This window comes from Crassostrea angulata, chromosome 9 (genome assembly GCF_025612915.1).
Source record: "Crassostrea angulata isolate pt1a10 chromosome 9, ASM2561291v2, whole genome shotgun sequence".
Lineage (NCBI taxonomy): Eukaryota > Metazoa > Mollusca > Bivalvia > Ostreida > Ostreidae > Magallana > Magallana angulata.
The window spans coordinates 11,738,859-11,810,947 of record NC_069119.1 but is presented as its reverse complement, the minus strand read 5'-3'; the positions used below and the strand labels follow the sequence as shown (position 1 = coordinate 11,810,947).

The 72,089-nt window shown below is 32.0% G+C and overlaps 2 protein-coding genes and 1 pseudogene across 8 annotated transcripts; 1 reads left to right on the top strand and 2 right to left on the bottom strand.

The window, feature by feature from the left end:
• Nucleotides 1-7,995: 7,995 nt before the first annotated feature.
• On the bottom strand, nt 7,996-9,350 carry LOC128163391 (tyrosine-protein kinase receptor Tie-1-like). Its single transcript, XM_052826988.1, has 3 exons — nt 9,244-9,350; nt 8,593-8,707; nt 7,996-8,090 (listed from the first exon to the last, which is right to left on the bottom strand). Exons 1-3 carry the CDS (start codon nt 9,346-9,348, stop codon nt 7,996-7,998), a joined length of 315 nt encoding a protein of 104 aa, XP_052682948.1. The 5' UTR covers nt 9,349-9,350.
• A 29,578-nt stretch (nt 9,351-38,928) lies between these two features.
• LOC128163384 (uncharacterized) lies at nt 38,929-70,734 on the bottom strand. Of its 7 annotated transcripts, none has more exons than XM_052826968.1 (17): nt 70,682-70,734; nt 70,458-70,534; nt 56,200-56,315; nt 52,146-52,211; nt 50,054-50,145; nt 49,647-49,757; nt 46,649-46,750; nt 45,446-45,736; nt 44,180-44,309; nt 43,538-43,718; nt 42,326-42,969; nt 41,763-42,035; nt 40,908-41,028; nt 40,407-40,620; nt 39,930-40,196; nt 39,679-39,738; nt 38,929-39,373 (listed from the first exon to the last, which is right to left on the bottom strand). In XM_052826968.1, exons 3-17 carry the CDS (start codon nt 56,286-56,288, stop codon nt 39,282-39,284), a joined length of 2,733 nt encoding a protein of 910 aa, XP_052682928.1. In that variant the 5' UTR covers nt 56,289-56,315; nt 70,458-70,534; nt 70,682-70,734; the 3' UTR covers nt 38,929-39,281. The 7 variants fall into 7 exon arrangements, with proteins under 7 accessions (XP_052682928.1, XP_052682929.1, XP_052682934.1 ...); XM_052826969.1 differs by lacking the exons at nt 70,458-70,534; nt 70,682-70,734 and adding exons at nt 69,015-69,049; nt 69,168-69,195; XM_052826974.1 differs by lacking the exons at nt 70,458-70,534; nt 70,682-70,734 and adding an exon at nt 69,015-69,159 and having other exon boundaries at nt 39,683-39,738.
• Nucleotides 56,418-58,192, top strand: LOC128163352 (uncharacterized; annotated as a pseudogene).
• Nucleotides 70,735-72,089: the final 1,355 nt, after the last annotated feature.

Genomic DNA, 72,089 nt, shown 5'->3' with positions numbered 1-72,089 from the left:
AGTTTCGGAGGAGATGCGTGGACAAAATGACCCTAAAAAATTTACAAAATCGTCAATATCTGAAATCGGAAGTGACGTCATCATTTAAAAATTTTACTAAATGTAGCGCCGATCATGCTTTATTTTTCCTGAAATTTTGTGCGAATCGGTTGTTTTTGAGAAATAGCGCTCCAAAAAAGTCAGAAAAAGAAAAAAAAGAATAACTAGAGCAAAGCTCGTTGCAAAGCAACGAGTGGGTCTTCCGTTAATGTCGGAAGTAAAGCTGGAAGTTCCTGTAAGAAGCAGAGCTCTTAAACCAATAACAAGAGTAACTAAAATAAAAAGATGAAAAAAATCGAATTATTCCTGGTACGACTTAACAAAACCCGAATGTTTTTAAGTACGATTTAACAAAAACCTTTTAAATTGCAAGAACGACCTAACAAAAAAATCCAAATGTGTTTAAGTACGACTTAACAATTATTTTTGGTACGAGTTAATTTTACTATAAACATTACGCTATTTTTTAAACCAAGGACGCGGAAACATTTCCGGAAAAATCAATTTTTTAACCCAGATATCTTTGTTATGCATCGTCTGATTTTTAAACTGATTTCAGTTTCAATTAAGCTTAATAAAAGCTGCTTTGTTGCTTTATAATAAATATCAAATTATTGGTCAGAAAAGAGTTATCATAAAAAGACTTAGTAGCCCCTGTACCCCCTAATTTGTGGGACCAGTCCCTTTTTCTTGATATAAAAAAAAAGGTCTCGCTAATTTAAACATATTTTGTTCTACAAGTGTTCATGAATTGTAAACCGTTCTCGAGATATCTGTACAAATGTGTTTTAGGGGCCGACCCTTTAACCCCTTACCGGGGCCACTAACAACAAAAAATTTGGTTTAATATTGTTCAGAACATTATTTTGAACAACTTTTGTTCTACATTGCTTTTTAAAATATTTCTCTTTTTTCAGATATTAATGATCATAGTTTTGAGTTCTGGCCCCTTGAAACCCTTAATTATGTAATATGTGACTTAGGTATGGTACTTTATAGATGAACAGCTGTACAATGAACATTTTTGCTTCTATAATTAATAACAAAATATTGTTCAGTAAAGATTTATTGTAAAAAGACATCAGAGCCCTTTTGGCCTCTAATTTGAGAGGCCAGCCCCTTTTTCTTGATATCAAATTTAAGGTCTTGCAAATTTAAACATATTTTGTTCAACAAGTGATCATGAAATGTTAACCGTTCTTGAGATATTTGTACGAATGTGTTTTAGGGGCCGACCCTTTAACTCCTAAATGGGGTCATAAACAAAAACATTTAAGGTAGCATATTTACAATAACACCATTTTAAGCAACTTTTGTTCTACATTGCTTTTAAAAATATTTCTCCTTTTTCAGATATTTATGATCAAAGTTTTGAACTTCTGGCCCCTTGAAACCCCTAATTACGTAACATATGACTTGAGTATGATACTGTATAGATAAAGAGCTGTACAATGAACATTTTTGCTTATATAATTAATAACAAATTATTGTTCAGTAAAGAGTTATTGTAAGAAGACTTTAGAGCCTCCTTGGCCCCTAATTTGAGGGGTCAGACCCTTTTTCTTGATATCAAAGGAAAGCTCTTGAAAATTGAAACAACTTTTGCATTACATGTTTCAACAAATTATGTGCACATCGAAAGGTATTACAGAAAATGTGCAAAAATTTCGTGGAAAAATTTGGTGCTAATTTTCAGGTTCAGGCGAGCTTCGAGGCCTTGAGCAATTTTCATAATTGGAAGCATGGGGGTACATCTACAGACATTCATCTACAACCCCTGAAAATTTCAAGCTTCTATCTTGATTAGTTTCGGAGGAGATGCGTGGACAAAATGACCCTTAAAAATTTACAAAATCGTCTATATCTGAAACCGGAAGTGACGTCATCATGCAAAAATTTAATAATATGTAGCGACGATGATGTTCTATCACTCCTACAAATTTGATGCAAATCGGTTGGGTAGTTTTTAAGAAATTACGCTCCAAAAAAGTCAGAAAAAGAAAAAAAAGAATAATAAGAATAAAGAAAAAGAAACCGTAGAATAACAAGAGGGTCTTCCGTTGGAAACGGAAGACCCTAATAAAGAAAAAGAAACCGTAGAATAACAAGAGGGTCTTCCGTTGGAAACGGAAGACCCTAAAAAGAAACCGAAGAATAACAAGAGGGTCTTCCGTTGGAAACGGAAGACCCTAATAAGAAAAATCTTAACCCGCACAATAATAGAAAGGTCTTCCGTTTCCAACGGAAGACCTTAATAAGGAATCATTCTTTGAGTATTATGAGGTGAAAATTTCGATCGGGCGTGGTCTAATCCAATAAAGCCCGAAGAGCTTTATGATATATTTGACCACGCTCCGACAGAAAATATCACCTCATAATATTTACAGAATGATTCCTTATTACTTATATTTATATTTTTTTTAATTTGTACACTTTAAAACAATATCATTTTAAAACAACTTTTTTCTTATGTAGCACATGCTATGTATTACTACGCGGCGCAGCCAATAAGGTTTCTGGGTTATGCTATAAGACACGCCCATTTTGTGTCACTGATAACTTATGAAGTTATTGGGTTTTAGGATTAGTATTGATTCGTAATGTTATCAGAGACAAAGACAGTTGGTAATGTAAATATTGTGAAGTAAAATGATGTAAAACATCTTTAGCTTTCTTCCTACGGACGGAAAATATCACAAGTGACTTTTTGATGCCAGCAATATTTCGGAAATGAACTTTGCGCAAAATTGAATTTGTGAATTCTTTGTTGAACCAAGGAAATTATAGCGATCTGTTTTTAAATCCTTTCTTGATTTTTGGTTTGTTTCTTCATATTACAAAACAAAATGTTGACTGAGTTTTCGGGAAACATTGATTATATTAGCCCCTTTGGGATGAATATATTGCCCTCCGCTTCGCGTCGGACAAAATTTCGTTCCTCGGGGAATGAAATAAACAATGTTGTCCTCAGCCCCAGTCAATATTTGTATAAATTATACTCTATAACCGTCGCGTTCAAGCGTTTAGCTAGATGAGACTTGGACGTTCAAAATCAATAACTAAGTTTGTCATGCTGCAGAAAGCAAACTCATAAAAATATCTATTTTTTCAAATGCAATCAAAAGACAATATTGATTACTTTACCTCACATATTGGTAGAAAATGTCAATATCGTTGTCAAAAATCATCTGGATTGTTATACTTTTTTGGTCAAGTTTATGATGTACATGTAATAAGGCTTTTGAATTAATAAAATCAGATAAACAAGGTTGAAAAAAATGTTATAAAATATGTTACTACTCTCAGTGTCAACAAAGCTGTTATTTGTATTTACTCAATTATTCAATGGATTGCTAGTTATGAACATTGACAAATGGGTAGATATTCAAATTTGTTATAGAAAAGTGATCTTAAGACATTAATAATAAGAAAGCTGTAACGTAAATCTCGGTTATAAACAGCTGACGTTTCCAAGAAACATGGTCATAAGCTGATAGAATATTATCGAATGTAAGCTGTTTTACATAACAGAACATTGTGGTCTAGATCTTTAGCAGATACGCATGCACTCATAAAATGGAGATTGAACGTTTGATTTTGCGTCCCTACTGACATTGTTTACTTTAAAAGTTATTCATTCAAATTTCAGTTTTGAAAATTCGATATAATTATTAAAGATAGAAAATTTAAAGCTGGTGATTATATTGATAGATACCTAAGAGGGGGGTCTTGACTGAATTGATCTTCGAGGACAAATATCAATTTTAGTTAGAGAGTCTAAAAGAGCTTTAGGGAGTTTGGATCTAGCCCGTTTTTTTCCACCATCCTGTTTATAATTCCTTATGAAATAATTTAGAATGACCAAAAGAAACCTGAATAAAATTTACTGGTTTTTTTATGTTGTTATAAATATGTTCATTTATTTGTATGGCAACGAACTATTTTACCCACAAAAAATGCGATGTGAAGAAAACGCTGGTTGGTACAATTATACCCAATTATGATATTTCTATCTAACGCACTATTTTTCTGCTCGATACAGTACCATGACAGGGGAAATAAACATCGAATATCGCAGGAAACGAATATTTATATCCATTGGGTAGAATAGCCAAAGACGTGCCTTTGACATAAACAAACGAATGAATTCGATTCTAAAATAGTTCAATATTTTATATTTTACGGCCATAAATCTAATTGTTCTATAATGTATTTCATATGAATTAAAACAGATATTGATATAGAAATTAAAACATTCACGACGATTTTTTAAAGATGATCACCTATTTACACAAAACATATACTGTATCAACAAATGTGAGATTTTTTATTTATTTTTTTTTTTGGGGGGGGGGGGGTACATTGTTTTTCTCCTGAGAATAATCTATTGCATCTCTCTAACATTCAACATTCAAGCAATAAGTGTGCAATATTCTTCATATTTCCATTTACTTAACGGAATGAATTATTATGTACATATAACCTTTGTAACTGTATATCTACCTTTTTTTAATTTTGAAATTGTCATATCAACTCATGTTCGATCCATCGCTGAATATTTTTTAATCTACGCTTTCCCTGATGATCATTCATTTAGAATATTAATCAAATAGATGCCCTATATGGTAATCCTGCTTTTTATGTACTTAGATGTACATTTATACATAGAATTCTTATATCATTCATACAGTATTACATGTTACACATGTACATCTTAAATTATACTATAATTCTTATTATGGTTTTGACATCAACCAATATTTCAAACCGAATAAAACATCAGTCTTGAAGGTGTTAATTTGGTATAATGTGTAACTTGTTTAATTTACTTGAACTTAAAATAATACTAGTTCCTCATGAATGATACATTTTCTGTTTAATATCCGATTAGCCTAAACAAGATAAAAACAATAGTTTTTTCCCAAAGTCACAATCGTTTTGATCGGACCCCGCAAATAAAGCCCTAATTTCGGTCATATCATCGCACTTTGTTGAAGTGTTTTTTTTTTTTCAAAATGTGTTGACTTTGTCCAAATATTACACACACCTTCATTTTGTTAGTGCGTATTTAGTTAAATTGCTTTGTAATACTGCATAATATTAAAAATCCAAATCTCTAATGGAGCTCCTTTTTCAATCATTTACCTCCTGTTTAATGATAACCCAGCCCACCAACTAGACTGACACACACTTTGCAAGACGTATGGCCTTTGACCTCCATCTAAAAAGGAACCCATAGATTTTCCAAGTTGTCGTTGAATCTTAAACTTTTTTATCAATATAAGAAGGCAATTTCTTGGTCCTTGTTGCACAAGTGAAGCTGCATCCATACAAAAAAACCGTAAATTTATTGCGCAAAAAAAATTGCGCACGGTTTTGCACTTATAGATTAATTAAGGAATAGATTCTCTGAAATATTTTTAGCATTTAGCGAAGACATTCCTAGGACGTTTCACGATTTTGGATGGCATTGCTTGCCTAGGATTTTCTTTCAAACTCCATCATCCTTTGGTCTTAGATACTCTCTAAACCTTTCCGAGTATACTGTTCTAATCAAAAGGACTATCTAGGAATAAATTATATTTGAATCAAATAAAGTAAAATAGCAGTATTTACATATCTTATGTAAATGCTGAACTCACTCGGTTGCTCTACTTTGAATGCCTTTACTGATCGTGACATATGTTATGACCTACACTGTACTATCACAAATAATTTCAAACTAACTTTAATCGCCTGAAAAACCACAACGTATGTCTTAGTAACAGAAAGAGCACCACAAGATATCATCTAATCTTTTATTCAGGCCGATCGTTCATCAAAAACGTCAAAAGAAGGTTCCCTACGTGAAAATGAATACAACACTTGCTGGTCAATCAGCATTTTCATTGCCAATAGGCATGTCAACACCAGCTGATCCTGACTTCCGGTTACATCCGAGCATCCACTCCTTCTACATCAATATGTCATCAACGCTCCTGTAACCATCTGGGCAGGTGACATAAAAAGAATAGCAGAAGTGGTCAAAAAGGCCATTAAAGACTCCATCCACGATGGAATTTCAAACACAATTGATAAAAAAATGAACCATTACGAAACCACCTCAACAAATAAAAAACACGAAGCATCGTAGAGATTTAGACGAGCTAGAGCATTATCGATGACACTCACTTAAAAGGTTATCTGGCATCGATGAATCTATTTCAGAAGATACCGAGGAAAAAACACTAGAAGTTACCTCAAGAGCACGACTTAAACTTTCCCAATGAGAGTATAAACCTCCACCGCGATGGAAACCCAAAGAGACAAAGAGTTAATTATCGCAAGGCTGAACTCAGTCAAAAACAACTTCCATATTCTACGAAGTGCAAAACTATGTCAAATAAACGTCCAAACCAAGAGAATCTCGGTAAGTAAATACATTATAGAGTACAGAGACAATCAAAGTACTGAAGTACTGACGGGAGTTGATTTTATCGATTATTATTTTAAAATCAACGATATGTTACTTTGCTTGGCAAGTAGTTTATAATATGTCTTTGAATTACGCACAGTTTTATAATATGAATTCTCGGACTTTTCCGACAAGAATTTTGAGAGAAAAAAAACGTATGAATCGTGTTGTGTAATGATTAGAGATAGAATTGATTCCATCAAACTATGTATAAGTAATTGAAATATTCAAAACATTGTATGGATCCAAGCAATAATGAACTCTAGTCTTGTTCAACCAGATGCTCGGCTGTCTCCGTTAATCTGCAAAAAGCAAGAGAATGTGTACACCAGGTCATTTGATAGCTTGATGACGCGACCTCTAAATATAAAATGACTCTCTGCTTGTCGGAGATTTACGGAAACAGCTGAGTGTTAAACGAGACTTTATTAAACTCTGGCGTATGAATACATACGACTGCAAAAATATCTAAATTGTTCGTACTATTTAACATCTGACTATTTTCAAGGTATTCATAAATAAGTTTCTTAAAAACTAATGCTTCAAGATACATTACATCGAATTTTTTACAATTATCTCTCATCGTGTTTATTATATACCTTCCGTTTGAATCTACTGTAATATAGTAAATAACACATTTTGCATATGCGGTTAACCGGAATCAAACGGACGCAATCTTGAATGCTCTTTATATACCAATGCAAGATTGTTGCATTTGGATACTGTAATTTTTTATTCTGACGTCAATATTTTACTTTATTTAGATGTAAATATTTCTTTAGCAAACAATAAAACGTTTCTTAGAGCTATTTAAGAATTCATTTCAGCATCAAAACCATTTCTTCCATAGCGCATTTTTTATAAGCACTGTTAAATCAGCCTTTAATTTTTCATAAATTGTAGTGTTCGTACAAAGACGTTTCATCCTGGGCACATTACAGTCGGTTCAATCATATCTTTTACAAAATACATTATAACATAGCCTAGCATTGAAATTGCAAAGCAAAGCATTTGAGTCTCAGACCATAGTATTGGAATCCCATACCGTAGCATACAATCTCATAGATTCTCATTCGTCATAGCATTCCATAGCATACCAAAGCATAGCATACATCATTTTAAATCGGTTTTAAGTGTTTTTATTTAAAAGAATAAATGTTCAGAATGCACATTAGTAGTAAACTTGTTGCAAAATTTAAGGCAGTAACTGTTGAATTTTTATGCTAGACCAGACATATATTTTTTATAACTGCTTACATAATTTGGTCACTCTCTGACGCTTTGCCGACATTAAAAGCATGAGAGAGAGAGAGAGAGATTTCCAGTCTTTACTATGCATAAAGACACACCAAAAGAGTCCAGGTTTCAGTACTTCAGGACTTTGATTTTTATAAAAGGTTTTGTTTAATATAGTAATTTTAACATGTGTGTACAACACAATGCATTTATGAGATGCAAGTACCTACACGATAAAGAACATTTATATCTTTATTGATCATATGCTAGTCGTCGGTATATTCAGGTTTACTCAGACGGTTTCCTTGTTTGATCCATTTCGGAAGATCTCTGTTTCTTACATCTTCGTAAGGTGTTGCACATAAAATAAAATGCAAAATTATCACTAACATGATGTAATTAAACATCAGATACGCACAAAAGACAGCGTGTATATTATAAAAGACTAATTACATGTAAATAGATTATGAAAGACTACATGTATATTATGCAAGCCTGGTTGCAGATAAATATACATTACAAAAAACTGCATATATATTATACAAACTTGTTTACAGATCAAAAGATCAATAGATTACAAAAGATTACATGTATATTAACATACGTGGTGTAAGGTGTACAACTCTCTTATATCATATTTAAAACTTGTTCGATACTTTACAAAAAATGCACAGTATTGTATCTTACAACATAATATCATCAAACACTATTCAAAGGAAAACAAAGAGGGGAGAACCGTATTTTGATATAATTTTGATTATTGCTATGTGCAATTTTAAGCATTCGGTAGACCTACACTGTAACTCCAACATGAATAATTTTTTTTCTACAGTGAATCAAATTTGATTAAATTCTCATCTGACCTATGGAGAAGATTTCCCAGATGGTTATTCCATATGACCAAACATCACTCTTCTCAGAGGCAGTTCCAGTTTTGTTCAAGCATTCAGGGGCCATCCATTTTACGGGGATTCTTTCCTGTAAAATATGATTTTCAAATTATATATGTTGTTATGAAACAATCAATGTTGACATCAATTACATTGTATTTCAAATATAATATTATTTAAGTTTATTATATACAAATATTTCATAAATAAATGTCGGTATCAATGCAGAATTTAATTTTTGTGAAATGTATAATACAATGTATAACAATGATGTTTAATTTTCTTTCCATGCGCATCTCTCTTTAATTTTACTTTCAAAGCATGATATATCCTGATTTAGTTTACGAATGCAAGTTGTTGTCAAGATTTCTTGTCAATAGTTTTTAGAATTGAGTTTTTTAAAAGAGTATCATTATACGAGATTTTATAAGTTTTTTTGGCAATGAAGGAGGCTAGGTAGATCCCTCAAGTTTAAAAAAAATACCTTAAAGTTTAAGATATTATTTAATCAAATGTGCACTGTTTAGATTTAAGTATATTACTATATCCATATACAGAGTTCTTTGTCTAAAGTAGATCAATTCAGTCTAAATTGACCACAAACATCCAACCTAATTAAGTGACCTTTTTGCCTGACTCATCCTCATCATCACCTTGCCTAGGACCAAATCCTGCTATTTTCGCACTCAAGCTCTTGTTCAGAAATACGTTTCTGGCTGCAAGCCTCATGTGGATAAGTTTTATGATATAAAGAGGCATCAGATTTTCAAAATCTTTTATTCTTACCTTTTTAAAATAAGATTAATAAAAAAAATTCATAAAATTCATGATTATCATGATTCTGAATGAATACGGTTACTACCAATAAACTGTATGGAATAACCTTAAAATGAACTTACCCATTTTTTAATATGATTTGTTTAGCTAAGAACTACAGTTTTCTAAAGAAAAAATCCATAGAGCTTGGCATTGAAATTAGAAAAATTCCCTTTTATTCATACAGAGCTCTTCTTTTTAAGGAGATTTATATGTTCTAAATTTGCCATGAATATCTAGCCCTCTTAATTATTGTCGCCGCTCTCATTTATTTGTTGAGGTGGAATAACACACCTGAAAAATGCACTCAAATTAAAAGAAAATGATTTGATTATGAAAGATATAATGATAAATATACTTTACATATCTCAAATAAGCAAACAAAATTGCAGTTATTGGATAAAAATGAATATCTAAAAAAATCAATTCAGTAAATAACAACTAAAAGCCCCTGCAGGATTCGAACTCGGGATGTAGAGATCACAAACCCGACACTTTATCCACTCGGATATGAAGTATAGTACATCTTGGCGTCGATAAAGTCCTTTTAATAACGAAATGCCGTTTCGATTAGAGGTCAGCCGTTTTTTGATGATGTGTTATTCTACCTTTATGCGTTACCAAAATTATTAGGAATAAAGAAGTCAAAATCAAAATAATACAATACTCAAGAATAAATGTTTTAGGGTTTCTCTCATAGACCTTTCATTTTTTTATTTCTTTGTTTTAGTCTTTAGATATTAAATGTGAATTAAATTGTCATTTCAATTATTTTTAATGGACATATATTAAAAAACATTCTAATAAAACAGACGTCTTTGGTTGTTAAATAGACCATCCCTCTTGTTATGTCGAAAGAAAATCGGTATACATTTTCTATGACGTCATATGACACCGTTTCTTGATGATCAGTTAGCCAATCCTTGAGAGTTCCGTTCTCACAGTACTCCAGCAACATTATCGGCCCCACTAAAAAGTTGAATATTAAATGGTCACGCCAAAAAGTGATCTGAAATTTCCTCTTAAACTCCATTTAACTCTTTAATTCATTATGTTAATGTACCTGTACATGCAAGCACAATTTCTATTATCAATCACAATCAATTTGCTAATTTTGTGACAATTTAAAACAATTTTAGAAGTCATAATCTACATTAAATTTAAATAACCTATTTACTTTTGCTTGTAATGATTTTGTTTTAATAAAAGTTGCTTAGAAATGGAATCTCTCGCTCTCTCTCTGTCTCTGTCTCTCTGTCTCTCTGTCTCTCTCTCTCTCTCTCCCCCTCTCTCTCTCTCTTTCCATGTGGCGTGTGGCGTATATGTACGTATTTCTTTGAGGATTTTTTTCAATTACTTGATTGTTCAGCTACCTCCAACATTTGCTCCTAAAAAGTCAATCTTAGCTTTCAGCAATACCTTGTCTTCATCTGAGTATCCATCTAGAAGGAACGAAAAACCATCTTATGTAAGTGAAGAAAACTTTTATTCAAACGGTAAGTGTATGCACTATAAGCTTAAGGTAAAGATCTAGTATATGAAAGGTGCCTACAAGTTCATAAAATTTAAGATATAAATTCATTAATTGGTGCTTCATAATAATACTTTGTTTGATAGGGTGTATCGGGCCCAAAATCTTTTGTAAACACAATTACGGAGTCATGTCCATATTTGACTAAAGAAATATATCCAGAATGATTACAGTCTCCCAAAAAACGGAATTAAACAGGCTCTTGACTTCCTCTATAAAGTGATGTCAAATTGAATATGGGTATTGGGAATACTTTTCCCATGATTTAACATAGAATGTTCAAGAAATTGTTAAATAATCTACATAATTTTTTTAAAGCTGCAAAGTACAGGAAAAAGAATATTCAGCTAAATGTGACGTCATTATGGTTCTAGCATAAAAAAGACACTCTGAATTTAATAATTAGATCTTTAACTTGAACGGGCATGGTCACGATTTTGGTCAAGAAATATTTTCAATTTTAATGTCTACGATGCTTTTTTAAGGCGTTTTTAATAGGCAACCAAAATTTGAATGTCATCTGTTGACTTATAAGCGAGTTACAGAGCCTACAATTGTTTGCTATGTAAACAAAGCATTTGTTTACATTTTAAATGTTGAAGTGAAAATTTTAGTTTTAGACCTAAAATTAATGTGTTAAACGTTAGAATTTGTTGAAAATGAATGATGATGGATAACTCAGCTGGAAATAGATTTCTAGTGGTATATTGAACCCATGTAAACAATCGAAGTACCAAAATCTGACTGGAGTTGATTGTATCAATGTTTTTTATTCTAATATCAATGATATGTTATTTTGCAAGACAAGTTCCGATAGTTTGTAATCTGTATTTGAATTAGGCGCATTTTTATAATATGAATTTTTGGACTTTTTCGACACAAAAATGTTGATAAAAGGCCATATGAATCATGTTAAGTAATATTATTTTTAAAGATATAATAAATTCAATCAAACTTTGTATCAGGATGGAAATATTTCTGGAAAATTTATGGAGCCAGGCAATATTGAACGTTAGTCTTATTCAACCAAACCAAGCAGAGAGTCTCTCTTGCTTGTTGGAAATTAACGGCAACAGCCGAGCGTCGAGTTGAACGAGACTATATTCAACTCTGGCGTAAGAATACATACGACTACAAAAAATATCTAAATGGTTCGTGCCATTTACAATCTGACTATTTTCAAGGTAAATTATAAATAAGTTTCCTTGAAAAACAAAGCTTTAGAATACATTATATTGAATTTATCAAATATTTTCAAGAACTAAGTCTTGTCAGCGGTGATGATTTGTGCTTTGGTCCAAACACTTTCACTTTCGGTTTGTCAGAGTAACTACATAGGAGAGTTGATTAAAATCACTTCCAAAAACAGGACACGAGCCTTATTTAAATAACAAAGAATTGTGAGCCCTGTATCTTGCTTTTAACCCTACGGCTGACTCTCAAATTTCATTTGATCATTAGAAATGTATTCCTAAAGCAATGTAAATGCTTAAAAGAGAGAAATAACATTTGACCAAAATCATGACCATGCCCCCTTCAATGGCATGTAACCAAAATTGTTAAACACCAAATATTAATCAAAACCCTTCATCTACATGAGTACGTAAGATGAATCTAATGACTATTAGTTACATGTATAAAATCAGGACTAATTAATATATGTTCATGTGAATCTCACATTTTTCTTCACAAAAATGAAAAATTGTCAAATGTTAAAACTTATTAAGTATTGTTCTTATTGTAAAGGGTTTTCATCTACAGTTTGACAATAAAACGTTCCTTTAATTCTGGATGGATTACCCAATTAGACAGAAAAATTAAATGGTGCAATCTTTGGTAAGATTAAAAAAGCTTATGACAACATATTTTTCACATTTTTTAGCATTTCATCTCCTTATGGCGGGATCAAAAAACCAACAATTAATAAAACTTTCAGGCAGGTTTTCTATACAAACCTCTAAGTGTTTTTGCTACGCATTCTTTAGGTATTCCATGCTTGTTTAGAGTAGCTTTGTAAATCATCGCAATTCCTCCTGTTTTCAGCAATGTGTCCAGAATGACATCTTCCATTCGGAAATGCCAATCAGGTTCCTTTTAAAAGGCATATTTCTCATGCATATAGATTTAATCCTGATCATAACCTCCTGTGTGTCAGAAGATATTATATTAAAGCTTATATTCAGCAATAGGAGAACTGTATGCAAAATTGTAATCCTAAAATGTCTCTTTTGGTCAAACATATTTAAATGGGAAAATATATTTTGTCAGTCACAATATTTGATAAATTTAAGGTATCTCACTCCTCATGTTTTGATTGATTTCATTGCGCAGATGATCATTATAGTTAAAATGAATATGATTTTATTTATTTAATCATCACAGATAGATTATTATTTCATAATTACACAACATTCATAAAGAAAATCCATTTGAATTCAAGAAACAAGCAAGTTTTTTGGGGAACTATTTTTTCGTGCGGAAGGCTTTTTAGACGAAAATTACAGAAACAAGCAATTTAATGATATTTCATTATAATTTTTATTTTATTATATTTTATTCATTATTCACATTTTTAACATTTGATAGGTTTGTAAAGTATTTTATAGGTTCTGTGTGACATGTACAAAATCAAATCTTGAGAATGTGATAGCCGTTTAGCATAAAATCATGCATATATATAGAACATGTCTGAATTTCTTAAGGCCAAATTTTGCGAGAATTTTACCTTTGAAGCCCTATATCTAAAATTTGACATCACTGACCCCCATGTTATATTATGTCAAAATGATACTGAATACATATTTAGGCAAACTGGATTAATCTTATAAAATTCTTGATATTCAAAAAGTTTTTATTTCAAATCAAATTGTAACTATTATAGAAATTGTCTATTTTAAGTGCAAAAAGGTCACAAAAAAATTTATGCAGCTTTGTACAAATTTTTTTCGTAATCCCTCTATTCAGTGTGACCATTGTGCGTAATTAAAATCAATATTTGAAGAAATAAGTTTGCTTAATCAAAAATTCTGACAACATATCCTAATCAGGATGAAATTGCATTTTAGGTGCAAAAAGGTCAAATTAAATGGGCCATAACTCAGAGGGATGGATACTGATCCCCAATTATCTTTGTATTTTTTAAGTTTGTTTTGTCTACAGATTTCAATGATATACTTCTCAAGAAAATCTTGATACAACAACATTGAGGAGCGGGTTACCTTAAGATGTATATTAGCGCTTGAGGAGAACTAACTTGAGTTACTGAAGCTGAATTATTGAAGTCATATTTCTGCAAAAGTGAAGATTTCAAAAAAAAAAAAGGTTAAAGTACAAATTAAACGTTAATTGAAGGATCTTTAAAAAATATTGGTTATCATCTATGAATTTCTTTGTTTATCACTCAAAATGTACTTCTCGAACAATTGACATGATATACATTAAAAAAGGCTGGATTAGTGTAGCCGTTATGGTATTCAAATGAAGATCACTGTATAAATATACGGGGAAGTATTCAAAGTTAACAATCTGTAATACTTCGAATTTTTCTTTGCTAAACCAAATCTGTATGAAACATTTTATTGTAAATCTGATGGGAAGTTTGTTGACCAACCATCAGCGTATGCTGTTTTTAACCAATTTAACTTAGAGTTTACCGTATACTTATTGTAACCGATTTAACGTAGAGTTTACCGTATACTTACTGTAACCGATTTAACGTAGAGTTTACCGTATACTTACTGTAACCGATTTAACGTAGAGTTTACCGTATACTTACTGTAACCGATTTAACGTAGAGTTTACCGTATACTTACTGTAACCGATTTAACGTAGAGTTTACCGTATACTTACTGTAACCGATTTAACGTAGAGTTTACCGTATACTTACTGTAACCGATTTAACGTAGAGTTTACCGTATACTTACTGTAACCGATTTAACGTAGAGTTTACCGTATACTTACTGTAACCGATTTAACTCACACTGGATGATTGACCATCTTTAAGTTCTCCTTAAAGATAGCTAAAAGGTGGTGCTTAGAGGTAGCATAAAGACGATCTTTAAGCCACCTATAGGCAATATGTGTTGCTTAAAGCTGGCTTAAAGAAAGCATAAAGATGGCTTAAAGGCAGCTGAAGGACTATCTTTAAGCCACCGTTAAGGACAACTTTTAGTTCCTTAATGTCCAAACTTCTTTAAGCCACCTTTAAGCTACCTTTCAATACTGTGCTTAATTTACCCAAAACATGTATTAATTTTATGATAGAAAAGGTATTAAAAATTTTTTGTTCTTGAAAATAAAATGAAAAAAAAAATTCAAAACGCCCAAGACGAGGATTGAATCCGGGATCTTTTGTATACCAGCATCACCTCACTCCCTCTGCACCACGACAACTTCTATTTTTTGGGTGCCTTTTATATCCTATAAATTAATGACTATTGAATCAATGTACTGAGTGTGTATTTTTTTTACCTGAAACGATTTTGACCTCTATTCAGTTTGTAACAATCAATTATATCTAATTTATAAATTACATGTATGCATTATTAAGAATGAAATACCAAACTTGGTCTTCAGTGAAAAAAAAATACCTAAATGGAAACCGTGAGGCTTACAAGTACTTAGTTAATAAATATAAGCCAATTAGATACACTTACATCTTATTCATAGCTAAATGAAATACGAGGAAGAATATGAAACTATTTCTTTTATGAAATGCATTGAAACTATTAGGGTAGCAGTTCTTAGCAATTTCCTGGTTTTCATAATCGCGGCACCGTTCCAGTATGTATATAATAATGTTGATTATTTCACATTTACAACAGATCTAGAATAACAAATGAAATGATTCAATTGTATACATGATTTTTAAACTATCAGTTCTATAAAAAAAAAAAGGTATTACCAATTAACGGTGACGTATTTACTGCATGTGACAATTGCAAATGATGTATAATATATTTGTACATACAATTATATGATGAACCAGGCCGGGTATGTGACATTTTCACCCTCATACATACATTCAAATAATTGACCCCGATTTATGATCACCGGTACAGTAAATAATTAGCCTGTAGATTTTACTCTTACATACATGTATCTTTAATTTGTAGCCGTAACATTTTTTAAAATCCAGATTTAGGAAATAATACTTTGAAAATGAATTACAAATTAAGTAAAAAAGACTTTCATTTATTAGACTTATCCTATACACGTACATACTAAGATTGCAACGCCTTTAGAAACCCTAACGTGCACGTGGGCACACGACACACCTGCTGTGTATATCTTGTATATTATGTGTTAGTTCCAGGGATTTTCTTAAGTTGGACAAACAATAGACTCTAAATAGATATACAAAAACGAACAAAACTATGTCTAGACAAACAAAGCAGTAATATCCTGCCCGATATAACAAAGGCAGATGAGAGTCTTTTCATCTTTAACATTTATCGAGCAGATCTAGAATTAGACCTAGAAATAATTAAAATTGAAAAAAAAATACTTATCTTAAACTGATTATTAAATCAAACAATGCATCATTGGTTTATTTTTTTTTTAATGAACTAAAAGAGAGATTTCACAGATTAATTTATAATAGAAAACAAACATATTTTAATATAATTTTAATATAATTTCATGCGCAGATATAGAAACAGAGACTGTGCTCACCCCTACAATAATTTTGAAACCAAAAAAAAAATATATAACAAGAATTTTATAACGGCAACCTGTGTCCATTGGAGTGGTGTTGATGATAGCGATATGTGTTTAATGGAACGACAATTTAAACCGCCTGGAACACCCCCCCCCCCTCTTGGAAATTATATCATCACTCAAATCAGCCCCTACCTTCCCTATAAGGGGCTTTTACATTTAATATATGTTTTCAAGATGAATCTGTTAAGCTTGTTCAAACTTGACTTAAAGGGGCCTTAAATATGGTGTAAAGAAAACTTAAAGGGAGCGTAAATGCAACATAAAGATGCTTTAAGTTGGCTTAAAGATGGCTTAAAGGTGACTTAAAGAAGTTTGGACATTAAGGACCTATAAGTTCAGCTTAAAGGTAACTCAAAGGTGGCTTAAAGTTGTATATCCTTTACGCCACCTTTAAGTCACCTTAAGGACATCTGTTCGCCCTGTGTTAGAGTTTACCGTATACTGCTTGTAACCGTTTTAACTTAGAGTTTACAGTATACTGTATGTAACCGATTTTACTTAAAGGTTATCGTATATTTTTTTAACCGATTAAACTTACAGTGTACCGTATACTGTTTGTAACCAATTTTACTTAGAGTTTACCGTATACTTATTGTAACCGATTTAACTTAGAATTCACCGTATACTTATTGTAACCGATTTAACTTATAGTTTATCGTACAGTGTTTGTAACCGATTAAACTTAGAGTTTACCGTATATTGTTTGTAACCAATAGCTACAGAGTTGCCGTCCCTGCGACGTCTGATCGTGTTTCTGATTGGAGCAACTTTAGTAGATGTGTTTTTAATCAAAAAGTAATAAATAAAAATAAATTATTGATGTAAATAAATAAAAGTTTATCAAATTAAACTAAAATGAATTCTAATTCTTTCTTCTACTAACAAGGTATTAAATGAGAGCTTTCCATCCCGTTAGAAACACACACACTCAAACATTTTAAATTCAATTCATTGGTTGATTTTGACAATTCTCGGGTTTTATTGTCTTGTGAACAGTATTCAGGTAGACCACTCTCAGAATTTAAACAGCGATGTTTATTTTCATGAATTTGTCAAATATTCTATTCCTTTTATTCTGAAGACCTAAAAACATCCAGACAATGTAAGTTTCTATTTTAACCACTTACTAATATTATAGAAAATCGAGCTTATATTATGAACTATCAAGATTAAGAATTTTGAAGGAATTACTTTGTAAATATTGTATATATCAGATGTAGATAAATCTGATAAGTAAAATTGTATTTTTTTTTGTGTCAGATGTAAATAAATTTGATGGACAAGCCAATGAAATACAGCTTAATTTAAAATAGTAAATATTTCTAAGGAAATAGTAAAGTGTTTTATATTGTGAATAGGAAATATATGTTAGAAACATGTATTTAAATATATATTTAATATTCAGATCAAATAACATCAGTAATTGAAGATAATTGAACGGTGTTTGGAACCGGACTCAATTCGATAAATTGGTATGATTAATAATTGTATAGTTTAATATTTTATTGTAAAAGAAAGATAACTTTTGTATGTTAAAATTGATATGAGTTATTTCCCTTAATTGTGTCTTTCTGATCTTGGACTGAATGAAATAATATGTATATGGGAATGATAAAACGTGTATATTTCAGTGGAAATTTATAGGTAATTGTATTGTAATAATGTATAAATGTATGTTATGACTTGATATTATACAATTATGTTATATTTATTTTATCATAATATATTACATAGTCTAAAAATATAACATCATTCAAGAAATTTGGATAAAGGATTGTCTTCCTTATTGATGGGAAATCCCGTTACAAAAAATGGCGCCAAATGTGAAAACCCGGGGAACAGCTCCTTTACGACATATCCAGAAATATCCGACTTCAATAACTGGTAAAGCACTTCAGTGACACTGATCAGTGAGTACCCAATTAGAAATTGTTTATACTTTTGTACACAAAAACCGTTAGCGACTCCAAATTTCTATATTCTTCGGACAAACAACGTTAGATATATGGTAAACTTTATTGACCTCTACTGTATTTAATTATCATTTGTTTAGGATAGTTACGTACGTACATACATACAGAAAACAATTGAAGTTGAAAAAAGTGTTTGCTTTGGTATCATTTTCTTGAGTGACAATTGTTGAGTCACGTTATGTCAGCCGTCACGATATGTCCGCCACTTTTTTGAAAAAATCGTCACGTTTTGTCCGCCATCACGAAATGTCCGCCACTTTTTTGAAAAAATCGTCACGTTATGTCCGCCATCACGAAATGTCCGCCACTTTTTTTTGACATCGTCACATTATGTCCGCCTCCTTATAAATTTCATTATTTTTACTTTTAATCGCCATTAACAGTTCGATGTTACGAAATATTCGTCTATCTTAAGCATAAATAATCTTTATGTCCGCCGTCACTGAACATATTTGCCAATAATTTTAATCAATAAGAGCGTCACATTATGTCCGCACTGAACATACTCGCCATTAATTTTAATCAACAATAGCGTCACATTATGTCCGCACTGATGAAGGTACACTTAAAAAAACTGATCATGTTTTAAAATTAAATTTGTCGGCTTTGTAATGTGTTTATTTTTACTTTAAGATTAAAAGATAAAGGTGAAAATCAATACTACTTCTTATACGAAATGTCATTCCCCATTTAGCATTTAGGATCGAGTCTTTCAGGTAATCCATATCCCTCTAAAATTAATTTTAAAATGATCACGTGAATGAATCAACCAATAGAGAACGTGCTGATTATTGCACCTGGCCGCAGGTAAACACACGCATACACTTTGACCCCTGCTGCGACCCGTGACAGGTTGAAAAGAAGAATGAAGACTATCAGGTAAGTGCCACCTAATTAATATCGTCGTGTGTAAAATAATTAAAACAATTTGTGATTATAAGAGTTTATGTTTTATTAGTAACTTGATATCTTATCTAAGATAAAGCCTCATAAAATTTCAAGCAGAATGTGAATGTTTATAAGGCAACGATTTCGTAACGGATCGTGTTACTTCAACTTCACTCAATTTATCTGATTTAAAACATTGTCCCAATGCTTGCAATTTATAAAACAGTCTTTCTTCAGACAACTCATGATTAAAAATATGGATATCTTCACTTATCTTCTAATAGAAGGGATGAATTTAACAATCATTAAGTTATCATAATGTTTAGTCTTCCAAGACGTACGCTTTAATTTTCATTGTCTGGTTTTTCTTAATTTCTGTTTTTAAGTTTTCTTTCATAATTATAGTTTCTTTTATTTTTTGATTTTTTTTGCCGATTGTCAACGTTAATGATAATGTACTAACATTTTAAGAAAATGCAGATCTAATTGTTTCAAATTTCAATAGATTATAGATTATTTATATTTGAAGTTTTATATATTATGAAAATTTACTAGTTTAGAAGTGAACGTAATGGCGCTAAAATCATTAAATTTGAGGTACAATTACAATGTCTTTGATTTAAAATAGTGATATTCTCGTGTGTTTGTCGAAATTGGCTTCATTGTTTCAAAACAACAGGTGTTGCAAATATATTGTACACATCCGGTATTGCCCAGTTTTAAAACAAAAGGTGTGAATCTCTGGTGTCTGTTGAAAATGGCTTCATTGTTCTAAAAACACAGGTGTTGCAAATATATTGTACACATCCCCCTTTTACCTGAAAGGTGGTCTCTCTGTATCGTTTGATGTGATTATGACATCCCCCACCCCACCCCGTCAAACAATGCGCTATCCCATACCAAATTCTACTTGCCAAAAACAGTTAAAGATATTGGAAATTAATTTATTTAATTATCAAATGATTTTTTAATGCAATGTAAAAAAATGTTGAAAATAATTGTAAGTAATAAATGAAATGTACTGATATTATTAATTAGAGAGACAATTTTACAGGTTGATAAAAATTAAGATTTATAAACGAAAGCCGTAAATTCAAATTCGAAAATAAACTAGAAGTCGTTTCATTCTTCAGTTAAATTTCCACATTTTAAAAGGTATTTTTTTAAAAAAAAAAACCTTGGAGATGGGGCAAAAATTAGAAGAAATAATGCTTTCGATATGTCAAGAGCCGACCGAGAATATTATATTACATGTAACGTTATGTATCATATATATTCACTTTGCCTTAATTTGTTTTTATGAAGGACGGATAACAGTACCTCCATTGCCCCCCCCCCTTTTCATCGAGAAATAAATTTCGTAGTTATTATTTATAATCTAATATTTGACAGACTGGTACAACCCGAAAAGAAGTAAATAGATTTTTGGCGCTCAACAGGCATATTCATTGTTAATTATTTGATTAAAATGGCAATAATAAATATTCGGCGTTGACATCACTGTTTTATTAACATGTAATAAATATAATCTTTTTTTTAAGACATAGAGTTTTAAGCGCCTATTCATATTTTTCCAAATATTTTTAAAAGAGATCTGTTCGTAAAACCATCGTTGTGAGAAATATTTCCACGTCAGTTTAGTTTATGCGTGTGTCGAACTTAAGAGTAATTAGATTAATTTTAAATTGGGATAGGGAAAACACGCATTAGAACCACCTCCACAGCAACCCAAAAAGCAAAATATCTCTTAAGATAGGAAGACCAGTGCACTCTGTATTTATTTTTCAGTTCAACCCTTTCATAAAATAGTTATCGCAAACCTTGCATTGTCCAAGTTGTTAACAATAATAAGTTAAATTTATCATCCTTATAGAAAAGCCATTCATGATCCGCGCCTGTGATTTGTCGTAGCCATATACATGTACACAATGTATACCGACATTAGGGACAAAAGCCTTCTTTAAAGTTTCCAATTCAAAAACATACTTAAGAATACGGGTTCCAGATATATATGAGCGTTCTTAATAAAAAAATTATTTAGAATTATTCAACTTCAATTCTTTATTCACTCAAGACCATTTCACTGGTATTTATGGTTCAAAATCAGTATATGCAATTGTACACAAAAAACAGTCAAGGATCACATGTACAGGAGGAGTAAGAATGATGGAAAAAGTTAAGTTTATACAATACAATAGGTTGTTGAAGTTGGTTTCTGGAAGAACAGACATTGAACATTTTCTTAACAAACCTTGACAAGTTTTTTTTTTTTTTTATATTTTCTACAATAAAAGTATTCATGAGCTCGTTTAATTTTATAACATTTGGGTTTTCATGATATATCTTGGACAAAAACATTTTTCTATCGTTTACAAAATGTGTACATTCTAAAATATTATGAAATTCATCCCCAATACTTTTAGAGTCACACATTGTACATTTTCTTAAATTGTTTTCAATATTATGCCATCTACCTGTTACTATGGAGAATCGGTGATTACAAGCATAGGCGTCGGAACCGGGGGGGGGGGGGGGGGGGCTAGAGGGGCTTAGCCCCCACACTTATTTTTGCAAAGTTAGACACAACCAATGGACACATAGCATTATAGAGGGTTGAGCCCCCCTCCCCCCACCACTTTTTCTCGCAGTAAACATAATTTTTCACTAATAAACCATGAACAGATTGAGTGTATATTAGCCCCCCCCCCCCCCATTAAGATTTTCATGATTATGGGATGAAGGGTTGTTTTGTTTTTTTTTGCTCGTCAAGATTTCTGAGGATTTGTCCAGTCCCCCCCCCCCCCCCCCACTTTCAAATTGTATCCGACGCCACTAACATGTTCGTAATTTTGTAAACGTGATCCATAGATCTGTAGGTAAAATCAACAATTAAATTTAAAAATTCTATAATTAATACATCTTGGTGAGTTATCTACTATACTTCTCCAATCTTGTATAAATTGACTTAAGTCATAAGAATGCAATTTTGACTTAGATCATAAGAATGCTATTTTGGCGCAAAATACTTTCATCAACGAGGTCTCTAAATACCATCCAAAAATTATAAGTACTAAATTTACATCTATCTGAAAACAAATCCGTAGACTAGTGTGTCAATTAACATATTTTGCTTTCCTTTATCGATCTCATTGTATTTTTTTTCAAAATCAAAATCGAATTTAATAATGATTTAGTATTACTTTGATCGCTACCACTTAAAAGTATACTTATTCAACTAGTGCATAATGGACATTTAATTATTTCGGAACAAATTAAGAGAGAGAGAGAGAGAGAGAGAGAGAGAGAGAGAATAATTTTTAAAAAATCGTAAGAAAAGCTTTGCTTTTAAATCAAACGTTCATTAGAAGAACGCCCAAATAATCATTATTAATGCGGAATTTTTCTATTCAAGAATAGTAGTCGAAAAGTGAAATGCCAGTAACGGCTTTTCCAAAAGCTTGCTTTGACATTCATGTTACGAGTAAGCCAGATCTATATGAATTTTTATTAATCCTTTTTTTGTTCGAATAAAATAATAGTACAGAATACACCATCCGGATTTGTTGTGAATAACAGCAAAGCATATACCGGTATTCGTACAGTGCAACACGTCAAGCTACATGTATCACTACATGTAATTCATTCATGTAGGAATTCCGCATTTTTGATACCATAATTATAGGATTCTGCATGGTACAAACAATTCAGAACACTTACTTAAAGTACTGATAAGATCTGAGGTTGTTTTTTTTTATTAGATACGTTGTTTACTTAGGGGTTGAGTTCTCAAACTCAGATTGTTGTAAAGTTCAATGTCACCAGTAAAAATTTGCTCTAAACATAAAAAAGTATAAATGAAATGAATAATTATTAACATAATATTCGATATCCTTACTATATTATGCAATTATGTTTGTCTTATATCTATATTTATAATATTTTCTCTTCAGCTTCACCCATTCTGAAAATTCAGGCGAGCCTTGAAGTTTCTGATCACACTTTGTTCTTCGTTTGTTTACCTATGTATGCGTGTACAGCTTTCACAAAAGCTGACAGATCAGGCGAGCCTCTCTGATCACATTTTGATTGTCGTCCCTTATTCTGTTTGTATAACTTCTCTAATCTGTTATATACATGTACTTTTACATTGAATTTCAGGAGGGTCATGCAACAACCTTTAGATAATATTTGTTTTTGTTTATCATATATATATATATATTTATATATTTATATATATATATATATATATATATATATATATATATATATATATATATATATATATATATATATATATATATATATATATATTCTCAGTCTCATATTCTCAGTTTTTTCCAAAGCTGACAGTCAGTGACAGATCAAGTTAGCCAATCTGATCGCATTTTGTTTGTCGTCCGTGTGTCTGTGAGTATACATGTAGCTTTCACTTAATTTGTCATGTACATGTACTTTTATTTCAGGAGGGTCACGCATTAACCTTTTGTTATTTTTTCGTGTGTGTTAATCATAAATATTATTTTCAGCTTTTACCAAAACTGACAGATCAGGCGAGCCTTTCTGATCACATTTTGTTTGTCGTCTGTTTGCATGACTTTATAGCTTTCACTCAAGGTGACAGATCTGGCCCCATGGCATTAAAACGTAGACGAGCTCACTTTTGATCTCAGCCTCCCTTTTCCACTATATATTCCTAGTGGAAAAGTGAGACTTAGATCAAAATAAATCTCGTTTAAGTTTTATAGCCCCGGGGCCAAGTGAGCCTTTCTGATAACTCTTTGTTTGTCGTCAGTTTGCCTGTTTGTATAGCTTTCACCTAAGCGGACAGACCAGGTGAGCCTTTCTGATAATATTATGTGTGTCGTCCGTTTGCCTGTCAGTAAAAAAAACCTGACAGATCTGGCCCAGGGCCATAAAACGTAGACGGGCTCAATTTTGATCTCAGTCCCCTTATTCCAATATATATTTCTTGTGGAAAAGTGAGATTGAGAAAAAAAAGAATCCCGTCTAAGTTTCGTGGCCTTGGGTCCATGTGAGCCTTTCTGATCACATTTGGTTTGTCGTCTGTCTGTATAGCTTTCACCTAAGCTAACGGATCAGGTGAGCCTTTCTGATCACATTTTGTTTGTCGTCTGTTTGTCTATCTGTACAATTTTACTCCAGTTAACAGATCAGGTCAGCCTTTTCTAATTCTATTATGTTTGTCGTCAATTTGTCTGTCTATACTGTATAACTTCTCTTGTCTGCTATATACATGTACGTTTACTTTTATTTCACGAGGGTCATTGAATGACCTTTTGCTATCAGTCGGTGTTCGTTGTCGTCCCTATGGTTTTAACCTAATTCTAACAGAATTTGCTTCAGTTAATTATTTTTCTAAATGGCCTTTTTATGCTTTATTTATGTCTTATTTCTTGTTTTGTAGTCTACTTTTGCTATTTAGCATTGTTTCCTTTTGGTGGAAGAGCGCTAGTCGAGAAGACGATTCGACCAATATCGGACGAAAGATATCGCCTCATTTACGGTAACATTAACATGCATGATATACTAATACAACATGTATTCTGCTAAGACACGAACACTGAATGGTTAATCTCAAGATATTATCGATCATAAGATGCGGGCACAGTTCCATAAACAAGATTATTAATTCGATACTCCGATGCGCCACGAGTTACATTGCGATATACATAAAATCTATAAAACTTTTCCCTTATCGTTAAAAGCTCGGGGTTAAAAGTCAGATTTGTTTTTCGTTAATTTGCATCTGTTTGATAAAAATTCCTAATCGAACAGTGCGACCTCTTTTCTTTAAAAGATATATTTAAACTTTATCTTTTTTTTTTAAATTTCACATAATTGGTAATGTAATTTGTATATGTCATGAAATAATTAGGCTAGCTGCAGGTCTGTAGCTCCGGGTCTGAAAAAATTCGGAAATCAGACCTTCTCCGAAACACGCTACCGACCTCGGAAAATCAAGTATGTTGAATTTACATCGAGATCGAGAGTCACCATTTTTACACGTAAACAAAGTGCACCACGTGAATTTACGGGACTGGTGATGGTGTTTAAAGACTATCCGAGGCAAGTGAAGAGACATCAGAGATATCTGTGTAAATTGCATGAATAATTTAATGGTACTAATTGTTTTCACAGAATTTGCGTATAAATAAGATAAATTAGTCGAAAACAGCGCACAATTATTATGTTTAGTAAGTGTTGGTAGTATCAACAAAGGTATTATATTTATTCATTTTTCTAATTTACTTATATTTAAATACTACATGTATCACAGACTTTACACTTTGACTTACGAGACTTGGTTTAGTTATAAAGTCTGATTAGAGGAAATTCAAGTTAAATTAGTTTAATCTTTGTGTTACATTCGTTTATCATTCAGTGGTATATCAAGTGAACATTTAGTGTTTATATATTATTTAAGCATTCAATACAGAATAGAAACAACAAGTACACAGTGCCTGATCAAACTTTTGTCTGTCTGAGATGTCCCAATTAGTATATTATGTTTTACTAACAGAGATGTTTCTTAAATATTAGAAACAACATTAAAAATTTCTAAAATTAAAAAAATGTAAATAAACAATCAAATAGGGAAAATACGGATGGTATTCAGAGAATGTTATCTGTTTAGCTATCCGTAGGTCTTTAAGAGGTCTAGCAGGGAGAGTTTTAATGAGACTCGGACCAAATGCAACTGTAGATGAAATCATGTATAAATTGGAGAGCATTTATGGTCCATGAAGGAGAAAGAGACATTAATGGCAAATTTTTATAGTGCAAGACAACAGGAAAGTGAAGATATCTCAGCATGGGGATATAGATTAGAGGATTTATTGAGTAATGCATCGATACAAAGATTGGTAGATCCAGATGATGAAAATGACATGCTTCGGAATATGTTTTGGAGTGGAATGAAATCTAAAATATATTGCAGGTCATATGTATGACAAATACACAGATTTTGATGTATTAAGACGAGCAATGAGAATATTAGAGGAAATAAGGAGAAAAGAAAATCAGATTCTGATAAACCAGTTCCTGCCAAAAGAACCACAATAGAAAAGAACAAGGAGGAAACTGAAGAACTAAGGACAATTGTAAACAGATTATCCACTGAATTAGAGGAGATGTGGAAAGAAAGGGAATATGGTCAATATAAAGGAAGAACAATGACAAGAGGACCCTACAGTCAGAGATACAGAGCCCCAACTACATTCCGAGAACAATCAAGCAGTAATAGATCCCAAGAACCTCCAAGTACTGGTTTGTATAATTTAAATTCACAGGGTACAAGGTTCCATGATCATAGCCAAACAGCAACTGATGATGTTGTATGTTGGAGATACTGACAGAAAAGTCACTTGCAGATAGGCTGTAGAGTTAGAGTTGATCAATTGGGAGGAAATTTAAACGGACGTCGACCGTCGGCGAGAGGCAGACGACAAGTCGAGAGATACAGAGCCTCAAGTATCAACCAAAACTAATTGGCGAATCAGCAGAAACAGAAGTGATGATTTAAGAAATAAACAGCATTGCAAACACCATGGTTTCTAGCTTTTAGGAGTTTGCAGCTTAGGGAAAAAGAACTGTAAAACAGAATTACAGATTAGCTATTGTAAAATCAGCAGAACAAAGAAAAGTTATTATTCCTCCAAATTGTCAGGTAGTAATCAGACGATATGCAGACAGAGAAATTCCGTATCAATCAACATTTGCACTTCTTCAATCAACTAAGTTCTCAAGAATTCTCAGTGATTTGGACATTGAACAATCTGTTGTCATGTTCCGATACAAAGAGAAACAGGAAATACCTGTTAACATCAGCAATTTAACAACAAGAACAGTTATAGTCAATTCAAAGGAAATACTTTGTGAGCTTCATCCAGTGTCAATTATTGATACTCCTCATACATGTAGCATACAATGTACAACCATAAGAGATTGTACACTTGCAAGATGTCAAAATTCCTTATGATGAACTAGATTTTGTACAACAACAAGAAGTCATGACCTTATTGAAAGAGTATCAGGATATATTTTCCAAAAAAGAAACAGATATTGAATTTAATGACTCGGAAAAACACAGAATTGAATTAATAGATGAAATACCATTTAAACAGAGAACTAGAAGAATTCCTCCTGCAATGTTTGAAGAAATCATTTAAAGTTGTTATTAGATGCAAACATTATAAGGAAGTCCATTTCACCATTTTAAAGCAACGTGGTCATAGTAAGGAAAAAGGACAACAAGCTAAAAATGTGTATAGATTATAGACAACTAAATCAGAGAACAAAGAAGGATGCATATGCTTTACCACGTATAGAAGAGATTCTCAACGCATTATCTGGCAACAAATATTTCTCCATACTAGACATGAAATCATGTTATCACCAAGTCGAATTGTTAGAAGAACGTAAGGAGCGTACAGCGTTTACTGTTGACCCTTTAGGCTTTTACGAGTTCAACAGACTTCCCTTTGGATTATCAAACCGTCCTGCAACCTATCAAAGGTTGATGGAGAGTTGTCTAGGAGACTTACATCTCAATATTTGCTTCATATTCCTAGATGATTTGATCATATTTTCCAAATCTTATGATGAACATATGAATAGATTGCAACTTGTGTTTGGCAAACTAAGAGAATCAGGACTAAAATTGTCTCCAAAGAAATGCAACTTCTTCATGAAAAGGATTAAGTATGTAAGTCATATTGTTTCGGAAGCGGGTAATGAGACAGACCTGCATAAGGTGCAGAAAGCTATAGATTGGCCTACACCTTACTACACCAGAAGAAATTAGAAAAGTTGTTGGATTCATTGGGTGTTACAGGAGATTTATCCCTATTTTCAGCAAAATATCCAAGCCACTTACAGAAATGATGCCAAAAGTGAGCAGCACTAGAGATAAGAAAAACAAACAGAACTAGATCTGTTTTTGTCTTCAACAAAAAGACAGAGTGCTTTTCGACCTGTACTACAGTTCCACAAATTTGAAGGAAAAAAAAAACCCCACTGAAAAAAGGATGGTGGGATGGTGAAGGGGAGGGTGTGGGGTGATCGAGCCTGCGACTCTCAGCTTTACATTCTTAGTAAGCCTACCACTCAGGCACGGTGACTTTTAAAAGATTGATGTTAAAGATAAATTCAAATGTCAACTGAATGAATGTGATGTGACGCAATAGAACACTTCTTCCACAATGTAAACACGGCGGATCTAAGCCACGCGGGCGCGGTTATACAAGATTGATATGCGTAGTGAATGGATAGGTGTTACATGACTGGTTAAAATGACAGCATTTCACTTAAGAAAAATCAGTGCTGCATAAAAACAATGTGGCCAGGTTACTTTTTGCTAAGAAATAAACACGCCAGGTCAAATTCGTGTCGCGAGCTGCCAATTTAAGATGTTGGAAGGCCACGTTGGATTTACTGATGCACATTCTCATGCTGTTTTGAATTGCATGTGGTTAGACACCGATTCTTTACCGTGCATTTGTGGATTACAAGAACGGAAAAGTCTGAAATGAATTCAGGTCAGTCATGTATTTCAGCCAAGTCGGCTAAGAAAGAAAACCAAAAACCGAGCTGAGAGAAAATGTAAACAAAATTCAGATAAAATCGGGGTCAAGGAAGACAGAGTTATCCTTCCTAGAACTTCACAAAGCATTGTCATAGGTTGCTGATAGAAATGCAAACACATATTTTTATTGTAAGTTGAGCATGAAGTTATTAGATACAAATATCGAAGTGTTGAATTTTTGTTTCTCGGGATGATGGTTTGATGCCGCCGGAGTTGATTATTTTTTTCGATAGCTACCATTTCGTTTTAGATTTAGCAGACATTTAGATGAAGGTGTAAGTAACAATTTCTCAAAGTTTCGTTTATTTTTTAAGAAATTTACTGGAGCTGGAATATTTATTTAGAGGCATGGTCTAAAACGTGGTCTGGATCGACGGAGCAGTCAGAGTGTCAGACTCTGTATAAATTTTGACAAACGTTTTGTAACACTTTGATGGGTGTGATTTCGATTAGAAATGATGGATTTCAAAGTCAATCATCAAATGTCAAGATAATATAGGAATTCAACCATATAGAAAAGGGGGGGGGGGTAAGTTCACCGAAGTGTAGGTATAAATGAAAATGATATACCGGTTTGTTGCACATTCTTATAACATAGTAGTTCTAAGAGGTCAACGGTCAAAAGGTCAAGGTCAAGATCAAAGGTCAAAGTCGTTCAAGATAACTCTTTACGAGTAGTTTTAGATTTTCTGGCAGTGAAAATTCATTTTAGGCCCTTTAAACTCCTTTTAGGAGTCAAAAAGTGTCCCCTCGGACCACCATTTTAAAATGACCCTTTTGTTCCTAACTAAAATTTGATAAAAATGTTACAATCGGATGAATTATAGAAAAGTTACAGCTAAAGGGCTGTTTGAACGTTGACCCCTGCAGAACCCTTATTTTTTCAAACTGTATACCCAAAAACTTTTATGGTCTGCGGATTGTGTGTGTTATTATATATATAAAATATTGTAACATTTCCTTAAAAACTTTTTGAGAAAACGAATCACGCGTGATTTTTGTTTAACATTATAACTCCTATAGACGATTTTTCATAGGCTCATAAAACCGGAAGTATTCAATCTTTTTTATTCAAACTTGGAATATATGTTAAATAGTTTTATCTGAACAATGTTTGAGCGTCTTATAAAATTTTTAAGGTTTTTAAAATTTTTTTTCTTTATCATCCCCCCTTTTCTCAAGTTTGAGCCTTAATATCTCAAAAACGGTAAGATATAGAGAAATGCGTACGCTTATGATTTTGTACATCTGGACAAGATGCATCTAATTCTTAAATTTGAATGCGCTTACTTAAAAAGTAATAAAGATATTATGTTTCATTAAACTTTAAGTATTTTCCCTGTCAAAACCGGAAGTGCCGGAACCAGAAGTCCAAAACCTTATATACGCGTGTCATATTAAAGTGCTATAAGATTATAGCATTCTTGTTATAATTTGTGTTTCCGTTTTCAAAAAATCGCTGACGAAACTTTGTCGAGAATAAGAATAACTAGAAATTTTTTTGTCTTCAACAAAAAGTAAGGGCTTTTCGACCTCCCATTTTCCCCCTTTTTTAAATGTAAAAAAAAATTCATCTCTAATCTATTTCCAAAATTTCTGACCGCCTTGGTATAACCAGTTGCATAGATAGTAACTTATGAGTAGTGCAATGTCATAAGAAAGATAACTCCAGAACTTTACAAGTACATACACTTCTAATTTTTAGAAAAATATTTTCAAAAAATCATTTCAAGTATGTATTCATTCCTGGGACACAAAATTTGGTATGCCTACAGTATTTATGCTTTACAATCTTAGAGCAAAGCGAAATAACTCTTTGTTAAAAAAGTTTGAAATTTAAACAAGTTGTGATCTTTAGGCCTTTCAAACCCCTATAAGGAGTCAAAAAGTTGCCCCTTGGACCACAATTTTTAGATTTATCTTTTTGTTTTTAACAATAAACTGAAAAGATTTTTAAAATCAGACAAAAAATTAAAAAGTTATAGCTAGAGGGCTGTTTTAAACATTAGCCCCTACAGACTCCTTATTTTTTTCGAATTGTCTACCCAAAAACTGTTCCGGTCTGCGGATTGTGTGTGTCATTATATAGATGAAATATTGTAATTGAAATTGTATTGAAAAGTTTTTGAGAAAACGAATGACGCGTGATTTTTGTTTAACATTGAAACTCCCATACACGATTTTCTTTCACCTACTTAACCGGAAGTAGTCCACTTATTTTTACGAAACTCAGAATGTATGTTAATTCCTTCATCTTAATAATATTCAGGCTTCACTTTAACTTTCAAACGTCATTTGAAGTTTTTTGTTTTTCCATCCTCCCTTTTCTAAATTTGTGGGCTTTATATTTCACAAACGGTAAGATATAGATACTTGTCAACGCTTACAATTTAGTAAAGCTAGACAAGGTACATCTAATTCTAAAATTTGTACGTTCAAACTTAAAAAATAAACAAAATATTGCGTTTCCAAAACATTACATTCCATAGATTGAAAGGTTTGCTGTATAACTGTTGCATAATTGAATAGATATATCTGACAGCTTTTAAAAAATCGCTGTCAGAAAACTGTCGAGTATAATAATAAAAAAAGACGAAAACAATAGGTCTTTTCGACCGAAAGTCGAAAAGCCCTAATAAAAAACAGAAGAATAACAATAGGTCTTTTCGACCGAAAGTCGAAAAGCCCTAAAAAGAAAGAATTCAGATGGGATAAAGAGCAACAAAACGTCTTTGAAAACTTAAATAAAGTCTAACTACACCACTTATTTTAGGATTTGCAGACTACGACCTACCTTTTGAACTGCATACAGATGCTAGTAAGCTAGGACTAGGAGCAGTATTGTACCAAGAACAGCATGGATACAAAAGAGTCATCAGTTATGCAAGTCGCACGTTAAGTCCAACTGAAAAAATTATCCAGCTCATAAGTTAGAACTTCTAGCTTTAAAGTGGGCAATTACTGAAAAATTTAATGATTATCTGTATGGACATAAATTTACAGTTTTAATTGACAATAACCCACTAACATATGTTTTTACAACAACACGACTTGACGCTGCAGGATATAGATGGCTGACCGCATTATCTGCTTATCATTTCAATATTATTTACAGGCCAGGAAAGCAGAATCAGAACGCAGATAGTTTAACAAGAATACCTGAAATTAATAATGATTTCAATCCATTTATAGAGATTCCTTTCAGGCTGTATGCCAAGCAGTACATGCAGTATCACTGATCACATCTTTATCCTTATATTCCAGAATCATAGATCAGAATTTACCCGACCTGAGAATCATTCATCCAAAAATTGATTGGCAACAAGAACAGAGTCCAGATCCAACTCTAAAAAACATGGATTCATTATGTAAAATGCAAACAAAAACCTAGACTTGAAGATTTAGTATTTGGGTATGACTCACCTACATTAGTTAGAAATTTCAATAAACTTCATTTAGTCAAGAATAATCTTAACAGGGAAACAACAATTTCAGAAAAAGTGATCAACCAATAAGTCATTCCAAGGAAATACAAGGACAAAGTTTTAACAGAACTTTACGACAAATGTGGTCATCCTGGACGAGAAAGAACAGCATCTCTGATCAAAGATAGATTCTAGTGGGTAGGAATTAATCAGGATAATGACAATTGAATCAAAAACTGTAACTAATGTGTTCACAGAAACCAATCAGAAAGTTCCATTAGTCAACATTACTTCAACTTATCCATAAGAGTTAGTTTATATAGATATTTTGACATTGGAAAATTGCAAGGGAGGTTACCAGCATGTCTTAGTTTTGACAGATCATTATTATCGATTTGTTCAAGCTATCCCTACTAAAACAATGACGGCAAAAACTACTGCTGAAGCATTATTCAACAATTTTTATACGGAGGCTCTATGAGCATCCTCTATTGCTTACAGTCAGCTCATATGTGACGTCGATAGTGGATTTGACCGACACCACCTAGCAGCAAAAATTCCATTATTCGTTCGGGATTCATATTACAATATTATTATTGAAATAAATATCTTATTTGCAGTTCCAATAAATAGAACTAAACATATTGCAATCAATAAACATAATTTCTCTCGAAAATTTTAGTCCATAAGTCAAATTCCAAGTAAGTATAAATATGCACGAGTTTAATAATAGTAAAGGTGTGTTATCGTTTAGTTGCTGTTTATACTTTTTATACAGCTTCCTGTCCGTGACGTCAAATAATGAGGATTCCTCAAGAACAATCTTATGTTAACCAAACTATTGAATAATTATGAGATTAAATGAATAAACACGGCGTGGTTTTTAGTCTGTATCGTATATTACTTGCGCATTATCAATTAATTTCCTGCGAAAATACATCTTTCTATGTATAGCTATACTCCCGCCCCCGGCATCGATCCAATAAAATGATTATTCAACAAGTTGAACCACTTCTATGTGAACCTGAGTATTCCCCCAATTAAGTAGAGACAACCGTGATCGTAGCATGGCACCTTTTAGTTTAGTTGAACTTGGCATGCATATTAAACCTACTATAAGGATAGTGAAACAAATAATATCATATCCAGATTGCATCCTTTAACGCAAAAAAAACCCATACACATTCAGTGTGTGCATAGGTAAAGTACCCAGGCCACGTGCTTTGAAGCTTGATTAATCCTGCATCATCTGGCCAGCGCAATCGATTTCAAAGGGAATTGGGAAGTGTGTTTTTGCAAGCTGATAAGAGAATTTCGAGTGAAAAAAATGTAAACACATTTGACATAATGTACATATTTTCTTTTAAAAGTGAAGTACGGAGTATTACAAGATCGACCGCGGTATATTATTTTGAATTTAGCTTTAAAGAGATATTACAGCGAATTCTCTTCATCTTGGATATTTCCCTTTTTAAACGTGTTAGATGAAAGAATAGAAGTCGTGCATTTACTGAAAGATTGTATCTTTTTACAGCAAAAAAGCTCGCAATTGCGTGTTAAAAATTTTTCCGAAATTCTAAATTTATATCTCTAAAATTTTGTTTACAACTACAGGTTAAATATGTATACATTCGTCATATTTTCATCCCTTGCAGAAAGTCACGATGAAATGTTTACAGCTGATGCGCTAAGCTGTTTATCAAAAAGGTAAGCTAGCAATTTTTACTTTTTGGACCGCCTCAAATGATTAAATCAACGGTAATTTTGAGCAAAACTGCGCAAAATGAGCTGTAGCGTCTCTTATATATAAATATTTCATCTCCATAACTTTCTGAAACGCTTAGAAATATATTTGATCACTCTCTACAATCGAATAGTACATTCTGCAAAAGAAAAAGAACAACAACAAAGCGAGATTGAGATCATACATGTATTACCTACATGTAACATTAGGGGTTTTAAACATGAACGATTTTTTCATATGAAAAAAGTTCGCTGTTCAAAAGTTTTCATTGATTATATATATCATAGGTTTTAGTATATATATTTTGAATCATTTGGTATAGTACTAACTAACAAAATATTTTTTTTTTGTAATTTTTTTTTGCATATTCCATAAAAGAGCATGAATATGTTAGCAAAGTAGTTTCTGTCCAGTAGTATTTAGTATTGCAAACTCTTAACTGATACTCTAAACCTTCTATACCAAAAAATTGGAAGAAGAATCAAAGTACTGAGAGTACTGAAAGACGGGGTCTTGAAAGTTTGAATTTGTAATTTTCCTGGATTTCCTCGAATATGCTTCCAAAATGTATGAGTTTGAATTAGTTGTTACAATCTATGTTAATTCGGCTTTTTTGCAATTGTCTGATTCTTTGTCTTAATTTTACTCAATCCCGGCCTTTATAATTTAGAAAAATGACACAACGGTATATTATGTAAACTAAGACCCCAAGGAAAATTTTAAAAAATTACTACTTACCGGGAAAATCAAACAGCTATATCAAAGTAGATAATTTTAATCATTAGATTTATTCAATTTTGTGATCCAAGGGAAAATCCACAACTCGGACGGTTTTCGTATTATGAAAACCCCGAAAACTCTTAAACTGCTGAATTAACAAAGCGAACATTTGTATACCGATAATAAACACAGGCACCTGACGTTAGAAATATTTTTTTTACAATACGATTCCAAGAACTTTGACAATAAAAAGATTTGACACGGTCACCATTTTGATTTTTAAGACCGACTTATCTGACACGATTTTCTTTATTTGCGATTCATGTAAAATTAATAGGTAAAAATAAATCCGTTCGCCATTTACTACTTTTTTGTGTATACTCGTGCATCACCTACACGAATTACGATACAACCGTTCCTTTCATAAAAAATCATACTCCGAAAATCAGAGATATAAATAACAGAGATTGTCAACTCTGCCATTAGCGTGTAAATGTTACGGGACCAACCTTACTTCGAGAACTACGAGTGCAACAGCAACCTTGTATAAGTAATTAAATTTAAACCTTATAGTGAACAGTAAACATTTTAAGCATGTTTTATTTATAAAATATTTACAAAAACTCTTTATTTAGTTTTTAAATTACTTTTTAAAAACTTATTGACTTTTCACAAAGTAATGGTAATGCATTTCTTTACTTATGTAATAGTAATGTAATGCATTACTTCAAGAAAATTAAGTAATGGTAGTTTAATGCCCTAATTCATGAAGTAATGGTAATGTAATGCATTATTTTACAATGTTATTCACCCCAAGCCTGATTCCAACTAAGGCGGAAAACATGAACATTAACATTTAACTTGGTCCTTCAATTGATAAGACTGTATATAGTATATGATGTATAAGTCTTCCAAAATGTATAATCTATTTTAGATTTTGCTTACAATGCATTGTTTAAAATTTGAATTCGGTTTAATCAACTAAAGAGCCAACGAACGAGAAGGAAAATTCAGACTTGTTTTTATTTTCTTTGTACAAAATTCCATTAGAGACGAACAACAGTCATACCGCAAGTAGACTGGAAGCCAATGAAACACCTATTTAATTTGTAAAACATCTGTGTATAACCCGTCCCGATTTTAACTTCGGCTTGCACATGAAGTTTGGTAGTATTAAGGTGAAAGATTGTCAAAATAAAATTCACAACTTTTCAAAAACGGCACCATGCGTTTGGGGACTTCAATTTCGATTCCACCATCAACCTCTTCTATTGATTAATGAGCTCTTACACCAACTGAATCGTCAACGGTGCTGTGCATTCAGTTACGTAACTCAATCCACATTTGAACCCGAGCAAGAATATTTTGATCAATAAAACTGTTTATTTTCTAAATAGAATTTTGTTAATACACAGAGGACTTAAAAAGATTTAATGAGTGTTTTTATAATACATATTTACTGAAATGCATGAAAACTTTCTGCACGGCGTTGTGCATTCAGTTACGTAACTCATTCCACAAATCGCTACATTTATTGATCCCGAGAAAGTATATTTTGATCAATAAAGCTATTTGTTTATTTTCTTTATAGAATTTAATTTAAAGAGGACTTAAAACGATTTAATGCGTGTTTTTATAGCATACATTTACTGAAAAGTTTCAAAGTTCTTTTGCGTAGACTCAATTCATGTCTTCTACGCGTACCTTACGGTTTGAGACTTCGGCTGACAGTAAACCAATAGACGCTGCAAGAAAATCGTGACAGATAAGTCGGTCTAAAAATCAAAATGGCTTCCGTGACGATTTTTTTTATTGTTATAGTACTTGGAAAATCTAATTGTTAAAAGAAATATTTCTAACATCAGGTACCTGTGTTTGTTATCGGTATACAAATGTTAACTTTGTTCGGTAATTCAGCAGTTTGAGAGTTTTCGGAGTTTTCAAAAACCTTGTATAACAGATACAGTCCGAGTTTTGGATTTTCCCTTGGATCACAAAATTAAATAAATCTTATGATTTAAATAATCTACCAAAATATAGTAGTTTTGATTTTCCCGGTTAGTTGTAGTTTTTAAAATTTATCCTTGGGGTCTTATTTTACATACAATACCGTTATGTCAATTTTTTACATTACCGGGAATTAGTTAAATTTTGACAAAGTATCAGGCAAATGCAAAAAGCCAAATTTTAACAAATAGAATGAAACAACTAATTCAAACTCATAATTTTTGGAACATATTAGAGGAAAACGTGGTCAATTACAAATTCAAACTTTCAAGACCCCGTCTTTCAGTACTCTCAGTACTTTAATTTTATTTTGTTTAATAACCAGATGAACTAAAAGAGAGATTTCACCGATTAATTTATAATAGAAAACAAACATACTTTTATATAATTTCATGTGCAGATTCAGAAAAAGAGGCTGCGCTCACCTCAACAATAATTTTGAAACCAAAAAAAAAAAATAGAAATTTATAACGGCACTCTGTGTCCATTGGAGCGGTGTTGATGATAGCGATATGTGTTTAATGGAGCGACAATTAAAAACGTTTGAACCCCCCCCCCCCTATCATCACTCAGATCACACCCTTCCATCCCTATAAAAGAGCTTTTGCATTTAATATATGTTTTCAAGATGAATCTGTTAAGATTGTTCAAACTTGACTTACAGGGACCTATAATATGGTGTAAAGACAACTTAAAGATGCTTAAAGGTGGCTTAAAGATGGCTTGAATGTAACTAAAAGAAAATTGGACATTAAGGACCTATAAGCTCAGCTTAAAGGTGACTTAAAGGTGGCTTAAAGATTGTATATCCTTTACGCCACCTTTAAGTCACCTTAAGGACTTGCTTAAAGACTGTTGTTCGCACTGTGTTAGAGTTTACTGTATACTGTTTGTAACCGTTTTAACTTAAAAGACTATCGTATATTTTTTTATTAATAAACTTAGAGTTTACCTTATACTGTTTGTAACCTATTTAACTTAGAGTTTACCGTATACATATTGTAAGCGATTTAACTTAGAGTTCACTGTATATTTAATTTATTGTAACCGATTTAACTTATAGTTTATCGTACATTGTTTGAAATTGATTTAACTTAGAGTTTACCGTATATTGTTTGTAACCGATAGCTACAAAGTTGCCGTCCCTGCGACGTCTGATCGTGTTTCTGATTGGAGCAACTGTAGTAGATGTGTTTTTAATTAAAAAAGTAATAAATAAAAATAAAATATAAATGTAAATAAATAAAAGTTTATCAAATTAAAATGAAATTAATAATAATTCATTCTTCTACTAACAAGGTATTTAGTTAGAGATAGCCTCCACCCTTTCAGATCCACACACACACTCAAACATTTTACATTCATTGGTTGATATTGAAAATTCTCAGGTTTTATTGGTCAAGAGTTTTCATTGTCTTGTGAACAGTATTCAGGTAGACCACTCTCTGAATTTAAACAGCGATGTTTATTTTCATGAATTTGTCAAATATTTTATTCCTTTTATTCTGAAGACCTGAAGACATCCAGACAATGTTAGTCTCTATTTTAACCATTTACTAATATTATAGAAAATTTGAGCTTATATTATGAACTATCAAGATTAAGAATTTAGAAGGAATTACTTTGTAAATATTGTATATATCAGATGTAGATATATCTGATAAGTAAAATTGTATTTTTTCATTGTGTCAGATGTTGATAAATCTGATGGACAAGCCAATGAAATACAGCTTAATATATAAAAGTAAACATTTCTAAGGGAATATTAAAGTGTTTTATATTGTGAATAGGAAATATATGTAAGAAACATGTATTTAGATATATATTTTATTATTCAGATCAATTAACATCAGTTATTGAAGATACTTGAACAGTGTTTAGAACCGGACTCAATTCCATAAATTGGTATGATTTATAATTGTGAATTTTAATATTTTATTGTAGAAGAAAGATAACATTTGTTTGTTAAAATTGATATGAGTTATTTCCCTTAATTGTGTTTTTTCTGATCTTGAACTGAATGAAATAATATGTATATGGGAATGATAAAACGTGTATATTGCAATGGAAATTTATAGATAATTATATTGTAATAATGTACAAATGTATGTTATGACTTGATATTATACAATTATGTTATATTTATTTTATCATAATATATTACATAGTCTAAAAATATAACATCATTAAAGAAATTTGGATAAGAGATTGTCTTCATAATTGCTTGGAAATCCTAGTTACACAACGACAACTTCCACCTTCGGAGACGACCGGTTCTCCACATCACCAAAATGAAGACAGCAAACAACAGCAATAGACATATGGCTTAAACAATAATAAACATCTCGTTAAAAACAGTCACATAATTTTAATGTTTAAATAAAGCAAAGATGCCTGTATCATTACGTACATTGTAAATATCGTACATATTTGTTCTGTAGAGCTAAATCTAAATCAATGTTATCGTCAATAGAATCATTCGTTTTATCTCTTCGTGTAGTTGTCATTGATTTTATCAAAGATTACTGATTTCATTTTTTGATACTGACAGTAATCTGTTTTAACTTAATCTTTTACACTTTTTACATTTTATTTTGCTTGTAATTATTTATTTTTAGAGTCTTTCTCACCTACAACGATTCCAGCTATTCCGCCTGTTGTCAAATTTTCGCTAACGTGCCTTTCAGCAGCTTTGAACAAAAGAAAATACTTATAATTGTAATATGATCGAACAGTTCAATTTTGTATTTGTCTTATTTTTTTCTGCAGAGCAAATACGTCAGATTAGCAATTACTAGGATTGGATGGGAATGCACTTTTAAGTGTAACAAAAAGTACACAAGGTACAAAAGTGAAATGTCTTTAAATCATTGTTACTTACCTCCGGTCCTAAAAGAGTAGTAAAACGGATCACTTATGACCCCTTCGTCGTATTCAACTACAAAACTAACGTTGTAAGCGGTGGAGGGCTGAAGACCAAAAAGGTCGTACTTGTCCGCGGAGGGATTTATCAACTTCTTGTGATCCTGGCCATCGTTGTATTTCAGTATAATGTTCTGTCGTCTGTAGCATGATTCGGTCAAATTAAAGCTAAAACGGACGCCGTTCCCTGTGTTTTGTAGAAGATTTACGTCCTTCACAGCTTGATCTTCTCGCATGGAATAAAAATGTTCGTTGCAAATGAGTTAATATAGTTGAATATTTGTTACGGTGTATGCAATACACAATGGCATAATTACTCTTGTACAAAAAATGTCACAATGTCAAATTCTAACTGTTTAAAAGAGATTGATTTTAACTTGGAAATGTTTAATTTCAATCTTTTCACTTGAAGATTAAAATAATGAATGCCTCTTACATTGACCAATTCCTTTAAAACTGTTCAAATTGACGTCAATCGCTTGTCGAGACTGAAGCATGGCACCGTTGTATGCAATAATTTCCACTTCAAAGCGATCGGTAGCTTGCCTTGATTTCGGGACCCTAAACCAGCAATTGTTAATTTCTATCTCGTGTTGGTAAAAATAAAACGTATCCCGAACTTGATAGCGTTCATTCGAAAATCCTCTTTCCTGAAAAAGCAAATTGTTGATAATAATTAGTTTTATTAAAAGAAAAGTTTTCAGGTAAATACCATTCCTATAAATGAGTAGGAAATTTGTCAGTTTTTGACAAATTTAAGTGACTTGAAATATTAGAACTATCTAATAAATGACTATGATCATACGTTTCACTGGGACTAAATTAGCAATGTTTTAAAATTTGCCAACGGGCCATATTTTTTTAATAGAATTATGCTACCTTGAGTAGTTTCAGTACTTTAAAGAAAGAGCTGCAAGAGACAAGTTAACATACTTACCACGTTCGATGTGTTTACTGGAACACTGCCGTTTGCTGCTATGGTGTTATTGGATTTGTTAATGATGTTGAAAGAGATTTGAGATATGCCGCTATGTTCATCCTCAGTTTTAAACCATAATCTAAAAAATTCAATGAGAAACATTATAAAACAGCCACATTCTAATCAATTACCGTGGTCATGTGTGCAGTTTTTACCATATTTGTGCTCAGGGTAATGACAAAATGCCAGTGAAGTGTTTCCTAATCTAGTCGTTATTACTGAAGGTTAAAAATACTTCTATACATTGTAACTACATGTATGACAACATTCAAAGGTCATATATAGCAATACTATCGTTATCCTGTAACACAATAGTGTGTAGACAAATTTAATACCGGCACTAAACAATCTATTTATAGCGCTTCCGTAGGTAAAAGTAGTGCCTGAAATTTTGCGGAGAAATTTTTTTGAAATTGGATAAATATTACTCATCTTTTTTCAAAGAACATATCGAATTCGCTAAGTAGGTTTAAACGCTTTTTTAATTCTAACAATAATCTATTTGTTCAAAACACGTGCTCACATGCCTTGATCAAATCTAATCTGTATTACTGAATACTGAACGTCACAGATTTCCACTGCAAACATAAAGGGAGATATAAAATGAATGTTAATAGTAACTAATATTATCTGTTTGATAGAAATACTTACATTTTATTCAATTAACAAGCTAACCGAAGAATGCTTTACATACGTTCAATTAAAAATAAATAGGTGTAAAAATTGTCTAGTTGACATAAAGATCAGCTGATGTTAAATATTTTAACTTACGAAAACTTTATTTTTCAGAAAACAAATCTACGTCAAACGCACTTGCTACCGTATATATATTTGGTTCCCATATCCGGCATAAAACTCTGGTCATAAATGGATGGCTTACTGGAGTCAAATCCGAGAGGAAGAGAAGAAAGTTTAATGTTTCCAATCTTGTCTTCGGCCTTTACCCACAACGTGACAAAGTCACCCTCTGAAACAGTTTTAGCCAATGGAAAGGAAGCAGTGGTTTTAATATTTTGGTCTACCCAGCTAACTCCCGTGTAGATGTCAACCTTCTGCTCTCCAGTTTCATCAAGATAAGTTTGAAATCTAAATTATTTTAGACATGTTTTTAAATATTAAAATCAGCTTGCTTAGTTTTATATAGGATTCTCATTAATACTTTAATCATAATGTACTAGAAGTTTATTTGACACCTAGTTAAAAAATAAAAATGCTTACTAAAGATACGCAATGGTTAAATAATGCAAAGTAAATTTCTTTTTCATAGATGCACAAATTAACTTGTGTGTGAAAATAATGCATGCAATGTATTTTAGAATAGAAAATTGGGCGGCGGTAAAATCAGTCATTTAAAGAATACAATATTCGTAACTAACTTTGTAATTCCGAGTTCATTTGGAATCAAACTCCCAGTCAGACCGTCTTCACCAACGACGTTATAGTTCACGTTGACAGTCTTGGGGAATTTATAGTCGCCTGTATAAATGTCCTGTAGTTGAGGAGTATAGTCCTCAATTTTGTTAAGAAATCCTCCCTCATGATGTACACGATTGATAAAATGACCTCTCCAGGAAAATTCTAAAATTAAGCTACTCTGCGAAGAGGAAGATAAGACTTGCCATTTAAAGCTTGCGTTTTTGGATCCAGACAGCGCTTTAATGTCAGCATCCCCCGTTTGTATCTCTATCGTTGAACTTGGATCGTATACTACGTATCGAGAGACGTAGTCTGAATTATTGGCTCTGTCTGAAGCTTCTAATATCATGGCAAAGACACCCGGGTTTTGTGGTGTATAAGGCATTGACAATTCCACACCAATGTGATCAAATTTTTTACTGAATATGGGATCTAGGAATTGGTTGCAATCGGCTCCAAGCTGTGGATTTATACAATCTGCTTTGCTCCTTTTTGCATATCGCTGAGTTCCGCTCTTATTTTGAAGTTCAAATATTTCCCAGTTGTACGACTCCATTCCTGCCAGAGAGTCAGTCCACCCTGACCAACGGGTAACAATCTGGGTCTGTAATTTTATTAGTTAATGTTCAGATGATTCGTTTTGGTTTATTTAAAAAAAAAAAAGAGAGAGAGAGAGATAGTTTTAATGTATTACAATATTAAAAACACAATTATAAACGAAAATCAAGTCTAAGCTTTCATGAGATATGTATGTGAATGAAGTTTGAACCATGATGATTTTCATTTACTACCTTATTCAATCTTCTTAATAGCAACACAAATTTGTGCTTTTTAAAAAAATTGCGATTCATTCATTTGCGGGAAAAAAAGAAATGAAATTCATGTAAGCAAAATCGATAATAGGTGTTTTAAGCAAAGTGCTTTATAAGAGACAAGATTCAAAATAGTATTATAATTCTCAGATCTGAGAATAAAAAAGCAAACTCTCTCTCTCTCTCTCTCTCTCTCTCTCTCTCTCTCTCTCTCTCTCTCTCTCTCTCTCTTAGCAACAATTAAATTATATGTTAAACGAGGATTGTGGAATCTTGATCTTTACACTAGTCTTCATAAATGATTCGTTTATATTCTATTCACATGTAAAAGGAACAAAATGAGATGAAAACACAGCTTACTCTTGTGAAAGGTTCATCGACAATGAAGGCTGTGTTGGTGTTTACTGTAGGTTTGTCCAGATCTATTCTGTATGTGACGGAAGACTTCGAAGCCGTAGAGCTTTGTTGTGTGAATGGTAGACGGATATTTCCTCTCAGATTTTCAAACCCACCATTCTCAACTTGAAATGTCAATTTGAATCTGTGAACAAAAGAATGAAAGTATTTAATATGAAGAAATTCTACATTATATTTATGAAAACGTCTTGTGTAAAGATAATGTTTTTGACAGTTTTTGAATAAAAGAAAGAATCTAAATCATAGCGCTCTCTTTAATTACATGTTACTCAAGTAAATACTTATTATTTAAGAAAAAAATATCAATATAAATTTCAATATTGCTCCATTTATATGTACATGTAAGAAACTTTAAAGATTTGTAATTGTAAAGGTCAGGTTGAGCTGACTGAAATTCCCATCAATGTTACTTGTTATTAATGTTACTATTTATCCATCGTTTTCAAAGTAAACACCATTCTATTAGATGTTGAAAACTGTAAAGAACTCATTCGTTCTGGATGTTAGCGAGCTGTTTCATTCCAATTTTAAACCTGACATTTTACCGCCTGTTTCATAGTACATATGTAACATATGTTTATTTACACATCTCCACTGTCGATGTTCAGAACGTTGGTGAACTCTATCTGACATTCTTCTAAGATGCTTCCTGGGTTGTTTGTAGAAACCTCACTACATATTCTAGAGCTTCCTCCCTGTCTAGTTAGTACACCGTCTAAAACAAATACACGAAATACAGTAAAACTCAAAGCACATCTATACTACTATATTAAAATAATAGACTCGAATTTTTTGGCTTTAATACCGATTAATCGGAAGAGTACTGTCTTTTGTATTATATATTCTAAACATCACTGGTACTGGGAGATTACCAATTTGTTTTTATTTTTCTCAATCAAGCTTCGCTAATTAATATTCAACGAAAATTTCTAAAAAAAAATTCCGGAAATCATCTGAATATTTTGGATTTTACAATTTTGTGCATGCGCATTACATTCACATATAATCACGGGAGGCTCTTTATTTTATGTTTCCACAATATCACATTTGCATGGATAAACTCAGAGATGATAAAACAAATGCGTTTAAATTTTCATTCGAACTTCTTTCCTGTTCACCAAAGTAAATACGGGAGATAACTTTAACACAGTGCATTTATCTAAAAAAAATCCCGAGAGGTTCGAATGTCAACATGGTGTTTGAAAAAAGTTTGTTGAATTCTGCAATTAGAGAAATAAACTTTTCGAAAAAGGTATTTACAGCTTCAAAATTGTTTGTTATGAACAATTTGACTGTTTTTTCCAATGCAACTTTATTAATTTTCTCCAAAATCGTTTTGGAGCGATTCTGCAATTTTCTGCTACATTACGGGTATGTTGGAGGCATTTTAACTGTGGTGAAGGCCTTTCCCCAGACACAGTTACATTATTCCAACTCAGCAGAGTGTAGTGTAATCAATAGTATTAGGCTTAAAACTTGGTTCTGCAAATATCAACAATATATACGGTTTGTCGATGTATCTATTTCGTAAATGTCCGATATCATATGCTATGTCAACCCGTACACGCACGGGTCAAAATCTTGTGTAATAATAAGATAATGAGAGTTTAATAAACATGTTTGTTTTGATACGTTGTCAAGTGTTAAATGCAAGATTTGACTAAGTTTAAGAGATACGCTTGGTCATAACAAGGTCAAATCTGGACGAAATAGTTGGTTGTCATTATTATAGCAAAAATTAAAAGCCTCAAATGTCTCATTTAACCGGTTGTTAATCAATAAGCTAGAATTATACAATACATATACATCAGATATGTACAAATAAGGGCCATTAATAACACAATTATATACTTATGAGTTTCTCCAACTGCCACTCCATTGTTGCTACAGCCACTCCAATCTTGGAGCTGGTGACATAGCTAGGTAGCGCAGATAGTTTAGACTCCATGCCAAATGCTGCGGACACAGTTCCTCTGATTTTATTGAATCGATCGAAATTAGCCCAGATGGAAGCGCTATCACCACTTCCGGTACCACTTTCAGTCGTGGCGTCAGTAGTGTAGTTATAAATATCCATCCTTTTCACTGGGTGGTTATAAGCCAGCACTGCTGAAGCCAATGTGATTATTGGCGAGGCCAAGACTAAAATAGTTATATATAGGATAACTGATAAATAGCAAAGAAAGAATTTTTAAGGTGGCTCTGTACACCTCAAATCATAAGATTATTCATTGATAAGGAAAAATAGCACCATATATAAGATTTATTTTAGTCATATAGACGAAAGCATGCAATTTTGGATAAAAAATAATTATGAGTTTCATAAAAAATGATTCAGTAGATTTGAACCAAGACGGATCTGCAGTTCAAATACCTGATAAGAATCACAAGTTTGTGATAATATTCATCCAAAACATTCATTGCAAACAGTTTAACAAATCATTTAAATCTAGATCTTGTGACGTATCAAAAACGTGTAAGCCTTTATGTAGTGTGTTACCTTATAAAAACTCGTTTTAAATTTAAATTCCTTAAATGTAACTTATTTGTTTTCATGTATTTTTAATTGAATATTTTTAACGATTTGTCCTCTGTATTCTTTTGATACCACTGCCTTTTCTATCTTTCAACATCCACCATATGCAATTTCATTTCAAAACGTTTTTAATTGAAATGAGATGCAACCTGAAAACAAGGCCTTTTCAATAACGATAAATCCTGTACTTTAGATTTTTCACACTTTGTTATCGAATGCAAATGGCGACTATGGACGGCTGGCATATGCCACAGTCACAACGTATGTTCTTCTTTACGAATAAAGTTTTTTTTCTACCGACTGTGAGCATGTATGTTTTTTTTAAGAAAGCTAAGAAACACTGAGAAAATATCCAAGCAACACAAAGTTTCGTTTTTAGCAATTCTGTTTCATCATTTGCGTAGACAACAATTGACTTCCAATAAATGGATTTAATTTTTATACTACAAGTACAGTGGTGATGTACTTATTTTCACTTAGACTACAAGTACAGTGGTGATGTACTTATGTTTACTTACTCGTAGTGCAGTTTGGACTTCCAAAACCCTCCGAACACTGACAGATGTCTACACTTGGACAGCTGCCTGGATAACATGGTTTTGTTTCTGAACAAGCTATCTCTGGTAAAAAAAAAATCACATTTAATCAATCAAATTATTGAATGTTCCCGCTCTGAGATATAATTGGTATTCATCCTTATTCGTTGAATATATTTTTTTGGGAGGGGGGTGGTGGTGGGGATTTCGTCACTGAGTGATTTTGTGAAATGAAATGTTCATTAAATTGCAAAATTCAATATTTTTATATTGAGTGGTATATTCTCACTACCTAACTCTATATAGACGAATAGTCAATACTTGTAATATTAGCTCGTCCGATAAATATTGACCAGTCAATATTTTTTAATATTGACCGGATAGGAATACTATCTATACTCTGTCCCGAGTTTTTCCTTTCGCCACTTTTCCTTGATATTTCAATAAAAGTAAATACCTCTGTGCTATAACTACGTTCATCCACTCATATGAAAAATGTCAAGACTATCTGTTTTGAAACGCCCCTCTACCGCTTCAGGTTTCAATACACATCTCAAAATTGAAAGATATTTTGCATTGCATCAGCCATTAATAAGCCCGGGTGATAACGTTTAAAAATTGCGTTAGGTATTCCGAGTACTTCCGAATGGAGAATAAATGTAAACATTTCCCATTATCTCCAAATCTCCGTTAGAAAATTGTTTTCGTTCCTGTGAAATTTTATGAGTGAAAAGGGATAATTGTTCAATAAAGATATCCTGGATATATACCCTTTCATCGATTTCAATTGTATTTCTTTCACAGGTATGTGTATTTTTATTAAAAATCATCAAAAATTGATTGAAGCAATAACTTGGGACAGACTTTAGGGAATATTCCCTCTATTCTAATTAATTGCTTAGCGGTCAATTTTACGTCCATCGGGGGCTTATATCAAAATATTGCTCTCAACCCCAGTCAATCTTTGTATAATATATTGTATACACAGAATCAGTAGCATCGGTTTTACGTATCCTTGAAACGTTGGTTTTTACCGGATCAATGCACGTTGATGCTCACGAAATAATGAAAACCGGTGTATCTGAACAAAGAATACCATTCAGATATAGAGTGTAGACAAATCTAATTTTACAATTGTATTTTTTTTTTCATTTTATTATATTATAGCTGACATGAACTCATAAAAGCGTTTGGTCGCCACATTAGTTTTGATCACTCCTCTACTGCCACTGGGGTATTTATTCCTGTCGAGAAAGTTACGATCGGTTGCTTTCCGATCGAGGCATTCAGGTTACACGGACGTCTAAATGCATGAACTACATATTGTAGTAAAATCTTTGTAATGAAGAATAAAGGAAACAGAAAGCAATAAAATACAAAATATATTTATTCTTTTTCTTTTGAAAGAATTTCCAAAGTATCCGTACTATTTTACAAAAATAGTGCTGCCTTACTTCACATGCACATCGAACACGTGTCTCGTTCATACAGAGTGCATAACGTCTGCATCTTTTTGAAACCCCCGGCGGCTCTACATCCAACATAGTGGATACATGTACATGATAGTAAATCTAAGAAAGAAACTACGTAACATCGTTTCCATCGGTTTCTTAAAAAAAATCCATGCGATCATTGACAATGCTCGATCTGCTACAGTGTGTGATTGCGCATGAGCAATGAAATAACATACACAGGAAAACGGTATACGATTATCGAGGATTTTTTAAGTAACTGTGTCTGGATTACAGATTGTCTTGTTTCGTTGTTCATTGGATATTCCTTGCCAGTGCAGTGGTTGTCATATTATTTTTGTTCAAAACGCGTTTCTACACGTCTTTTCGTCCAAGGTAACGTGTTTGGGTGAATGAAATACCGGAATGCGGTGAAGCATGAATAGTGCTTTCGGACTTATATAGGGGATGTGTAGCGATGAGCAGAACAATAGAAATCGACAACTAATATGGTGGTAGTCGGAGATAAAAGGAAAATAATGTGTATTTATGAATTCATGTCAGCTTTAAGCAACATACTAAGAAGTCAGTTATATTCATGGACATTAACTTTAGTGACTTAGGTTTAATATTACAGTTTTATTAATACGAAAATACATTACCATTTATCCTATCAATACAATATGTTATTAGATATTGCACTTTAATGAACCTTTAATTTTGATGATCAACCGAACAACAAAATCCACGAAATTAAAATTCAACGAAAATTGATGAACGACGGTAACACATCATGGAAAATTTTCAATCTTCTTAGCACTTCATAATCACATACTATGTACATGTAAGACATTTGATGTTTTCAACTCAAAATTTGATCGCTTGTTAAAAAAATACTAAATTATTTTTAGATAGCACTATTATACTGATATTGGCACTTTCTATCCCCATGAATTCCTTTTTTTTATATCTATCCATTAAACTATCTAATAATCTATTTTTCTATCCATCTATCCAACCATTTATCTCTGCCTCTCTTTCTTTATATTTGTTTATCTATATTTTTATTTATGTATCTCTCTATCTATCTCTCTGTCTGTCTGTTGTCTAGTAATCTATTTATTCATCAATCAATTTACCATCCATCTCTGCCTCACTTTCTCTATATTTGTGAAACTATCTATTTATCTTTCTTTATCTGTTTATAAATGTATCTATCTATCTTTCATCTATCTATCTATCTATCTATCTATCTATCTATCTATCTATCTATCTATCTATCTATCTATCTATCTATCTATCTATCTATCTGTCTATCCATCTATCTTTCTACCTGTCTGTCTATCTATCTATTTATCTTTATTTCTATTTATTTATATATCTATTTATTTATCTTTCTGTCTGTCAGTCTGTCTATTTATCTATCCATCTGTCTGTCTATTTATCTATCTATCTATCCATCTATATACATCTATATCCATCTATTTATTAAATTATCTATGTTTCTTTCTGTCTGTTAGGATAGTTACTGTTGTTACACTGGGGTCCTCTATAACCAGAGGCACAGCTACAGGTGTCTGGTCCCACACAGTCACCAACATTGCTGCAACCTTGTCTGCCTGTCATCCCAAAACATACGGCTGAAAAAGTCGTAAATAAATTGTAGCTAATACATACATATACTATTGAAAACAAAATTCTACAATATCTATATACTGTGAACTGTATTTAAAAACACACACACACATACAATTGTGTGGGTCTTTATACTATTAAATGTTTATATAAAGACTAAAATGTATAACAAAAAAGGGAAATGATGTTGTTGTAAATTTTAAAATTGATTTAGTGTTAACTGTGCATGTATTGCTCCCTGTCAAGTTGACTAATTCATCGATTAATAATAAGGGAAAATTTACAAATAACAAATGCTTACGTTCACATCTCCCGCCTACATCGGTATAGCCTGAACAACAATAACTTATGGTTCGTAAGTTACATTTCGTGACATATTTGTAGTAACAACAACTGAAAAAAACATAGACATATGATATATGTTGTAGTTTATACAGCATAATACGTTTAAGCATAATGCCATGTACATTTTATTTATTTAGTATAATGATGTAAGGCATACAGTTAATAGCATTAGGTCATAAATGAAATAGTTTTAAGATATAACGGTACAACAACTGAAAACAAAATCATAAGCATATGTTATACGTTGTAATTCAAACAGCAAGCTCTCTTTAGGAGGCAGGGGGTCAACAAATTAACTAATAGATCTGAATCTTTCATAAATGGTATATGTGGCCATAAACTAATATTAAGTGAAGAAATAATCCAAAAAGTTTAGCTTTAAAAATTAATATTTACCTACATCTTTAAAAAGACCTTTTTTCTTTGAGATCAAAATACTCTAAAAATTATAACGGCCAGTACTCTTAAGCATAACGCGCATGTAATTGTTTATAAAAATTATCTAAGGCATATAGTTGACAGTATTATGCCATAAAAGAAATTGCATTGTTTCTAAAATTGAACAAAATATTTCACAACCGAAATCATAAGCATTACTGGCTGCACTGTCTCTTCGTTTTCTCAAAACCTTATTTTCTGTAATGACACCGTGAAACCCAATTTAGATGCAGTGAAATTAAAGATTTCTATATTATGAAATTTGTCTGCTATGGCATGAGATTTATATGCTATGCTATGAGTTTGTATGCTAAGTTATGAGAAATTAAAATAAAGGGCTTTATGATATGGTATGCTATGCTATGGTATTGTTATAATGAGATTTTAACAAAAACGCCTCCATACACAGAAGACTTCCACACGTTTCGAAGTATAATAATAAGAAGCTAAAAGTATTAAATCTATTATGTGAACATTTATTTTTTCAAATAAAAACAATTTAAACCGAATTAAAATAATGTTGTATGGATATGCTATGGAATGATATGACGAATGCGATTCTATGAGTTTGTATGCTATGGTATGAGATTCCAATGCTATGCTATGAGATATCAATGTTATGCTATGCTATGGTGTATGTTGTAAAAGATTTGCTTAACCCGACTTTACATTTTACACGATGTGCACATACAATTGCTTAGAATTTTTTTTTCAAAAGCTGCATTTTTTTGTTATGAAAGTTATTGATGCTAATATTTTTTGCATGTAAATCAAACCTTAACTAGATTACAATAAAAGGTTATCTCCTTCATTTTATCAGAATAATTTTTTTTTTACTGAGGAATGTATATCAAACCTAATTTCGTGTAGGACGACAATAATGTACCTTTGCTTCGAGCGGAGCCTTTGCGATCAAAATATGATTCACAGAAGTTTATTAACCATAGTTTGTCATTTCATAGTAAATTACAACTTCACAAAGAAATATCCGACATGAAAGTTGCAGGTAATACTGTTTCAAACAATCAAGATAAACATTTCATGAATTTCTTCAAACTGTGATGTTTTCGGGGATATTCTTGCATTTAAATAAATACAAAAATTAATAAAGGTTATTTGATGATATTTACATTTTCTAGTGTCTTTGCCTGTGATAACACTATGTATCGATTTTGTACTGCATAACCCTTAACTTCAAAAGACGTATAATTTGGGCGCCAGCGAGGTTTGCTATTTTCTGTTTTAATAGTCAATCATGCAATGGCTCAAAATTATATAAATTAAAGTAATAAGAAATCATTCTTTGAATATTATGAGGTGATAATTTCCATCGGGGCGTGATCAAATCTATCATAAACCCCTTCGGGCTTAATTAGATTTATTCACGCCCCGACCGAAATTACACCTAAGAATACTCAAAGAATGATTCTTTATTCCTTAATTGATACGTTTACATCAATCACATACACTCCCAGCTTCAGTAGAAAAACTAAATCTGTTATAATCAGATTCCGTCGATGATGTTCTTGGGTGAGGGCCATCCATCAGTACCACGCATATTGAGCCACCGCGAATTATATTGATTTCACAGTAAAATATAACAGTCTAACCTTTGCCAGGTCCTGTAGGCACACACTTTCGCCCTGGTGTAGTAAGTCTCTTGTCTAGAGCAGACACTGAAAAAAAATCATTTAAATTGGTTAAGGAGGATGGGTGGTCTACAAACTAAAAATTCCATGACCACCACAGGATGAATCTCTGCCATTCAGTTAACTGAAATGTGAATGGTTAGTAACTAAAAGGTGACTGAATGACATAGCTATGCCATTCAATCACCTTTCCAGACCATTCAGTTGACTGAATGGCAGAGGTTCATCCTGTGCATATATTCCTCTGAATTGTGATTCTTTCTTCTAGACTGTTGAGTATACATATACAGTGCAACAAGGAAGTAATATAATATTCACATGTATATTTACAAATCGAAAGTGAAAAAACTAAACGACATTTTATGACAAGTTGACACTTACATGTATATGTATATCAAGTGAGTGCGGGTAATACTGTATAAAGGGAAATTTTATTTTCTCCCCCTTTGGTCTCGAGCTCGTTGCCATCAGGAAAATTTAAAGGGGCATGGTCACGATTTTGGTCGAATTCAATTTTAATATTTTTATTATTTACAATGATTTAGGATTATATTTCTAATGACCAAGTGAAGTTTGAAAGTCCTTCGTAAACAAGGGTCGTGCCTTTTGTTTACATAGGTTCAATATACCAGTAAAAAATCGTTTTCAAGCAGATTTGTCTTATCTTTATTCACTTTGAGCATGAATAAAGTTATGTTTATCTATCATTATATCTTTCATAACCAAACAATTTACTATTAATTTGAGTAACCTTTTCAAGGTGTGTTATTCCACCTTAAGATTGAGCAGAATTCAGTTTTTTAAAACTGTGTTATTAGAAAGAATTATTATCTCTTTATAGCTGTGTCTTGGTGAGTTCAAAACCGTTTGCAAGGGTAGAAGGGCGAAAATTCACAGGGCATAAATAATTTAATATACAGTGCTATTTATTTCATGATATATTCTTCTTCAACTTACATGATAGGTATGCTATAAATGTAATATTGCATATTTTTGGGATTACAATGAAGTAAATTAATGTGAACAAACGTTTGTAATCATTGTACGAACTCATAACTCTTAACATTATGCATAATGTATAGATTGTGCTGTTTAAACGTTGATTGTTCAATATCTAATTTTAGTTTCTTGCCTTATTAGAAATATGTCAAATCCATTGCAAATTGTTAAAATACATAAACATTGCATTTATTTCAAATAAGGGGAAGAGTATGGGGATATACAAGGATATTTTCGTCTTTATTGATTTTGATCAACACACTACGTTTTAATATCAGGAAAATTCTGCCAAGTTTTATTTAATGCTAGCAATATAAACAGAAGGTCTGATTTTGATCAGTACACTACGTTTTAATATCAGGAGAATTCTGCAAAGCTTTATTTAATGCTAACAATATATACAGAAGGCCTGATTTCTGCTTCATTGTTTTCCGTTTAACAAAATAGCGATAAAGTGCATACTAGTATATGTTTGTTCCAAAGCAATCACCAAATTTAAATTATAATATATGTAGCTGTCCCTTTTTTGACAACAAAAAATAATTCTTTATCAATGAATATGTAAAACGTTGTGTTTGGAAAAGGTACATGTAGTGTGATTGTAATTGTAAGTTGTTTTCCTTTTAATTTTAATTCATTATTACAATTTTCATCAAACTAGACTAAGCTACAAATGATGTTTATCACATTCATTTTCTAACATGAGGTGATATTGCCATGCAAGTAAAATATTTACATTTCTTTTTTGATTCATTAAGAATGTTTTAAAGTTCTTTAAAAAATGACTTGTTTTTTTTTTTCTCTTTATTTATTTTTTTTCTGTATCAGAATCTAGGATTTAACAAATAAAACCATGCATTTTGTAATGATATATATCATTGAAAGTAAGATAGACATATTGGTGTTTTTAATGGAATTTATAAATTCTCGATAAATCTGTCAGTTTGAATGTTTAAGACCCCACTTACATTTAACTTTATTTTCCTGTTCAATGCAACTTTCTATTATTTGTTACATATTCATCATTTGTTTTGTTTTCTTTAATTTTTGATAATTCAAAAGAATAGACATACACATATGTCATAAAATGCCTAAAAATATAAAATATTTACTTCTCTGACACATTGTCTCATTGCTAAGAGGTTAACTACACACTATTTAAAATGACATGTATATGGTGAACTAAAAGGAAGTAAAATTGAATGGATAGTTTTGTCCATGGATTCCACTTCATCCCGTCTCGTGTTGGAGATTCATTCTAAAGTATTGTTTAGATTTTAATTGTTAAGTGATCGTTGAGTATCTAGAATCTCTACTCTTATTGTTACGCTAAGAGTACTTAAGAAACACATACAATATGCAAGACAATGACACAACTTAATTTTTTCTTAAAAATTGAAATTTTATAGATCTGAATTTGATAGAAGAATATCTATCGAGGCGTTTTAGATGACAGTTTTTTATATAATTCTTTTCCCTTTTCAAAAATTGGGATTTAGGAGGTTAATTCAGAAAGTTGAAAGTAAGTAGAAAGTTACAGTAAATTTTAGGCTACAAAAAATCTACATGATCATCGACCAACAAGAGGAGATCAAAAGTTTTATGACAGTTGTTAGGAAAATCTAACATGTAGAACGACAAATATAAGCGTGTTGTTAAGTGAATAATTTGCACGAGCTAGTGTTCAAACTAAGGAGAAAACCAATCCTCGATTGAAATAAAATGATAGCAGTTCCTTCACTAGCAAGGGGATGTTTTTAATCAGTTTAGATATAGTCCATGTTAATCCCCAGACAAGTGTGAACACGTTTGTTTGAGGATGAAGTTCCAAATAAAAAATCTAAGTCAGTAGAGCTAACATTAGAACTGTTAATTTTGCTGAATGTTTATTGTTTTCTATTTTACAATATTCTGTTTTTATACTTCAGAAAGAAATGTCATTTTAATAAGAAACGATTGCACAACCAACTTTTTATGAAATTAAATATAGCTTTCATTGAAATATAATAACCCCATTTTGACATTTTAATTCTCGTGTGTAATTCTTGATATCCGTTTGCTTCACAATATGTGAAAAACCCTAGGTGGAATGAAAAACATTTCACTATAGGCGTCAAATCATTATACAGTAATTTGTACTAAAGAAGTATAATATTTTTAAAGAACCTAAAGTTTACCAGTAATCTGCAATGAAAACATATATTCTTTAAAATAGAATCATCAAAAAACGAGTCGGTAAGTTTAAATGCTATGCAATTATATACTATGACAAATAAGAATCTAATGATATGCAATGATATTCAAATTCTTTGGTACATGTATGTGATTTCAATGCTATTCTATGGTGTATATTGTAAAATAATTCTTGATCTGCCTGTAAACGTTTTCGTTATAAGCGTGTTTTACTGTATTCATAATCAGCACGGTATTTGCTTATTTGTCACTTACTGTAAATTCACAATATTACACCCAAACTAACCATGTAATCAATGATTTTACATCATTTATATATTAAGACATTACCTAGGAGCAATATAATTATTAATCTAAGTGAAGCTTTCACATGTTGTTTGTTCGTAAAAGAAAAAAGCAAGTTAACAGTATGAGTGAATCCTTGCAGATATATTGGGGGTTTTATCATAAAACAAGTATTGTTATATAAATTAAATAATTATTTTCTTGATGAACCTTATTTCAATTATTTCATGAGTTTGTTCAAATTAATAAAACCAATAATTAGTTAGTTTTGTGAACAATCACATAGTTTAGGAAAATCTTTCTCTTCTAAAGCATGCATTACGACGTTTAATAAGGAAATTCATCAATCAAAACATAAGTATTCATTCTCATAATTGACTAATAATATTTGCCTATAATATTAAGTTTCTACAGCGAACATCATCGCTGTTAATTATACAACATTACTACAGCAATACAAAAGTGTCGGTTACCACAGTTGCAAAGATGTAACTTTTTCTTTACCTAACTATAAATAAATTTCAGAAAAATGTCTTACTTGGGGCCACTCTGTGCAGACACTTGATACAACCCATCATAAGCAAGGTACACAGATACCAACACGAAAAACTTGTATGGTGTCTCCATCACTCCTCGTCCTTATCTGACGAGTGTCTACAACACAAGAGGAGAAAGATTATTATTTTATATGAACTCTGTCTTGTTTCCGATCGGTAAGGTCTTTGGGAGCAGCTGTTAACAGTGTTTTGTAAGACAATGATAGATTTTTTGTAAACTAAGGTTGAATAGATGAAAAGTGTGCAGTGATAAGATTCAACGAGACTGTAAGATGTTTAGAATTCAGGTATTCAGTTCGTACATCAAATCTTGTTGAATTGTATCATTATCCTTAGTGAATTATGCAGCTAAGCTACGGCTTGGAACACTATGTTGATTCTATTGACCAACGACTGTTTATGAATAATTAGGTATATCAAAAATGGTTAAACCCTGTTATTTCATGCTATTAAGCATATTGTTTGGGGCAAGAACTATAACTTAGGTAAAGTTAATTCAAGGGCAATAACTCAGCACTTCCTGGTCTTTGAGCGTGTGCATTAAGCTCTTCCTTTTATATTCAACTGTTCCCTGAGTCGGTCACAAAAAATCAACAAGAAAATCATCAAGTGTTATTTCTATAATCGGCGAGTTTTATCACTTTATACCAACATATTATTATAATAACACGCTGAGAGTAAGGAACGAAAGGGCATCTAAAGCGAGAAGCCCATACGCAGCCAAATCAAAATGAAACAAACACAGTTGCCTTAAATTGGCAACGAGGTAGTCGATGAAATCGTCGCAGAGATCAAGTGAGACCGTCCGTTGCAAACAGCTTAAATATTACTGGTCATCCGACACCAGCGGCTCCTGCGACACCAGTTACACAAGAGTCAACTGAAGCAGGCCAGGGAATGTCACGGGGCGGGAGATTGAGATGATTTCTCGCAAGATGGCGCCCAGAGTTAACCCCATCCCGGACGCACCAAGTGCATTGTCGTCGCATGTTCCCACCAACATGAATCAAGTTAAAGAAAATTATTTAGAAAATAATATTGACACGTAAAACCCTTTGAACGGTGTTACATGCTATGCTGAGATCCCATGTGTCCTCAGCTTTCAAAGACAAAATTTGGAATGACGAATTTGTTCATTTAAATAAATTTTTTCTTCAAGAGGCTTGCACAGAAATGCAAGATCAAATTGTTTTCGAGGGGGATGTTTATCAGATTAAACCCAAAAAAAATAAGAAACGAAAATTTCAAACTTCTCGCATTGGATGGAGGCTTTTTTCAAATATGCTTCTATATACTTAGAAAAACATCAACTACAAGCCATTTCACTCTTGAGGTATATGTTAACAATTAAAAAGGGGCAGCTACTGACAATTCAGGTTGGTTGGATAAGATGTGCAATTTCGCTTACAGAATTCGAATTCTGTAGGCTCCTTTTTACGCTAGGTATCCATTGACGCTGAACTGTGGTTGTTTTATATGCAAACAGTTCATAAAACCCAATTGTCAAATCAGACAACTCGTGGGTATTTGAAATGTTATGTCTACAATTATGAAGGTGTTTGTCAGAAACGATATTGCAAGTATTTGCCATCAGTGCATTACATGTAATGCATATAATCCCTCCATCAACTGCTTCAAAAATAATCGATCTAATCAATTTCCCAACAATGCACCTGCTCGTTCCAAACATTTTAATTCCAGCAACATTTTTTTCAGGAAACAACAACAAACCATAAGACGGCAAAGCAACATGTAACTTGTTACATAAATTATGGAGTATTGGCAGCACTCCAATCAATACATCTACCTTCGGTTCTTTACTTGGCAAATTATTCAAACATAGAAATAGCAACAGTTTTATCAAATGGGTTTAAAAATGGGTTTTCGCTTCAATACATGTATACAGGCATTAGAAAAAGGGTTGAATTTAAAAACATGATTAAACATGATATCTGCAAAGGAACATGTTCTTGAGATACATGAACAAATTAATAACGCGGCTATGTTAAGGCTGCCCGATTAATTTCACAGTGATATGTAGAAAGTCACTTGTCTGTACTTCATAAGATATGACGTTATAGCTAACTTTGACGTCACGATCTGCATTCCATTCGATCGTTCTTAGGGAATGTATCGTAACGTAATAAATGATATTCATTGTGCATAATAAAACCACTTCATTCCTTTACATAGACACTGTTGTAAATACTAGTGATACTAAATTCAATATCACCGATATGGAGTAAAAAAAAAATTAACAGTTTTAAAGCTTCGTAATAGGTAAAAAACTATTCATAAACTAATGGTTTTGAGACTCCTCCTGCTACGTGTAATGTAATGAATGGTGATATGTATATGCATATAAAAAACGGCTTGGCGCAAGTAAAAGATAAAAACAATCTTTTAGTATATTTTACGCGATATCGGCAGAAAAAGTAAGTAGCAATGTGAATCTTGCTGGGGGAAATCCACCGATTGACCCGATTTTGTGTAAATCGAGCCTAAAAGGTAAAAATGTGCCTAATTTCGATGGCGGTGCGAAATGTTTTACAATATTTCAAATAAACGAAATATTTATATGAACCCCCAGCAAGAACCGCAAAATACATTACTTATCGAAGGATTTTTCATAAAAATATTTTTTATTTAATGTCATTATTCACTTGCGCCGATGCGATTTTTATAGTTTATTTACCGTGTTAGAATACACCCGTCACGTGCTTAAGAGAAATATATAAAGTCACAAAAATACATCAAATATAGTGTTTGATGTCATTGTTAATTTATGTAATAAAAGTTTAAAGAAACTCGCTCGGTTAAAGTATTTTTCGATAATTATATTATTATCATTTTTCGATACATATTTAGCTTCGGACAGCTTTAACATAGCCGCGAAAGAAATAAAATTGTGTAGAATTTAAGGCCCCTTTCTCTATCCATCTTTTTTCAAATTTGCGGTATAATCCTATTCATTTGGTATCCTCCCAAAAAAGCAAGGTGGTTGGCGTATGATTTCTAAATTTATCACACCCAGTGGGTAATAGTAACAATGATCACATTGATCAGCTATATTGATTAATGTCGTAATTAACATTTGAGCAAGCCTTGTCACTGATTCAGGAGGTTTTGGAGGGTGCAATATTGGCCAAAATGGACATTTTGAGTGCTTTTTAGATTGCTGTCAGTCTGCCCTGAAGATTTTTTCTGCATGCTAAGTTTCAAGTTTTTTTAATATCATATTATGTGGATAATTGATTGCCAATGGGATGCTTAATTTCATGTTCATTATTTGAGATGTTCTCTTCCTTCCTTCCTTCACTGGGAGCTGCTGCAAAGGTCAAATTCAACATTATTTAGATGAGTTTTTATTTATAGGTAGAGCAAACACAGCTGACAGTGAGAATTTAATGGCACATATAAAGTTGTCTGAATTTTTAGGGATCCCATTAGCTCCAAAAAAAAAACAAACAAGGCACATGTCAATATATTTCTTAGTTAGAATTAGGCATGGACATTGAACTTTTTTCATTCCAGAAAATAAAGTTGCTGAACAGTTGGAAAAATTAATGATGCTTTAAGATGTAAAAAGGTCACCGTTAAAAAATTTCAGTCATTAACAGGGTCACTAGCATTTGTAGTGAAATTTTACCCCCAGGAAGAGGATTTTGTCGTCGTATATATGTGGCACTAGCAGGAGGTAAAAAATCTTTCCATTTCATAAGAAATTAGATTGGATTTAGAAATGTTGGTAGAATTTCTTGCAAAGTTTAATGGATTAACCCCTTTTCCATCTTTGATATGATGAGACACTCAAATTTTATACAGATAGCTCGGGTTCAAAAGGGTGTGGGGTTATATTTGGCAGTCAGACAACAAAACGTATTACTTTTCTTGAACTTGTACCTATTGTTTAGGGAGTGTTTATTTGGGCAGGGCAACTCAATGCAAAAATGTTATTGTTGCATATTGACAATCTCCCATTAGTTCAAATTATAAATCCAAACTCTTAATAAAAAATAACGGGTCATGGTTTTGATTTGAGCGTTTGTATTGTATACCCTAGGTTATGATATCCAGGTTAAAGCTATACATGTTCTGGGGAAAAATTACAATATAGCAGATGCTATTTTTTGCTTTCAGTGGTCAAGATTCCGACAGTTGGCTCCTACGGCAGACAAGTTCCGTGTCAAATTCCTACTTCATTTTGTGAGATTATTCATCAAGTATAGATCAACTGTTAGAAGCCAATACATGTATATCTGAAAACTCAAGTAAAGTTTATAAACAAGGCATCCAAGCATTTCTTAACTTCAGAATTCCAGCTACTCTTTAGTATTTGTGGAAACCACCTATAAACCATATAGTAAAGTTTATGGCTTACATGAAGGAATCTGGATTGTCATTTTCAACAGCAAATACCAGTATCATTCAACATTTCACTGTTTCTTCATATGATGCACATTTATTTCAGTCAGCATTTCTCATTGCATTTTTGCCCTATTAAGAGTAAGTAAGCTAGTGGCATTGGAAGATATCATGCTCAAATGTTGAAGAATGAGAATGAGAACGGTTCATCCATCAGAATACCCAAAACACCAGATACTTTTTTGATGTTTCAAATTTTTAAAAAAGTTCAAAGTCTTGGGCAATGCATTCAAGCAACACATCTATTTGCTCACTGCAATACTAAAGCATTGACTCAAATATCAATTTTCATCTATGCTGTATAAATCCTTCAAATTCCTAAACGTTCCCACAAATTCATTCAAGTCGCACTCAATTGGGATTGGAGGTGCAACTCACCTATCCTCAAAATGCGTGTCTGAAATACAAATCAAGCACAAAGGTAAATGGAGTTCCTCGGTTTTCAAATTCTACATAAGACCATGTTAATACTAAATAGTATTTCTAGTTTTATGCTGTTAACACATACACAAATTTCAGAATCAGCCTGGATCAGTGGTTCATCTATTATTCATTGGGCACAGAAATATGCAGAGACCACAATTCAGTCAAACCTTGGATTCAACAACTTTTACTATTAATTGGAATGGTAGAGGGGGATGGTTTGGGAGTACTTGTATAATGTGTCAAGTGTGTTACTAGCTAATAAACAAATGGCTATTCTGATCATTCACTGCATTGGTGATAATATTGGGACCCTCAAACTACCCTGAAAGGCATTCAAAAAATCATGAAACAAACTTTATCTCAAATAGCAGACCTCTTGGCATTTGCCAAACTCTCATTGTATGGTCACATATATTACCTAGAAGTAATAAAAGGCAGTCTTTATCAACCATTGAAGGTTAAAACTCTAGGCGTAGAATAAAAATGCAAAAGCAACATTTGTTTTGAAAAAGCTTAATGGTGCATTAATCAAATATCCAGAAATCCAGATAACTCAAAAGAGATTATTTAGATTACATTGTGTGCATTTTTCAGATCTGGGTAACAATAAATGCATAGATTCCCTGAAAATGCTATTGTGCAGTTTGTGACATTTTCTTCTCGCACCTATGAAATATACTGACTGATATATCTCTTGGAAGTAATATTTTACTTATAAATCTATATATCATATACATAAATCTGAATCTAGAATTTCCAATTATGGACAGTCATATGTATCATATCTACAGGTGTCATTGTTGTCAAAATTGCCGCCTGGTATTGGCGGATGGTTCACGTGACAGTTTTTTTTCATTTAAACTACTTGTGAATAGTTGCATATGTATTGTTTTAAACAAATGTAAATTGTGAATAGCTTTTTCGGGTTGAGTTTTCTTTTGCACTGTCATGGCCATGAAGTAGAAGAAAGATGTGCCGGAAAGTGAACTTGCATTGGACAAAGAATGGTTTTGCAGTTCATCTGTGTTCAAGGACTGTCAGCAATGAAGTGCATAATTTTGATTAGAATGTCTCCGCGGGGCATTGTTTTCTTAAGGCTCCTCAGGTCAAAAGAGTATTTCTAATATTGTATACTGTAGATTGGCAAATAATCACGATAATTTCACGCTGTTCGCCTTTTAATATTTTCCCGAGAAATTAAACCCATCGTGAATACTATCATTAGTTCTCAAAAACGTTTTAAAGCTTATATTCTAATCAATTGATTTTTTTCGCAGCGGGAAATTAAAACCGTCGCGATTGGTACTTCAATAGAAATCGTGAAATTTTAATACTGTAAAATTAAGACGACTTTCAGAGTGTATATATATATATATATATATATATATATATATATATATATATATATATATATATATATATATATATATATATATATATACATGCCAATAAACATTATTCTATTTAGTTTTGAATAAACAGCAGGGTAAATATCTAAATCATAATTGTCTGTTGTTTTACTATATGTACTAGCTAGAGACATGAAAATCATATTTATTTATTTTTTTGGACTAATGTCATGAAATAACCAAAACTAAGTCAAAGAAATCTAATATCTTATTAAAATCAAAAAGGCTCAAAAATGGATTTTTTAAGTCTTTTTCATAAAATGAGATTAATCTTTTAGTACAAATTATTAAAAAATAAATTGTTTTGAGTATGGTGCAAATGTGCTGATTTATACACAAATTTTATTCCAAAAATATCGTTTGTAATAAATAGATATGTATCTTCTTAAAAATTTCACACGAAATATGGATTAACAATACATGTACGATGCTTTGAACTCACATTCTATACAAATATGAAAAGAAAGTACATGACACTTTGGTCAACTAGTTATCCAACTTTAGTCTAAGACCGTTTCATATACGATTATATTTCAAAAATAATGTCATGTCAGCTTCTTCGCGTAAAAATCATGTAAAAACCATGACACCCCAATGACAAGTTGTATTGATCAATGAACGGTAGCGGAAGAAAACTTTTATATTCACAATCTCACTCACTTATGACTTATTGTTTTACAGTATATTCATTACTCGATACTCAAATTGACTGGGAAAAGTGCAAACTATGCATTTGATATTAGGGCCTATATAAAAGGTAGGTCCTTACTTGACCCGTGGATATTCATCGGAAGTCTGTGATGTCCATGGGCGTGGTCAAATGATCCTACATGTAGGGTTGCAAAAATTTTAAAGCGATTGCACACACTTCAAAGATGCTGCTCGCCAAGATCCCCCTTTGACGAGGAGGGGCGAATAAAATCATCTAAGATCAATAAATGTGGGTGAAAACTGCAAAGTGTCATCCTTTTTAAAACATCCCTTTGTAACGCGTTTCTCCAGCCGCGCGCTTACTATTTATCAGTTGACACGTACCTGGTTACACCCGGGATTCTGCTGCTCAGTTAATATACAAATAATATGTTGTCTATATGGCAAGAAACAAACTTGATCATATCATATAGAAAAACGAAATCAATATTTTTAACTTTATAATCAATTATCCAATTAGGTTTTAGTTATTTACTATTGCCTTCATTTTTGTTTTAAAACAGCACTACTTTTGACTAAATATAGCACTAAAGTAACCAAAAAACAACAAAACCTAACACAATTTTTTTATTGTATGTAATAAATCCCCTCTTTTGAAAAAGTTGAGAAAACAAGAGGTCCAGGGGCCGCATCGCTCACCTGAACAGCAATTGCCTTCACTGATCAAATTAACATAACAGTATCAAAATCAAAATATCTTGACAACAATGTACAGTAGACCTTGCATAAAAAAATAAATTCTGTCAATTTGTATCCACTTTTTTTTGGGTAGATACCAAGCTTATTATGTTGTTGTACCTGTAAAAAGATTTTTCTCTTTTCCTATATAACCCCCCCCCCCATTTTGTGGCCCCACTTTTCTCAAGGGAATCATGGTTTCATCAAACTTTAATCTGCACAACCTGTGCTTACACACAAGGTACTGCTTTTTGGACTGAAAACTTTCCCAGAATATTTTAAAAGATTTTATCTATATAATCTGCCATTGCGGCCCCGTCCTACCCCTAGGGACTATGATTTAGCAAACTTGAATTTACACTACCTGAGGATGCCTCCATACAAGTTTAAGTTTTTCTGGACAAATAATTCTAAAAAAGAAGATTTTTAAAAAATGTGCTCAATCTTTTCCTATGTAATAGCTTACCCCCAACTGTAGCCTCAACCTACCCCCGGGGACCCCATGATTTATACAAACTTAAATCTACACTATCTGAGGATGCTTCTACTAAAATTTTAGCTTTCCTGGCCTAATAGTTTTTGAGCAGAAGATTCTTAAAGATTTTCTCTATATATTCCTATGTAAAACATGATCCCCCCATTGTGGCCCCACCCAACCCCCGGGGACCATGATTTGAAGAAACTTGAATCAACACCACCTCGCAGCAATGTTAAGGCGTCCCGATGCTAAAATACGGCTGGAAAATGATATCATTTGAATCATCGCAAAAATACTTTGATCGGGAGTTTTTCTTAAAACCTATGTTACATTTATTTACATCGATGTGAAACATTATATTTGATGCATTTTTGTGACGTCATATGTACTTTGTAATCACGTGACGGGCAAATCCTAATATTGCAAATGATCTATTTAAATCGCATCAGCGCAGGTGATTAATGACATAAAATCATACTTATATTTAAGAATATTCCTTTGTTAAGTCATATACTTTGAAGTTCTTGCTTGGGAAAGAAATAAATATTTCGTTTATGGAATATGTTGTTGAAACATTCCACAAAATCATCAAAATAATGCACATTTTTCCTAATTAAAAGCGATTTACAAAAAATTGGGGTAAATCCAAAGGTTTTCAAAGCACGATTTACATTGTTACTTATATTCTCTACCAATTTTACGTAAAATATTCTAAAATTGTGTTGATTGATCTTTCACCTGCGCCAAGCTGATTTTTACATGCATTAAAATTTCTTCATTCAGTTGTTTACACTTAGCAGGGAGAGTATCCAAACCACTACTTTATAAATAGTCTTTTACTTAAAACGAAGCTTTAAAACTGCCGATTACTGTAAACGTATTACATTTGGCGTGTACAATATTTGGCGTAATTTGATTTGGAACAAGTTGGCGTGGATTTGAATTCATTTAGCGTTTTCCTGAATGTGACTATTCTTATCATTTATGCATGGCATTTAGCGATGTACTTGATTCAGCGGAAGTGTTGTTCCGCCAAAAGAGCTAAATAGAATACACAGCAAAATGTAGTACGTTTATAGTATATGATGCTGGTTTTTAATATGAATTAATTCTGTACGTCTAGCATTAACGGCAGCATCTATGTAAAGGAAACATGCGGTATTATACTGGTTTGATATATAATTCACTTTTAACGTTAAGATACATTCCTTGAGAACTATCGACACTAATGCAGATCGAGACGTCAAAGTTAATTATGACATCATATCGTATGAAGTACAGACAAGTGACTTTCTACATAACGCTGTAAAATCCATCGGGAAGCCTTAACATGCCCGCGCTGAGGGTGCTTCCATACAAGTTACAAAATGTGAAAAGTTTACAAGGACAACACAGCCAACGCCAATGCCAACGACGACAGACAAACGACAAATTTTGATTAGAAAAGCTCACTTGAGCTTTCAACTCAGGTGAGCTAAAAAATGATTTTTTTAAATAGTTTTTATCTAAAAGCTAATAATGGAACATTACAAGTTGATAGGATATTCACGACTATTTAATTTGATCATAGTTTGCTTTGATATTTCCTTGAGGTTAAGTTACCTAGAATTAATTTTCTAGACCGCAAGGATATTAAGAAATCTATGATAAACTTAACTCACCATTATGACATAAAGTTATCTAGAATAAATAGATTTGACTAAGAAGACATCAGAATTATTTAAATAAGATCTTGGACTTTCATTAAGATGTCACTCTCTCGTGTCACAACATGTTAAATATGACGCTGATTTCATACGAAATATACACCGTATGCTTACTTATCTTAACTCAAAAGTCAGACAAATTTGTTGATTTAAAAGAGCCATGGATGATCGACAATTATGAAATAGACAGGCATACGTCACAGTGCTATTTGACAAAACTGCCTGAAGTCCAAGTTCTTCCTAAAATGGTTCCAAGTTATTTAGAATAAACTTTTTTGACCACAGAGACATTAAGTTATCTAGAATAATTTTTCTTGGCCATAAAGACATTAAGATTTCTTGAATGAACTTTCATAGAAGGACATTAAATTATTTAGAAAAAACTTTCTTGGCCGTGATGACATTTAAACTTAAGATCGAGTTCTGTAGTTTGCTTGACGTATGACCATCACCACCATCTTTCGATAGACATTATATTAGCAAAACAAGACATGGTACATTGTTGCCTTTTGCCACCAGCATGACTTTGTTTTAGGATATTGTAACACATTATGTAGAATTATATTCAATAATAATAATACGTAATACTACAATTAAAATGTAATTGAATTATGTCACAATTATGCATTTTGATATTACAGTGCTGCTATCCTAAAAGGTTGACAAGGATAGGATAGGATAGGATGCAGGATGCACGATACATGATAGAAATATAAAAGTTAAGTTCTATCCTATCCTATCCTATCCTGCATCCTGTAGCCAATCAGATTTGAGTACAAATTTCAGAGTTATTTTGCAAAACGAAAATTGGCGTAACAATGTGTTTTCAATGTCAATTTAATACGTTTTACAAGTTAAATCATTTAAGAATAATTAATATATCAAGAACGCTGTGCATAACATTGATGCGCGCTAAAACGTCGGCGCTACAATCTTTGTCAATTCGTACGCAAGTACGGAGTTACTGTGAGAATTCGATGCAACATTTGACAACGTCAGAAATAGATTTCTGAATTTAATTCATTTAAAGTCTGCAAAGTAATAAAAGCTTGAATTTATAAACGACAAATTCGGCATTTTAAAAGATAAACACATATACAAGAAACAGACATTGCTTCACGTTTCATATAATTTCTTCGATGCCCAAATAACAGGGACGCATATTTCTGTCCGATATCAACATGAACATAATTAATAAATGTTAGCTAGCTATAAATGCTTAAGAATTTATATATCAAAAATAATTCAGAGTGATTTAACTATAAACGATATAAACTTCCTAAAGGAATTATTTATTTCCAGATCGTTTTTACATTTATCGGCGAACGAATCGCTCGAATAATGATAATTACGCTCAGTTATAGGTGATACGAAAATAATTTGATAAAAATATGTCACTAAACAGTTCCTCAATAAGTGCATAGATGTTACTTATCTGTTTTTATGCATAAATATAATAAAATCAAAAATCGAATCGCTTACCTGTTTGTTTACGTTATGATGATGTATGATGATGTTTTCATAATAAATTCTCGAATGGTAATTAATAATAGTATACAATTTTATTAAACAACTGTACTGAGTAACCGAAATCGAAAGTTCATTACGCATTATCGTCAAACAAGTTTGTCTGATCTGAGACGCCCTTATATTTAAATAAATGTATACATACATTAAAGGGTACTTGCAGTTTCGGTCAACTTCTGATGTTATGGAAATCTGATATTTTTACTGCGCTCGCTACAATACTTTTTGAGATGTTTGGGAAACCCTGATTTCACACCTTCACAATTTTCTACACTCTCTAATTTCTTCCAAGAATACCTATGTACACAAGCGAAATTGAATTTTCATCCTTGGGATGACAAATCAGTTAATATAATTATACATTACAAACACTTTTTTCACATTGATTGAAATGGTATGGTTAGCTAGGGTCTAAGATATACATGCATTTTTATGAAACCCTTTTTTTCTGTATAATTATGAATTTAAAAAAAAATTTAATTTTAACAACTGACATTGGAAAAAAAGCTCTTCTTAGAATGTTTCTTAGTTATCTAAAATAAACTTTCTTGACCACGAAGGCATTAAGTTATCTAGAATAAATTTTCTTGACCATCAAACTCAAGACATTAAGTTCTCTAAAATAATCTTTCTTGACCACGAAGAAGTTAAGTTACTTAATATAAAATGCTCGACCACGGAGGACATTAAGTGATCTGAAATAAACTTCCTTGATCGTCATGCCATTAAAACTTACAATCACATTTTAAATATTATTTGTCTGAAGCAATGAGCTTAGACGAAACAAATTTTATATTTAAACCATCGTTTCACATATATTTTGATCGATATATGATTTCATTTTACTGGTACATGTAAATAAAAGAAACTCTGATTAATTTGTCCTGCTTGAGAAGCAAACAGAAATTTGGTTGGTCATGTAAACGGAGACATTGCAATGGGCACTGTGGAAAAGACATATGCTGGTCAAAATGTCAAACGCCCCTCTATCAATATTCTATTATTTTTATCCATAATTGATTTCCGTATGAAGGGGTTATGACTTCTAAAGTTTGCTTGACGTATGACCATCACCTCCATTTTTCGATAAACATTATATAAACAAAACAAGACATGTTATATATGTTGCCTTTTGCCACCAGCGTGACTTTGTTTTAGGATATTGAAACACATTACATGTACGTAAAATTATTTGAAATAATATTACGTTACTGTAATAATACAATTGAAATGTAATTGAATTATGTAACAATTATGCATTTTGATATTATAATGATGTTTTTATGATAAATTATCGAATGGTTAATAATAAAAATCTACAATTGTATTGAGAAACCGAAACCGAAAGTTAATTACGCATTATTGTCAAACAAAATATTTTTGTTATTTAAACGCCCTAATATATAAAATAAATGTATATATACATTAAAGGGTACCTGCACTGTTGGTCAACTTTTGATGTTATGGCAATCTATGTGGAAAAGATCATCCTGAAAATCTTATGCGATCGCTAAAGTTCATTACGCATTATCGTCAAACAAGTTTGTCTGATCTGAGACGCCCTTATATTTAAATAAATGTATAAATACATTAAAGGGTACTTGCAGTTTCGGTCAACTTCTGATGTTATGGAAATCTGATATTTTTACTGCGCTCGCTACAATACTTTTCGAGATGTTTGGGAAACCCTGATTTCACACCTTCACAATTTTCTACACTCTCTAATTTCTTCCAAGAATTCCTATGTACACAAGCGAAATTGAATTTTCATCCTTGGGATGACAAATCAGTTAATATAATTATACATTACAAACACTTTTTTCACATTGATTGAAATGGTATGGTTAGCTAGGGTCTAAGATATACATGCATTTTTATGAAACCCTTTTTTTCTGTATAATTATGAATTAAAAAAAAAATTAATTTTAACAACTGACATTGGAAAAAAAGCTCTTCTTAGAATGTTTCTTAGTTATCTAAAATAAACTTTCTTGACCACGAAGGCATTAAGTTATCTAGAATAAATTTTCTTGACCATCAAACTCAAGACATTAAGTTTTCTAAAATAATCTTTCTTGACCACGAAGAAGTTAAGTTACTTAATATAAAATGCTCGACCACGGAGGACATTAAGTGATCTGAAATAAACTTCCTTGATCGTCATGCCATTAAAACTTACAATCACATTTTAAATATTATTTGTCTGAAGCAATGAGCTTAGACGAAACAAATTTTATATTTAAACCATCGTTTCACATATATTTTGATCGATATATGATTTCATTTTACTGGTACATGTAAATAAAAGAAACTCTGATTAATTTGTCCTGCTTGAGAAGCAAACAGAAATTTGGTTGGTCATGTAAACGGAGACATTGCAATGGGCACTGTGGAAAAGACATATGCTGGTCAAAATGTCAAACGCCCCTCTATCAATATTCTATTATTTTTATCCATAATTGATTTCCGTATGAAGGGGTTATGACTTCTAAAGTTTGCTTGACGTATGACCATCACCTCCATTTTTCGATAAACATTATATAAACAAAACAAGACATGTTATATATGTTGCCTTTTGCCACCAGCGTGACTTTGTTTTAGGATATTGAAACACATTACATGTACGTAAAATTATTTGAAATAATATTACGTTACTGTAATAATACAATTGAAATGTAATTGAATTATGTAACAATTATGCATTTTGATATTATAATGATGTTTTTATGATAAATTATCGAATGGTTAATAATAAAAATCTACAATTGTATTGAGAAACCGAAACCGAAAGTTAATTACGCATTATTGTCAAACAAAATATTTTTTTATTTAAACGCCCTAATATATAAAATAAATGTATATATACATTAAAAGGGTACCTGCACTGTTGGTCAACTTTTGATGTTATGGCGATCTATGTGGAAAAGATCATCCTGAAAATCTTATGCGATCGCTAAAGTTCATTACGCATTATCGTCAAACAAGTTTGTCTGATCTGAGACGCCCTTATATTTAAATAAATGTATACATACATTAAAGGGTACTTGCAGTTTCGGTCAACTTCTGATGTTATGGAAATCTGATATTTTTACTGCGATCGCTACAGTACTTTTCGATATATTTGGAAAAACCTATTTCACACCTGAACGATTTTCTACACTAATTTGTTCCAAGAATTCCTATGTACACAAGCGAAATTGAATTTTCATCCGTGGGCTGACTAATCAGTTAAGATATATATTACAAACACTTTTTTTTAAATTGATTGAAATGGTATGATTAGGGTTTCTTATATATCAGGAATTTTTATAAGACCGTTTTGTTTTATTTCTGTATATTCATGATTCAAAAACATTTCATTTTAACAATTGGCATTTGAAAAAAAAAAACGTTACAATGAGACTGGCTCAGCTCTCTCCAGTACCCAGTACTTTAAACTTAATTACGTTACCGCAAGTGCGCTGTGGAGGAAACGTAATAATCAGCATGGGGAAAAAGGGTTTTAAGACCAAGAAATCTTGCATTTAGTGTTAACTAATACACACATGCAAATTACTTGAGATATAAAATAATTTTGTTTAACAATGTCTTTTTACTGTTCATTAAAATGTTTTACAATTACCTAAAATAAGAATCTTTACTGAATCAAAAAAGAAGATAACTAAACATCAATTAACACCTTTAAAAGACGTCAATGTTTCCAGTTTAAAAAAGATGTCATACGCAGAAATGTAATTAGAGTATTTAAGAGTACCGATTTGCCATGAAAACAGAGGGACTTAGAGTGTCTACCAAATAGCAGACACTACCTTCACTGTGTGTGCCTTTCTGTATCTCGTGTAGGTGTTAAAATTCTCTATGTTCACTGTTCCACATGATGGAATGCGTAATACAATATGGCTGACGAGTTAGACGACCTTTTAATGGAATTAATATTTTAGCATAACGTGTCCAAAAATCCCATTCAATTTGGTGTTTGCATCAAAAAGCATTGTAAATTTATTTCAAAATATCTTAAATATAATAATCACTATGATCATCTTCGTATATAAGATATAAAATCGATCAATCCCAAAATTATCCTTTTAACAAACCTTCGATTTGCAAGTCCATTGTGCATTTAAAAACATCTTAATTTGCTTAACCTTTATAAATGCTCTATTATTACATGTACTTTGAAATACTATTAATAGGGTAATTTAAAGGGATCGATAAATATTCAAAATTATATATGCTCAGAAATAAGTTGTCTATCGCATTTTTACTAAAATACAATGATGAATTGCATGATGTGTCAATTAACTAAAAACAATATTATTTTTGCCCGTCATATTTGATACAGTTCTAAAAACAAATGCATAATAGGTTTCACAAAAATTTAAAATGTCCTACTAGTGTACATCCACTGCAAATTAAAACTTAATAGGTAAGTTAAGGAGATTGAAGTGTTTTCGAAATTCTAATGAACAGATCTAGTTCTGCTTAAGTAGTGTGCTTTATTTACGATTTAG

Excerpts from the sequence above, each read along its gene's own strand:
- LOC128163391 (XM_052826988.1), bottom strand. The coding sequence starts at position 9,348 with ATGAGGCTTGCAGCCAGAAACGTATTTCTGAACAAGAGCTTGAGTGCG. Across the intron at positions 8,708-9,243 it reads AGGATGAGTCAGGCAAAAAG|GAAAGAATCCCCGTAAAATG; the intron begins GTCACTTAATTA and ends CATATTTTACAG. Across the intron at positions 8,091-8,592 it reads CTGGGAAATCTTCTCCATAG|GTGCAACACCTTACGAAGAT; the intron begins GTCAGATGAGAA and ends ATTTTATTTTAT.
- LOC128163384 (XM_052826968.1), bottom strand. The coding sequence starts at position 56,288 with ATGGAGACACCATACAAGTTTTTCGTGTTGGTATCTGTGTACCTTGCT. Across the intron at positions 39,739-39,929 it reads CTACTCTTTTAGGACCGGAG|CTGCTGAAAGGCACGTTAGC; the intron begins GTAAGTAACAAT and ends TTTTGTTCAAAG. Across the intron at positions 39,374-39,678 it reads AATAGCTGGAATCGTTGTAG|CCATATGTCTATTGCTGTTG; the intron begins GTGAGAAAGACT and ends TTATTGTTTAAG.